General features: G+C 46.6%; 3 protein-coding genes across 3 annotated transcripts in view; 1 reads left to right on the top strand and 2 right to left on the bottom strand.

The window, feature by feature from the left end:
• The first annotated feature begins 17,922 nt into the window (after positions 1–17,922).
• LOC120849286 lies at positions 17,923–31,253 on the top strand. Its single transcript, XM_040221473.2, has 2 exons — positions 17,923–18,987; positions 30,503–31,253. Exons 1-2 carry the CDS (start codon positions 18,038–18,040, stop codon positions 30,969–30,971), a joined length of 1,419 nt encoding a protein of 472 aa, XP_040077407.2. The 5' UTR covers positions 17,923–18,037; the 3' UTR covers positions 30,972–31,253.
• A 6,359-nt stretch (positions 31,254–37,612) lies between these two features.
• On the bottom strand, positions 37,613–39,271 carry LOC121048514. The gene has a single exon (XM_040504954.1). The coding sequence runs from the start codon at positions 39,269–39,271 to the stop codon at positions 37,613–37,615; it is 1,659 nt and encodes a 552-aa protein (XP_040360888.1).
• A 30,142-nt stretch (positions 39,272–69,413) lies between these two features.
• LOC120849284 overlaps positions 69,414–72,089 on the bottom strand; it is a 4,963-nt gene continuing 2,287 nt past the window's right edge. The window contains exon 3 of the mRNA XM_040221470.2: positions 69,414–69,632. Within this exon, the coding sequence (XP_040077404.2) occupies positions 69,414–69,632 (219 nt within the window). The remainder of the gene's footprint in view (positions 69,633–72,089) is intronic.

The following is a 72,089-nucleotide window of genomic DNA, read 5'->3' on the forward strand; positions in this document are numbered from 1 at the left end:
CCTGTGCATCGATCGCCGTACAGAGTCTCCGCTAAGGAAAGGGAGGTGATCCAGCAGCAAGTTCAAGAGATGCTGAATGACGACATAATCCAACCTTCAAGCAGTCCATGGGCCTCTCCAGTTGTGCTGGTTAAGAAGGACGGAACTCTTCGGTTCTGCGTGGACTACCGGCAGCTCAACGCGGTTACGAAGAAAGACGTCTACCCACTCCCCCGCATCGACGACACTCTAGACCGGCTGCGCCACTCTCGATACTTTTCATCGATGGACCTGAAGAGCGGCTTCTGGCAAATCGAGGTCGACGAACGGGACCGAGAGAAGACAGCCTTCGTCACGCCGGATGGGCTGTACGAGTTCAAGGTGATGCCCTTTGGACTATGCACGGCGCCAGCAACTTTCCAGCGTGTCATGGACACCGTACTGGCAGGGCTGAAGTGGCCGAGTTGTCTCGTCTACCTTGACGATGTGGTAGTATTTTCAGCTGACTTCAGCGAGAAACTACTGAAGCGCTACTTCGGACCCTACAAAGTGCTTCGTCGACTCGGGGATCTGAACTACGAGGTGATGGCCGACGAAACACGGACTTCATCACGCCGCCCTCCAAGACCAGAAGTCGTCCACGTCGTGCGCATGAAGCCGTACTACGCTCGATAGGACTGGGGACCTTATATGTTCCAAATGACTCTTTAGTTTACCGTTATTTCTGTTCGCTTTGTCTTCGGTATGTGCTGCATCGGGACGATGCGCTTTTAAAGGGGGGGATAATGCCGCACGCAGACTTGCAGAAGCTTCTCGTTTATTCTTTTTGCGAACATAACTTCTATCGTTTATGCCTGCTTTTGTTGTTCCAGAAAGTGCGTGTTCATTCTCGCCCGAACCGCGCTACGCTCGAACCTTTCCCGCCAAATCTGCAAGCTAGTGACTCACTCTAGATAAGAGGCCGCCCGCGACCTTGTCAAGTTTTTTTTCGCCTCAGCGTTGGACTGTGCTGCTACGCCGACTTCGACGCCCGCGACGCTCTGTTATTATCTTTGTACTCTTTTATTTTTTTGGCACAATTTCGCCACATTAAACGTTTATTTATTCCTGTTTATTTCTTGTTTATTGGTCACCACCCGTGACAATATACCGCCAGTGTTAATCACAGTCATGCCCTAGGCGGCTAGGGTTTCGAAAGCAAAAGCTTGGGCTGAGCTTCAGATACTCTTAGAGTTGGGCTATTAATTATCATATTTATTTGGCATGAGCCGTTAGCCGAATGTTTGGCGATGCTGATTGTCATGAACCCGAGCACTCGACTAGGGGTTGTAAAAGTCGCTTACGTCACGGTGTCACGTGACTCTCGGTGCGAAATCGTGATGTCAGGTTACGTCATGTCAACAAGGTTAATACATCTAATGACTTCCTCAAATTAAATCGAGTTCACGCAGTGAGTCATGTGACGTCACGAGGCCACGTGACATTACTTGACAACATGTATGGACACCATGACGTCACGTGAGAACGTGACACTTGGTTAATCATAGTGCCAATACAAAGGTGCCACGAAAACCCACAATTTATCATACATTGCAATTCTCTATATGAGGATTTTATCAATAGATAGAAATACAGCCGCCATTTTTTTATTCCCTTATGTTCATTTTGTGATACTAACAAAAAAGAAAAAAAAAAGAAATATTACCTTGAACCGTTTTGAACCGGTTACCGTTATATTTTTTTTCGGTTCGGTTCCGGTTCAGTTCCAAGATGGCGGCGAAGATTTCGGTTCGGTTCAGTTCCGGTTCGGCTAAAAATAACGGTTCTGTTCCGGTTTTCGGTTCGGTTCCGGTTCGACACCCTGCTCAAAAGACGTTTTACGTTTTACGGTTGTTTGATGTAAGTAGGCTTGATGTTAACAGTAGATACAAGGGATGTACAGTCAGCTTAACTGTTAACTATAACGTGGGAGCGGTGGCCGAATCTGATATCAGGGCTGTCTAGCGATTAAGTTAATGATGCGGCAGGGAACAAGGCTGCTCTTCTTGGGATTGTCGCCACTGCCCGATACAATTATCGCATGACCTCCTAGTGTCTTTCTTTAACGCCCACGCTTTAAATTTTTACCTTTGTGGTTTTTGCCACTCTGTTTAGTCACACCTACGCATTTATCACGCGGGGCTACCATATCTCGGTGATCTTGCAGTTTCTCTCTGATCAGGGCTACCTTCTTTAAACAACAAAACACAAAAGAGCGACTTTTTGTATTTCCGAGTCACGCATCGGTGATTGTTTCGGAGCTGGGATTGTAACTCCAGAAAATAACAGCGTCATAAGCTGCCAGAGTGAGCCGGTAGATGACACATGCAGTCTCTCCGGCCACCACTCCCGTGTAATATTTAACAGTTGAGTACACTGTACAAGCAATATACCATTTGCAACATCCCCCAAGCGCCCCGGCCCGCGCTAGAGGAATCATGGGAACTGTGTTACTTCAGCTCCTTAGTGATCGGTGATTTCGACCCAATCTATGGTTACAGAACTTCTGAGCGTAATTTGGAGTCAACTTGAAAGACGCTGATATTAAGTTAGAAACGCTCAAAATGCTATAAACAGCTCCGCTGACTCCGAGCTAAACTCTGATTTTGGTTGTTGTGAATTCTCGGCTTTTTAACCAATTCCTGCTAAAACAGCTATCACGAGAAAGATAATATTGAAAAAGATTTCTGCTGCCCAGCCAGGTTGAAAAGTGGATCGCATGCACAGAATCAAAACTGTGACATTGACGAAAAATTTTAAAAGTGATTTGAAAGGTCCTTTGGGGTATATCAGGCGCTTGTTCAGGTTGACTCCCAACTACGCTCAAAACTTTGTAACCGCGGAATCGGTCGAAATTAGCGATCACTAGGGAGCAGAACGAACACCGTTCCCATGATTCCTCGAGTGCGGGCCGGGGCGCTTGGGAATATAGCAAGTGGTCTATTGCGTTACCTTGTAAAGGTAGATTGCAAATTGTGTACACTAGGTTTTGACAGTAGTACGTCTATTTTTAATGAAGTAGGTTCAATTCAGAATGGTGGCATTTTGCAAATCGAAGTTCTTTCCCAAAGTATTTACCCATGGACAACATAAAAAGATTGAGGGGTGCACTGCAACTTTAAAAGTATGTCTATCAAAAACAGGATCGCGTCAAAGGAAGTGGTTTCGATGGTGTGTGCAAACGACCATTTCTCGTTTATTTCTCGTTTAGCTTCACTTGGCAGCAGCGACACTGGAACGAGTCACCGCGCAACCAACTTCTACATTCACTGCAGGCGTACGAAGTGATCGAGACAGCGCTAGGCTGCTTTGCTCAAGAAGCTGTTTCTATAAGAGTCTACCTCGTCACCTTGAAGATTTTTTTAAAGATTTGCGCATCAACGGATTAGAACATCGCCGTACAGACATCACGAATAAGGAACCGCCCTGATGATTGGTCTATCATCGGACGCGTCAGCAGCACATTGGCTACAAAAACAGTCATTCATCGGCGGCCCTTCACATGGTGGAATGAGGCACCACGTAACTGACTTCTGCACTCACTGGAGGTTAGTTAAAGAACCTACGCATTGTTTTTTACTCCTTTCTGCCACTCCTGCTGCTGCCACTTCGTGTATCGCTCTTCGTGTATTCTTTTTTTTGCTCTTTGTATGTTGATTGTGGACATGTCGAAAGAAATGACCAAGTTGATGAACAAGCTAAAATACTAAATGAAAAAGGAGTTGAAAATACTTAGAGAAATGTTGAAAAGGGAGTATAAACACAAGCTTAGCGAAATTCACACCGAGCTAAAGTAAATAAACGATGATATGGTTTTCACCAATGCCGAGTTCGAGTGCATAAAAAAAAAATTTGAATCGGCTAAAAGTGAGAACGCCGCCATCGGGAAGTATAATGTGGATCTGGAAGAGAAATGTGGTGAAATTGCCAGAAAGTTCAACAAAAATTAAATGAGACTGGTGCAGTGCGAACGATATTTGCGCCGTCGTAACATTTAAAACAAGGGTATGCCAAAATCGGAACGGAAAACATCCCTGAACTTGTACTTTGTGGGAGCCGAGAGTGAAGGACGAGGCAGAGGGCACGTGACAGGCGGTCGGCGGAGAAGTCTCGAGCGGGCACGAGACAGTGCGAGCTGAGTGAGGCTGGAGCTAGACAAGGAACGTCGAAGCCAAGCTGCCTGGCGCGGCCCATGCATGGCGAACCCCGGAGCGGTCGACCAGCGAGGTCTCGAGCAAGACCACTGGAAACGGCGAGCCCTGGTCATATGACCTGGGCTACGACGATCCCGGGGTGGTTCCGCAGCGAGACTCGGGCATTGATAGCCCGGGACAACCAGCCTACGCAGCGCTGGCATGGGAAAGGCGATCCGCAGGCCTAGACACGCATTGCAACTGTGAGCTCGGATCGACGGGCGACAACAAGGGTCGGCGTGTCTGAACTTCCGGCTCTCGACAACGGGCAACCGACAGGTACAGTAAACCCATTCGCTGTCTTCTCGTTGCAGTGTGTAACTCCCTGGGTGACGGGCGGAGCGCATACCGGTCTGGCGGCGATGATTAGTAGAGGGGTCTCTGTAGAGAACCTCACAACTTAACCTCGGACCGCTTATCGAAGAGGAGATTGCTATCCCCGATACTGAAGTATGTCACCGGCGCGTACCAACCAAAGATACGACCAAGAGTAATGTGAGAGTTCAGTTTCGACGCCGAGTGAAGCATGACTTAAGTCACGCTTCGCTCGGTCTTTGACAAAGTTTAAAAATTGGTCCTTGACAAAGCTTAAAAAAAAAAAACAAGTAAAAGAATATTCAATGGTGTATTTTTAGGGAATGCGTTAGCATGAACCTTGAAATTTTCCGACACGTCCCCCATTGGAAAATGGCAACGCTGTCCCTTCACTTTTTTCTTTGGGCTTTTTTTTTTTTTTTGCTTCTTCAATTTTTCGCTGCCTCTTTTTGGCCTCGTTAGGGGGTCAGCGTTAGCGTTTCCCAAAGAGGAACGTGTGTGACGTGTTCCAATGGTCATCATAACGAATTCCCTAAGAATCCACCGATGTAATTTTGTAAATTTGGAATTACAAAATTTTGTTATTAAAGGAATTGTAATTCCTGTGATTCTTTTTCTCGTCCTTTTTTTTTCGTGCTTTGAATGTCAGAGTGTGTCGACGCCCTTGGGTACGGTCATCTATATCGCTCGTTAAAGGAACTGCATTAATACCACTCGTGGAAGGAACAGCATCCATATCACTCGTGGAGGGAACCGCATTTACCGTTTTAACTACGCACACACATCGCAACCCACGCACCAGAACTACAGAAACCCAGAGCGAAGAACAACCGGAGACGGCGGTGCGACAACTGAGCAAGCCCGCATTCCGCAACGCCGTGGTAATCCTCCTGGATAACAAAGCCGTAGGCTAAACGAGATGGCGTCATCAGAGAAGGTCCACGCTGGGCACAGATTGAACACGACGATTGTGTCAACGATTGTGTCAACTTGGCTCGAAGCCGAGCGGTGACGCAGCACTCGTTTACAATTTGTGTCCAGCTTCGGTTTTCTCTGATGACGCCATCTCATTCAGCACCATGGCTTTGTAATGTAGAATGTGTTGCGCGGCGCCTCCTCTTCTGGCTCCGCGTCAGCTGTGCGCGTGACTCTGACGAAAATGACATGGGCCGTTTCGACAAAAACCCGTTGCTGACTGTCAGTTTGTCAGCGCCGGAGAGAGACGGAGAGGTTCACGCGTGATGACGTCAGCGCTCCGGACTAATGGGAGCGTCGCACGCGTCAGCCCTTCCTGCAACTTCTCCCTACGTCCCCGGTGCGGTGTTTTTGTCAAAACGAGCGCTGTAATGTTAACGCAGTAAATGGACGACTTGTCAAGGCTTCGTATTTCATGAACAGCCACCCGTTCATTTAAATGAGCACTTGTGCTCAACCTTGAAAACGCCACTCGGTATGACGCTGTCGAGGAAGCGTGAGCGAAATCCATGTAACGAAGGCGGATGGCACCCCTGTCGTTGCGATTTTGTGCGAAACTGATCTTGGAAAGATCCGTTAACTAAATATTTTAGAACGGAGCTCTTACGCCCTCTTTCCCGTGTTTCGCGACGTCGCCGTCGCCGTCGGCGTAAACGCCCGCGTTGCATTATGGGACGTCACAGACTTAACGCAAACTCCATTCCCCGCTAAATTTGGCGAAGCAACTGAATTGGTGTGTAGGTCTGTGATGTCCCATAATGCAAAACTGCTCACTCAGTTTCCCCGCTAAATTTAGCAGTAAAGCTGACGTCACATGACCTCCAGACCATTTCAGTTTCCTTGCTAAAATTTAGCGGGAAACTGAATTGGTTTGAAGGTCATGTGACGTCAATTTTCCCACTCAATGTAGCGGAGAAACTGAATTCGACGTCATTAGGGAGTTTTAGAGCAGCGCACGCTAAAGCTTTGCGTACGCAAAGAATAGCATCGTCACCACTGCGCATGCGCGAAACACTAACCAGGTTTTTCGCTTTGCGCGCGCTATTTTAGCGTACGCTGTTTTTCGGAAATGGCGAGCGTACGCAAGGAGCCTTTGCGCTCCTCCAAGGAGGATTCGACATGAGAAGTCGGCTAAAGCTAAGACGCGTGCAGTCAAAGTATGGCGGCTCCTAGGACCATGGCTGGTGCCGCTTTGGTGGCATCGTGAGCGCGACGTCGGCAGCATCCTCGCGACTGAGATTTTCAATACGGGACGACATTGTACTCGGTTTGGAAGACCCAGGAAGGTGGGCCACGATCACCGGCAACTTGATGCTTGCGACGCGCGAACATCTCGCGGCGAAGCTACGGTGTGCGAAGGTCGGTACACGAGGCCTCTCTTGCCGAGGCGGCGCAAGCGGTCACGACCGGTCGACCGCTCTTGTCGCATTCCCTTGTTTAAACAAATCTAAGATGATACTGGGTACCAAAAAAAAAACGTTTTTTTTTCTGTTTTTTTTTCTTCTCAAGTTTCAGCATTTCGTGTGTCAAATAAAAATTGTGGCTGTATCTTTGTTGGTGTTTGCTAGTGCGAGATGCTTGGGCTATTGCATCGCGGCGGAGAAACGCTAACCTAAAACTCTCTCGCATAGCGTGCGCTAACGCAAGCGCTAAGTTTAGCGCTAGCGTGCGCTAAAATTTTGCACCTTATTCTAAAACTTCCTATTTTCTTCGCTAAATTTTGCGGGAAAATTGAATTGCTGTTGAGGTTCCGTGGCGTCAATGTTCCAGCTATAATCAGTGGGGAAACTGTGGGAATAGGCGAAGGGGAGGAGGATAAGGAGGGGAGGAAGGGGGAGCAGGAGTAGGAGAGGAGAATGAGGAGGGCAAGAGGAGGAGGAGGAGGAGAGGGTCTTCTGTACCCTCTCCTCCTCCTTCTCAACCTCCTCCTCTACCCTACCCTCCCCCTCATCCTTCTTCCTTTCTCCTCCCCTCCTCTTCCATTCCTTGCCCTTATCCTCCTCCCCTCCTCCTTCTCCATACCCTCTCCTTCCTCCTCGTACATACCCTACCGTCAGGGTATATCGCAAAATCAAAATAAATCAAGAGCTGCGCTCTGATTTCGCGTTACAGGAATTTGTAAGCGTTTTTCGATTTGTTCCTTTTTCTTTTACTTGTTTTCTTTTGCTTCTTTCTTTTTTGCTATGGCTGGAACTTTTGTCACCATGACGTTAGAAAGTCTAAACACTGTTTAAGAAGTCAGAGTAATGCACATTCAAGTTTCTAAGACTTAAATGTGCAATCTGCAAGGTCTAAGGGAGATGATCTAATGTTTACTTTTATTCTATTCAGACTTATTTTCATTTGATCATATTAAGTTAAACATGGTATAGAAATTATGATGACGTTTTTGCTCTTCCAGGTTATGGTAAATTCTTCTTAAATCATGGTTACAGTCGTAGTGGCGGTGTGTGATTACTAACTAATGTTTCTGACTTTGAGGTGCTCGGTGAGTATTGTGACGACATACTAAGAAATACTTTCTTTTAAAAGGAACTGTTGTATTTACTGTTGTATCGACCACCCCATGGAAATGTTTCTGTCTCTTAACTACCAGGAAACTCCCTTTTGCTTCGTTAACGAACACAAATACAGGTTATATCTTGGTGGCGATTTTGATATAAACATGTTGAAAAACTCAAGGATCAAAGATGAAATTTTCACTCTATCGACCCCTGGCACACACACGTACACAACCCCAGATTCAAGAAATAAATCCTAGAACTTTCGAAAAGTTTGAGAGGCAACTCAGTGACATCGATTAGAGTCAAGTGTTGAAGGTCCCAGATGTTGATAAGTGTTATAATATGTTGCTAAAGCTATTCAAGGATGCTTACTGGACGTCGTTTCGGTACAAAGAAATATATCCTAGGAAAAAAGTGAAGAAATCTATGGGTGAATGGGCGCCATTTAAAGCTTAATAAAAATAATTTTCTTTACAATCAGTGTATCAAAACACGAGAAGAGACGCTGCGCAATTTTAAAATGTTAATAAATTTCGTCAACGCTCAGTTAAGAGTAGCTACAGATCTGTATTATACCTTTTATTTGACGTGTCTTGTTTCAGATATACTAAAATAGTATGGAAACGATTAAATTCCTTACTGCCCAGCCCATCTCAAAATAGTGATTGCTAGTACAAGCGGTGATGATAAGAATACTTTAGGCATAGAGCTTGTAAGCAAGTTTATTGATAGTTTTGTGAGGGGTGGGACTTGTGCCTACAAGAATAACGCGGAACTTTTTTTTATAATCTTCTGATACAACCGAAATGCTCTCTGTGGTTATGAAAATGCAGAGTAGTCGTAGTCATGACTGCCAGGATCTCTTAATAAGACCAATGAAATTTGTAATTGATATTTTACTGCCTTGCATAACACATTTGTAGAACATAATTTTGTCGTCCGGTGTATTCCCCGAAATAATGCAGCTTTCTAAAGTACCTGTTATATTTAAAGGTGGTGATAGAAACGATAAGAGTAATTCCCGCCCCATTTCTATTCTTCTAGTGTTTTCTAAGCGCATAGAAAATATATTGTATTTTCGACTTCTCACCTTTTTTTGAAAAATATTTTTTGTTGACCGAATTCCAATATTGGCTCTGAAGGCGTGATCTACAGAAAGAGTTTTATTGGTACAGAAGAAGATTGTAGTAAGGAATTTTGAGACTAAGTTCTTAACTTTGGAAATATTTATAGATTCAGCAAAGCATTGGATCGAATAGATATTAAATTTTTTTCCGATAAATTATATTGGTATGGTAATCGAAGTATCGCATTATCACTTATCACATCTTATTCGCAATACAGGTCCCAATATGTCCAAATTGCGACTACATATCCACTGCACAGCGCATATTTTCGGGTGTTCCAAAGGCAAGTATTCTGGGCCCTTTGTTGTTCCTCAGGGGTTAATGATATCTTGAACGTCTAACCTTCGACTATATTTATTATATATGTTGATGACACCAGAATATTTTACTGATACCATGGTGTATGTCCTTGTTATTAAAACTAATTATTTTCTCTACAACTGAAAATTTTGACCGATATTAACTCACCGGTTATTAACACCGCTAAAACAAAGGCAGCTTTATTTCCATGTCCTTGGTCTGGAGTTAGTTTGACTTATATTTTAGTTTCGAGGTCCAGCACAATACAGTGCTCAAAATATTAGGACTCTAGGCGTCATTTTTTCTGAACATTTCTCTTGGAATGTTAACGTAAACCATGTTCTACAGAAACTTTCCAGAGTTTGAATGATGAAGAAGCAGTTATCTACTTCCAGTTCATATAAAATAGTTCGTTTACAATTCACTTTTTTATTCCACCCTTTGCTATTCCCATCTATTATGGTGGATGACTACAGAAAGTAATCTAAACAAGCTGCGGCTGCTACAAAAAATGAAAGCCGTTTACAACTCCCTGTAACGCCGAATCGGAGCGCAGCTCTTGAGGAGGAGGAGGGAAGGGTAAAGACGGGGGGGGGGGGTGTCCTAGAAGGGAAGGGGTCACGTGACCTGGGGGGGGTCACGTGACCTCACGGTCACGCCGACGGCGACGCCGCTCAAGCCGGAAACGGGCGCCTAAGAGCTGCGCTCTAAAACAAGAGCTGCCAGGATAATTGAAAACATTCCTCGGGATCACCATTCTCTTACACTTTTTCTAAAATATAAAATCTCTGATTTATTTGAAGGGAATTCAAATAGATTAATTGCAACTCATGAACGGTTCTGTAAAAGAAAACGTTAAAATTATTATAGATATTTCAAAATTAGAAAGAAACCAATCAGAATATCCATCATGTCATTCGCACCCTTGGCGTATTCCCAGCCCAGAACAAACTTTAGTTTTGAAAGAGTCAGACACAAGCTACGTACCCAGCTACGTACCCGTAAACATTCCTTAGCTTTTATGAATAATGAACTTCAGTGTGTGCGTTTAATCATCCTGTCATGTGCATGTATGTGTGTATATGTATATCTCGATTTTAAACGCAAATTATATGTTTAAAAAAAAAAGTTCTTTGTTCATTTATTTTGTATTGCCTATAGATAGGCGCGTATGTATATTTATTTTATATTTCGTCCGCTCTAGCCATGATGAGGCGGCTTAAGACTCGTAAAACTGGAAACGCGCAGCTTTATTTTTTTTAACGTCCTCGGTACAAATGTAGCAGTTTCCGGCAAAATAACAGCGATTTGATTTTATATTCCAGATCCACTCGAGACAATTGATGCTATAGGAGATTCTGGCGGCGTACGAACAGTGTGCAAACTCTAGCCCACTTCCCTTACACTGCGGTCAACTCGTACATATAATTGAAAATGCGTTCGTTCTGGAGGGCGCTTCCGATTACGATATGTTTAGCTCTCGGGCCTCTGGCTGTAAACTCGCGGAGAAATGGAGAGAGGCGCTCGCATCGCCGAAGTGATCGGACGGGCACCGCATCGGCTCCGGCCTTTTCGGCGAGTTTAACCCAGTCAGCACTTTTGCGATCCTACCCAATTTTGTGTTGTGCTCCGACAACATCTCCGGTATGCCCTGAAAAATTTCGGTGAGCTGCCGGCCGTTTTTTAAACTTTTCTCAGCCTGCTTCCGAATCCAATCGAGGCGGGCCTCGCTAAGCCTACTTGGGCATCGCGCGGATACGCCTCCACCGGCGCGCCCTCCGACCGGCCGCGGGGCCTTCCGGCCCGTCGCTTCCTTCGACATGGCTCCCAAATTCGTTCAAGGTCAAGACGGCTGGCACCATGCTGTCTCCCCGGTGCAAGCCACGCTTGTTTTACGCCCCAGCGACCACCTTAAGCTCACCAAACATGATCCCTGCCAGATCCACACCGCGCTCCGCACCCAGGCCGTCCTTGCTCCCGCCGATGCCAGCGAGTTCATGGTGCGCGTGGACAAATCCAAGAACCTCGCTTTTCTGCTCTGCCTTGACTCCCACGTAACCCAGGCCCTACAGGAAATAACCAGCGTGGATCTCGACGACCGTCGCTGTGGCGTCACCATCTACCCTGCCACTCCGTCCAATACCTGCAAAGGAGTTATTCACAATATTCCCTCTGGGACAAGCCCTGAATATCTCATGCGCCATATGTCGACGCTTCGCCCCGAATTTAAAATTCTCGCCGCACGCATGATGGGCCGGACGACCACGGCTCTCATCACCTTTCACGGCACACACATCCCGCATGAAATCTGCTATGCCGGTGGCATCGTCCGCTGCCGCCCACATCGCCCCAAGGCCTAATATTGCCACCGCTGTCAGCAGATTGGTCATCGGATCGACATCTGCACCTACAATGCCCGCTGTCCGACATGTGGTCAGCTGAAACCTGACGACGACAGCCCCACCTGCTCGGCGGACCCGGTCTGTCTCCGCTGCAGTGGCCCGCATCGTGCCGACGACGCAGCATGTAAAAATAAGCAGGCTGCCGACGCAGCCGTTCGCCATCTGGCTTACAACAAGCGCATCGCTCAGCGCAAGGCCGCCCTCAAAGCTGAAGGCGTAGCAGCGGCAGCGTCCGCTACAGCTCCTCCCAAGGCGCCACCCAGGTCACGCAGCCGCAGTCGCACCTGGTTCACCACCCCTTCTCGCCGCAGCCGCAGTCGCACCCGGTTCACCACCCCTTCTCGCCGCCGCACCAGCTCTTCTCCACGCCGGACCCACACATCCAGTGGGCGCAGTTCTGCTGGTACCCGGGGTCACAACCCTACCGCCCATCAGACCCCTTCTCGCCTACCATCCCACCAGGTGAGCCAGCCACTCCCACACACGCCTGAACACGCACGTAGATCACCTTCACTTACCTTATCGGGACATCCTTTCCAACCAACCTTCAGTCCCGCTTCACACCCCACCCCCACCCCCTCCCTCACCCCTCCCCAGCCCAACTAACACAAGCGTTCCCCACCCTCCTCCTTCTCCAGGCGTCAAACGTAGTCGTCTCTCCGACCAGGAAACCTCCCCATCCCCCGCTCACACCCTTTCGAATGCGGACCATTATGTTGGTCTATCCAATCGCCTCGAAGAATACGCGCAGAAATTTGGTGCCGCCATATTGCACCTCCAGCAGCAAATTACGCATCAGCTCTCCCTCCTTCACGAGCAGCAAGCCATTGTCCAGCAGAAACATAAAAAAACACTGACCTTCTTGCACATTTCTCTGCTGAGCTTGATCGCCGCTTTCAAGAACAGACTGAGCACTTTAAATCCGTCTTAGCGACAATTCTATCGCAAATCCCCTCGACTCAGCCTCTTCCCCCTGAATCCCCCCCTGTATAATCATCAAAGAGTACATACACATTTTTCAGTGGAACTGTCGCGGTTTCAAAAACAAGCGTAATTCCTTCTTCCTGTGGCTCCAATCGCAACCTCAGCTACTGACATCATTCTCCTTCAAGACACAGGACTAAATCCTACTCTCTCTAGCTATGTCACGTTTCAACAAACTTCCTGCCTTGCCACGCTCGTTCGCTCAACCCTCACGGCTACTCACGAACACGATACCGCCAATAGTCTCACTGTATCGATTCCCCTTAAGCGCGGCTCTCTGCACATCAGTAATGTTTACAGTCTCCCCCTAAATACCCTCCCGAAACTTAACGAGCTTTTACATCCCTGCCGGGCTAAACGCCGCTTTCACCATATTCTAGCAGGTGACTTTAATGCCCCACATCCCGCCTGGGGCTAGACTCGTGTAGACAAGAAAGGCCGTAGGGTGCACTGTGCACTACAAGAAGCCGGCTACACACTGCACAACGACATACATGAACATACCCGAATGGGTAACTCTGTAGAGCGCAATATCAACCCAGATCTCACCTTTCCGACACCATCTCTTCATCTACAGTGGGAACATACGCAAGAGTATATGGGCAGTGACCACGCCATCCTCCACCTTACGGTATCTGAAACTCCGAAACGCATCAGATGGAAACCCATCCGCATAATCGATTGGCATAACTATCGGCAGGACCACAGCGACCCCCCTTTCACAGATATACCTACCTGGACACAGCAACTTACACACATGCTTGATCGACGCACCAAGATCCTTGCCACCAATGAAATTAACCCTCCCATTGACACCCACCTCGCGCACAGTTGGGAAGCACGTGCTTCTCTTCTGAAGCGGTGGAAGCGCTGCAAAACGAACCGCAAGCTCCGTGCCCGCATCGATCGCCTAAATGAGCACATCCAGCAATACTTGGATCAGCTCAGCAGCGGACATTGGAATGCCTCTTGCGACGAACTTCAGAACACCGTGAACACTGCCAAGACATGGCGCATTCTGAAAGCCCTCATAAATCCGGACTCTACCAAGACCATGACCGCACACAAGATAAACCGCCTCAACTAACCAGCACACGGATCCGGATACACTTCTGGCTGCCTTAAAGGACCTTTATGTCGCTCCTGCTTGCCAACCACAGTATCCTAACTATGAAGGCTCTCCTCATACTGGGCTCGATGAAGAATTTACCTACGCAGAGCTACGCGCAGCGCTCCGTCAGTGTATAGGCTCCAAAGATACGGGGCCCGACTTGGTCACCACCGCCCTTCTCCGCAATCTTTCAGAGGCTGATCAAGATCATCTCTTGCATTCCATCAACCTTGTGTGGACAGGCAAACTGCCGCTCTGTGATCTGTGGAAAAAGGGCCACATGATCTTCATTCCAAAGCCTGGTAAGCCGGTGGAACTCCTGAGTATTCGGCCCATCACGCTCACCTCCCACGTAGGCAAAGTTATGGAGCGCATGGCCCTCCATTGCCTCCAACAGAATCTTGAAGATACCCAAGCATTTCCTCATTGTATGATTGGCTATCGCTCACATCTTTCCACCCAAGATACACTGCTACGCATCCACGAAGAAATCTTGCAGTCACCTAGCACAGCCCAGCTAAGAGCCATCCTCGCTATAGACCTCACGAAGGCTTTCGACTACGTGGACCATGACGCTATGCTCTCAGAATTCGCCGACACACATTGTGGTTCGCATGTGTATAATTATGTCCGGGACTTTCTTCGATCGCCTACGCTCTCAATTCAAATCGGCGAACACAAGCTCGACGCGGTCCCTCACCCAAAGAGAGGCATCCCTCAGGGAGCGGTCCTGTCTCCAACATTATTCAATCTCGCTATGCGCTGTATCCACCGTACCCTCCAACCCCAACCTGATATTCGGTACTCTCTATACGCTGACGACGTCACTATCTGGATCAATCGAGGCAGTCCTGGTCACATCCAGGATTCTCTTCAGGCCGCCCTCGAAGCTGTTCATCACGCAGCCCGCACTATAGGTCTCGCTTGCTCGGTCGAGAAAACTTCCCTGCTCCTAATCCACTCTCGCCTTTGGCACCCTCCTCAAGTGACCCTCCAGCATGACACCCACATCATTCGCCCACAAAAGTCCCTCAAAGTCTTGGGCCTTCATATACAATCCGATGGGGGAGGCACTACTGCCTTGCAGAACATTTTACGCTAGGCTGCACCTATCCTCAACATGATGCGCCGTGTTGCAACACGCACCAGGGGTCTCAAAGAACAAGACCTCCTTAGACTTAGCGATGCCCTCATAATTTCTCGCATTCAGTATCAAGCTTTCTACGTATCCCTCACACGTACTTCAGAACGTAAGCTCGACGCTCTTATCCATAAGGCGACTAAGATCGCCCTCGGGCTCCCCCTAACCACTAGCACCGCTCGACTGGTTCAACTGGGCGTACTACCTACGGTCTCCGACATTATTGACATTCATCGCATACATCAGCGTCAACGACTCTCGCTAACTCCAACAGGTCGCCTCATCCTGCACGAACTCGGCTATATACCCCTTCCAACCGGACCTCAACCCACTCCCCTAGACAACACGATTCTCCAACATATTACCGTGGCCCCGATTCCCCGCCACATGGACAGGGATCGAAATCCCACTCGCCGTCTTCTCCGTGCGGCATACTACACGAGGAAAATCTCCCGAGATCCCGAATCTCATCACGTATTCACCGATGCAGCCTTAAAAGACACCCTTTTGCTGCATTCGCGTGCATCACTTCACGCGGCACTGCCCACTAGAGAACGCAGCGCTGCGCTTCCACGGTCGAAGCAGAACTTCTCGCCATTGCACTGGCTGCTGCCAACAACTCTTCCCCTGGCCGTACCACCCACATCTACACGGACTCAAAGTCGGCCTGCTCCCACCTCGCTCAGGGCGTCGCATTCCCTTCTGCACTTCCTCTCCTCAACAATGTTAGAGGACCTTTTCACATCCACTGGATACCTGGTCACGCTGGCGTTGCCGGGAATGAACGCGCTCATCAGCTTGCCCGCGAAACGCTCCTCCGGGCCCCTGCTGACGCTTGTGACAAAGCCCCTGTTCCTCCTCCTCCCCTCCCCACCCTAGCCGACCTTCTCGCCTCTCGTTGTACCTTTCCTCCGCCCCACACCCAGCTCACTCGTCGTGAGCAAACACTCATTCGTCAGGCACAAACATACACACTTCACACACCCGCTCGACTCCACCTATTTCGCCGCTCCTTAGGTGACCCTCTCCCTGTTTGTTCCCGCTGTCTCACCCCTTCCGAACAGGACCACTTACTGTGGGACTGCCCCCATAACCCGGCACATCCACACACACCCGGGAGTGGCTGGCTCTTGCGGTCAGCATCGAACAACAACGGGAACTGGCGGCCCACATCAACAGGGCCCTCAGCGGCTGCCTGGACTGAGGCGGCTGAGTCATCCCCACCATCATTTTTTTTAATAAAGTTTCTATCTATCTATCTCTCTATCTATCGCGGAATAATGCCTCACTGAAATAATACACTTTTCTTCTTTCGTTTTCATGCAGTTAATCCTCGTCCAGCCGTCACTACAATCCGATGAAGCCATTCAAGCAGCTCCCAAATCGCACCGTCACGGCGCTCGTTTGTCTATGTGTGTTTGCTATTACCACCGTGGAAAAATAATCACGAACAAAAAAAAGCGTAGGCTCTGTGTGATTGTTTTATTCCGCGACTACGGTGTCGGCACGCTACGCCGCCGACATTGTAGTCACCGAGGAGGGACCCCATACCGCAGCGCCCGCCGCGGCGGCGCGGAACTAACTACTCCTGGTTCGAGGCTAGCTCCGAGCACGATCTGGTCGCTCGCTCCCCGCGGGAAGAGCGGCCAGAGTCATCACCTAAATGTATTTCTTCCACCGTGGTCTGGACCTAAGATGAAACGTAGTACTCTTGCTGGGCAACCGACCTTTTCTGTTCGGCCACGCACAGTGAACGAATGACTCACACGTCTCATGTGTGCATTGTGGTTGCGCCTTTTTCTTCTTTTTTTTTTTTTTGAGTGACTGCACCTGAAAGGAAACGTGCTTAATGAGAGAGGTCAACCAACCACGGGCGTTTTCATTTTTATTCCTCCTTCAATGTATTGGAGCGCGCCCGCCGGACCGACGGAAGCGAAAACGTATATTGGAATGTATTTAGTGGCACTCGGGTAGTTTCTTCGTTATCCGTATTAAAAATCGTCCTGCGCACGAATATTTTACTTTTGCGCGTCGGTACATGTTTGTATTTTATCCGAGCCTGCCGCGAACGTATCGACAGTCTAGCTTCGAGAAAGAATTCGGTCAAATATGGAGAATACGTCATGGTTTTACGATTTAGTGCGCGTTCCTGCGCTTGTGTTGTTTTCTGCTTTTAACGGCGCTTTATTTGACGATGCAACGACGTCCAAGGGAAAATTATTTGTCATTTAAATTATAAAACAATTTTTCTACTATAACTATACTGCTTGTATTACCAGTTTATTTCCACAACCACCTCGAAACAACCTCAAATTCTTGTGTGAAAAGACCCAAGTGACGCACTATCCAAAGACGATTGATAATGCGTGCGCAAAAACACCAATAAAGGCGCACCTGTTGTACTTTATTCACCGCTAAGTGGACAGGGCAGTGGAAACCTCGTGCTCGTTGAACAAGTCAACCTTCGTTACTGCCCCGCGTGATCAAAAGTTCTGCACCTATACACACGCGCGCAGATAGGTTGGATAAAGAAAGGTGGCGATTGATTGTTATGGTGACTAGGTAGCTTCTACTGCCGTGTCAGCTTAGTGGTTAGCTAATCAAAGATGCGTTATAGGGTTTAACTGAATATACGCCATCGCTATAATTTATAAAAATTAAACATCGATAGATAGAACGAAAAAATGCGAGGGTTGTGCCTCACTTTGTGAACACACAGTGTCGAGGCACATTTATTTCGTGGTGAAAACACCACCCCACTACAAATCAAAGTTCATGACTAAGTATATTTTTATCACGCTTCGACTTCTCTACAGTTTGCGTAGTGACCGCTGCCAGCGCTAGTTGCACTTCACGCGGTGGCGCGGCAAGACAAGGTCACGCGATTCTTTCGCAGTCCTTCAGTCAAGAACGTCGCGGAGTCGGGAGGCTTCAACAACGGGCCGCGTCCTACGGCATACCAGCACCATGCCCGCTCACAAGTCCGTGACTACCCTGCAAACGATGTGCATTGGTTACGTGGCCAACCACATCGACAGTCTATGCGTTGACCATGGCAAGCTGAAGAAGCTGGACCAACGGCTGTTTGACTCCATTCCGACCGTACTGCCTGGCAACGTTGCTTGCCTCAACCATCTGCTGAACCACAACCACCATCTGTTCGTCGTTCGGATACCTTTCTGGCCCACCATCGAACTCGACATGTCAAACCTCCTCAACAAGATCGCTGAGCAGAGCGAAGGGCTGGTGGAACTGCGCATCCATGCCTTCATCGCCGACGCCTTTGTCTCGGACGTTGTCGCGACCCTCTCAAGACTGCCGCGACTCCAGCGACTCACGCTCAAGCTGGTAGTGGTCTCCGGGGACCTCATTACCGCACTCACGCAACACTGCACTGAGTTGACCGAGGTAACACTGAGTGGCAGCTGCCTCACGGAGGACTGTCTCGACCTGTTCTCCACGTGTATTAACATCGAGGTCCTCATAATCAACTGCGTCATCGCGGACCCTGATGCCACGGCAGCACGTTCCCTCCAAGTACTGGCCTTACCTCGTCTGCGCATCTTCAGGTGCGACATCCTCACGCAGGCTCTCAGGTTGCTCGACCTCTCCATCAGGCTCTCTCTCACCGAGTACGTGGAAATGAATCAGATGAACCTCCAACCCATCAACGCCCTCTCACACGTGCTTCACGTCTGCCCGATGCTAACGACCCTGTACCTGCACCTGTTCGGCAACGAGGACGTGGAAGGCATCGAGCTTCTAATTCATCTCCGGGAGTTGTCGCTGTACCTCTGGCCCCGCGGTTCGGGCATCGCCTTCATGATAGAGTTCCAGCTAGTACTGAGAGCGATCGGAGGCAACCTGAAGGTCTTGCGGCTCTGGTTTGCAAACCTGGATTTCACCAACATCACCACGTAAGTTAGCAATTCTTTCATTTTGCTCTCACCACCGTGTGGGCTGATAAACATTGCGCGACGGTTACACGACGTGACGCGTTTAGAGAGCGAGGGCTGTGCTGATTATTCGACAATATGACGATAACGCACGATTAATATTTCGCCGATCGTGCGTCATACGGTGATCTCACATTTACATGACAGTGCGTTGATTTAGGGTCAATATGTTGATAAATTATTTTAATGTCGTCCCGTGCTTTCCCGCCAAATTTAGCGAGGAAACTGAATTGGTGCATAGGACAGGTTACGTAACTTTTTCCGCTAAATTTAGCGGGGAACCTGAATTCGTCTGTACGTCACGTGACATCAATTTTCCCGCCAAATTAATCAAGGAAATTGAATTGGTGAATGACTCACGTAACATCAGTTTTTTCGCGAAATTTAGAGGGAAGTTGAATTGGTGTATAGGTCACATGACGTAAGTTTTTCCGATACATTTAGTGGGGAACCTGAATTTGTCTGTAGGTCACGTGACATTGATTTTCACGCCAGATTTAGCGAGGAAACTGAATTAGTGCATAGGTCACGTGACGTAATTAAATTACTCTTGTGATTACTGCCTAAAACAGTAAACGAATGAATAAGAAAATTACTCCAAAAAGTAATTGACTGCGAGTAATTGGATTATCTGTAATGAGTACAATACAATTATGCTCGCGAGCCACGGGTGGCCGACTGCTGTTTTACATATGTTAAGTAATGATGACCAAATACCTACCTCGTTAACAGTGGTGTCCTGAAGACCAGCGAACTGAGAGGTCGTCGTAGTTAGACATATTACTGTTATCACTTGTAAACACGAAGTAGAATTTGTCACATAAAATAGTCGTGTTTTTTAATTCATTATCAAGTATACGACCCTCGACAACGAAAAATAAACAGTCTTCTTTTTATCTTTTTTTTTTAATTCATAGGCCGGCAAAATTTTTAGGTGCTCTTTATGAACGACTGCAAAGGCTGAGGCGCGCGAGCGAGTTGACACGCGGTTCAAATGCCGCTCAGTTGGTGCGCTGTCTTGGACAGTACTTTTTCTCGTGCCTTTATGAAAACGCGGCTTCTAGCAAGCCAGCCCTGATCATAAGTAAATAGTGGTATAAATTGCCGCACAAGATTTCCCTGTGGCGAAAGAACCGAAGAGTAGAGCCCTGTCGATATCAAAGTCATGGAGAAACGGCGCCCCAGGGATACTTGGGAGAAACGCGAAAAATTAAAGAAGAAAAGCGATTGGCAAAATTAAACAAACAAGAATATCACGAAAAAAATCACTTATTTTCTAGCGAATGACTAAACTAAAGAACCAACCCGAACCCTTCTTTCCTTTTATTCAGTAAACCGATCTGCGAGGAAGTACTGAGCAGGGCGTTTCGTCTGCTCAACCTCACAAAGAAAATTGTATTTTTGGCTTTTTTTTTAACAAAGTAGTTTCAAATGTTTGTTGTTGTTTAGCACGTAATGCCCACACTAAAATTGTTACACGCGCAGTTCGTCTAGAAATAAATAAGCCACACTCGGATTTCAACTAGAAGCGTTCGATTTTTGGTTCCAATCGAAAGGCGCTGCGTCACCCCTCGTATAGAACTGTTAAGACAACCGGTTTTCGTAACTTTTCCTTCCACTGCAAAGGTTATTAGTAGAGGCCGGATTTTTAGGTACTAAAAAAGCACGTTTTAGGCGCCGAAAATACGCGGCAAAAACAACGTTTTAGGCACTAAAAAGAATAAAATAGGCGCAATAAAGTTTTAGATGAATGCTAATAATTTCAAGTGAAGACGTGAGCGAACTGTAAACACGAGAGGAAATCCAAAAATGTCATTGCTATGAGGCCACAATGGCAGTAACAGTTCAATTCAATTCACTCCAATTCTTTATTTTTCTCTCATAACAAGTTCTATACATTGACATTAGACGTGGAATTGCCCCGTAATACCTCTGGGCTAATGGCGATCAATTGGCTTAATTTCAGAAACGCATTGCTTACATACACGTTCAGGTGCGAAAGCCACTTAACCGTCGCATATAGTGAAACAGGCAAGAGAAACAATACTTGAAATATGGTAATACTGATTTATAAAAGCCCAAAGTTATGCTTGCCTGACGCAATTAAATTACAATAAAGCAAGAAAATAATAAATGCAAGATAGACAAGGTATGTTAAGAAATTAACACGTTGTTACGTGAGAACTTACGTACAAACTTTAGCAATTTTCTACAGTTACCTTAATTATACAGGCAAGACCTCTCACCACTGCCAAATACACATACGCTCATTCGAAACAGAAATATTAAGAATTGTGTTTGGACAGAACGCGGGACCTAGTTTAAGAATCACTATGGAAATTATAGAAACAATAGGTAACTACCAGCATCTCCAGATTTCCGGGTTCAAAGTTGTGCCTATTGTCGCTGAGAATGAGTTTGTACACGGAGAGCGAACGCTCGACGTCGACAGATGTGATTGGTGCGTACTTATACTTGGGAAAATTCGATGGGTTAATTGACACTGGGATCCTACAGTGCTCACCAGCAAGGACTTCTGAAGCTTCGTTAAAGACAGAAAACCCCTTGTTTTTGGCCAAGACCGGTTGCAGCATCGCACGTGCCTTTTCGGCGACGGGTCCTTCGGGAACGGTTGGCAGAACACGGTCTCTCCGTCTATTCTGTAACATGGTGAGTTAAGTGTCCACTGTCAGATCAACGCACTTCTGGCCGTCTTCCGCTTCGAAATGGCTGAAAAGGTCACCAAAGAAAGCCATACTGTGCACGTTGAAAGACCAGACTAGAAGGGAAGGGTGCCTCCTATTGGTTGGGTCCAATCGCCTAGAGTCAATTTCTCCTCTGGTCTTCCCCATCACTTTCTTTTTCTTTTTCTTCCCCATCACTTGCTTTGCCCCTGACGGTATCATAGTTCCCCTAGGAAGTAGAGTTGTGCGTCCACCGCCAAGTCCTGCGGGAAAGCCACCCATAAAGCACGCAGGAGCAGCCGCTCCGGTTGCACCGGCGCAAAGGGAGGGGGGGGGGGGGGGGGGGGGAGTGTTAAAAGGAGGACCAGGTTCAAACCCATAGAATTCAAAACAGTAAATATTTCCAGGTAGAATTAATAAAGGTAAAAAATTGCACTCGAATGCGAAACTTGACGCTACATAGTGCTTACTTAGGCGCCAATTTGACAAAAAAAGGCATTAATAGGCATTTATCAGAGTTTAGGCACCAACACCCAAAATAGGCATTTATAGGCACTCTAAAACCACCATAAAAGCCATCCTTGACCTCCAATTCGTGCTCATATATCGAAATGGGGCAATAGGAATGCAAGGAAAAAAATAGGCATTTGCCTAAAATCCGGTCTCTAGTTATTAGTGACACAGTGCTATTCTATTCGAATCGGTATTCGTGCGCCCCCCAATTTCAGCCTACAGCTTCTTCGAAAAGGTAGCATTTGTTGCGTTGAGAAACAACTAGTATAATTCAGGCAAATGATCGAGCGCCTCTTTATTCGGGTCAGCTAGTTAAAGGGATTGTCCGATCAATTTTTGTCTTCAAGAAAACAATTAAATCTTGTTTTAACTGTGTTTAGGAACACCCTCCACGCAATATCCGAATTTTTCATCCTCCTCCACGCCAGAACTAGAAATTTAAACTCGTCCCAGAACGCGTCCCCAAAACAGGGCATTTTTGTTGGCAACATTGGCAACCGCCGAAGCTCCCACGTAACATCAGGTAAAGAGCCGCGTTGGGGTGCCTTCCCACTGCTGTACTGTAACTTTTTGTTCTTTATTCGTTTCACTTTGTTGCTCTGTCAGACTAGATCTTCGTGGATTTAAGGGGACTTTTCTTGTGCGGTTGGTTCAAACAACGCTCGGACTGCAGACAAACGATGTCCTGTCCGCGTGGGAATGTGGCCGCTGCCTGTCAGGTTCCAGATTGGTTTCGTTTTTGTCGCATAAATATTTTTTGAAACTACAACTGTTCCTTTAGCATCCATTTTTCATGATCTTGCGAGACATTTAAATAACCTAATGTCTAAATTCGCGATAGAGCTCACCTTTAATGATATTCGTAGGCAAGATTTTTTGGGTTTCAATTGGGGGGGGGGGGGGGAGCCGCATATACTTTTTGTGTGTGTGTAATTGCTATATTATAATGCAATTAAATGCAAAGGTGCAAGTTCTACGCTCAATTCTTCGTGAGCTCGCAAAACATTGCCTTCAAATGTCTACGCTGACGGTGGGCAGTGGCGTAGGCAGAGGGGGGTTTGGGGGGTCGAACCTTCCCCCCCCCCCCCCGAAATGCCAAAGCCCCCCCCCCCCCCCCCCCCCCCTTTCGCCGGGGCCCGCTCGCTCCCCTGCTCGCGCAGTTGGTTTCGCACGAGGCACGGATCAACGGGGAAGCGCGGACTATCTCCAACTTATATGCTTTTGGGAAAAATGTTGGCAGAATGGAAAATGCTCGAATCAATAAAATACGTAATATTGCTTCTTTCATGTTTATTCGATGGGATGCGGAACTTGATCTCAGATATATAGAGAACGGATATTTCGAAACATTTGTGGAATGGAGGATGGCGATTTCAAGGCAAAGTATAACAAACTATCCTCACTGAAATACACAGTTCAATCAAACCAAAGTGAACATAGTAAATCGAACACATGTCGATAATATAAAACAATGTCAGTGATGGAAGGAATATTAAATGAATTGTAAAAACAATTGCAATATAAGCAACGGGTGCTGATCAGAATTATGTGCTTTCGACTATAAATTACCACGAATAAAAAGATAACTGTCACTAGTTATTTCAGAAAGCAATGTACAGCCTCTCTTTATCTTCTCATTTATGCTAAGCGCCTGCACATTAAGATGCAGCCGCCTGCGTTTACGGCAAAAAATATCCAGGACGTTCTCCCCTTGAACTTCAATGTCGCGGTGAACATTCGAAAGCGCAAGACCGAGCAGTTGCTCATTCGAATTGGACGCTCTCAGGCATACTTTCAACCGTCGTAGTGGAGAGAACGAGCGCTCAGCTTCCGCCGTTGTTACGGGCAGAATCGATGGGATCTCGAGGAGACGATGGACGTTCTGAAATAGGGCCTCCGGAGAAAGAGGGCGGCCGCCTGTAGCGCAGACCTGATGGGCATTGGACGCCTAAAATTTCCCTATTTTTGGCGAAGTCTCCCTCACTCTGTGAAAGTTTCCTCCATCGAGTCGCTCACGGATGCGATGACGGCCGTCTTGCTTTCTGCTTTGCATGTCCAGGTGGCATCCGATGCAATTCGTTATTAGATCAACCTTTTTGTTGCACAGAACATCAGAAACTTCGAAGAGCCTTCATATTCTTTGTGTTTGTGTGTGGTGTGTCATGTCATTTGTCCGAATGACGGAAGGATGAGTTCGGACTGATGACTTCTCATGACCCCGATAAAAGCTGCTGCAGTCTTTGGACCACGCTGCAAGACAAAGCGGCCTAACAAAGATACGACTTTCTTTCCTTCGGCGTCTGGTTCTGTAGCACCAATTTGTTAAACATTTAATAAATAATAGATTTTGATTTTTCCTCTAATTTTACAGCGTCAAGATTTTTTTTTGCTGTTTTATTTTTTTGTGACAGTATAGCTATTTTTGTGTTTTGTTTGGCTTTCACGCGGCCGTAATGCAGTAGTATCTCTAAAAGCGGGGGGAGTTGTGTGCTGTGAGGAAGCTTTTAAAGTTGGTGGGCCGCAACTATGACGACAGCAGAACGGTGAGCCACCACGCGCAAGTTCCTGTAAATAAAGCCTGCTCAGTTTTGAAAAATGGCAATGCAGGTTCACCCGATTGATCATAAGGGGCCTCTAAAAATAAAAATAAAAGGTTTTTTTTTTTTTTTTTTTTTTTTTTTGGAACAGTTTGGTTGGGACACGCGTGTCAAAAAAAATAATTTTATTTTTTAAATTTTGTTGAGAGCAATATTGTCGGCGCGAGACGCGATTTAGTCGGTAGTCACCTCCTTTCCACTTTTTTCTCTCTCGGCATTTCGGGAGCGTGGAGGGGAGGTAAATCGGCTTCACCTTCACCATAAGGTGGAAAAATCTGAAGACCATCTCGTTAAGGTCGAAAGAGGGAATGACACTTTTTTTTTCTTTTCAGGGGCCCTTTAACAGCGCCTCCCTAATCGTACGTACCGCCGAGCTCACCCTGCGCCATTAAAGGGGGGGGGGGGGGGGGGGGGAGAATGCCGTTGAACCCCTCCCGAAAAAAATCCTGGCTACGCCAGTGCACTGGAGCATCCTTTTTAATCCTCTGTCTCCCACAGGAATGACTCGAATCGATGTGATTGATCTCGAGGACACCGGCTTTGTCCTCGCCACTAATTTATATGGTGTGCAAGTAGGCCTACTAGTAAGCAAGCGGCGAAGGAAATATTTTTTGCGCATCGCGTGTGTTTATTTACCCGCCAATGCGCTCGAAGGATCATTGCCACTGCCTGGCTGACATGGTTTTCTGCAATTTATATTGTCCATTGATTGGTGTGCCTGTTGATTTTTTAAATATTTTTTGCTTTTTTAAACGTGATGATGTTCCTATAACAACCGGGTGTTTATAGTTTTCCCATATCTTAGATGTCTTGGAAACCATCCAGCAGGGAGCCCCATATTTTTCAAGTTTCAACAATTCTGTTTTTGATACAGCTCATCAGGGCCGGAACATTGCACATTTGAGCTAAAACATTTTATCATCACCGTCCTTAACTTTATAACTAAAAATTGAAGTCCTCTAACTAAATAAATATGTACAGACAAAGTTTAATTCAGGAATGGCTTGTGGAACACTTAAGGAACACACAAGTTACAAAGGAAACTATTTCTCATGTTCCAAAGGACAGTAAAGGAAGCGCTTTGCGGAGACCTGGAGAGCGCTTCCCATTCAAACGTTTTGAAGGTTTTAGTTCCTAAGAAAAGTAGAAGTGTTAATTTATAAACATTCCCCCACCCTCCTCAATCCAGAGTCGATCAGCCACATCACCGTGTAAACGGTGCAGTGGGTTGGTGTGACGATGGACATCACACAAATGCCTCGTGAATAACGTGTACTTTGCGAAAATGAGGTTCCCCTGGAGGTTACCGGTTCCCAAATTTTCTTTCAGAAAAGAATAATAAAAGGTGGGTGCGCGCACGCGTCCGGAGACCGCATGTCCCACGGCATAGTCACAGAATTTCTCCTGAACAGTTGCCGCACTGTTGAGAATGCCGGACATATAATGGCATGGAATTACGGATTATCTTTACTTTTCATGGCAATGCACGGTTAAAGTTACCGTCAGAAACATAGGCAGCCTCGTAAATCCTTTTCGTAAAGGTGTGGTAACTCTTTGCAAAGAATGATGTCATTCTGAGGAACGCACGGATAGCTGCTCCAAACTCACGACCATCTTTAAATGTTATCTCAAAAAAATATATTTTTTTTTGCTATCACAAGAAACGCAATTAAACTGAGATTAATCTAAAATTGAGTATAAGAAGAAACAAAATACAAAACATTCATCGAAGAACATATTCCAACCCCCGGTTACATGAAGTGCCTGCATACCGACGATCCCATGCCTGATGTTACGTCACGCGAAACGGCAGGATGTCAGCCATTGACACTGGCGAAATTCGGGGTGCTGTTTCGTACAAACGCTCATGACTAGGTTAATCAATATCCGGACTTTAGTATCAAAATAAAAATGATGTTTGTGTATATGAATGCTCCCTAGACCGAGACTTGTACCCGCTACTGAAAAAAGTAACCGATTACAATTACAATTACAGCCTCAAAAAGTAATCGAAAAATTACTCTAAAGTAATCGATTACTTCCCACGTTACTATTCATTCAACTTTTTTTTGTCACGTAGCATAATCCTTGGGGTCTCGCGCTCAGTTGTTTCGACAAAAAAGAAGAAAGAAAGCCTTGATTACTTTTGCTTAGAGCTATGTTACAGTGAACTAGAATGAAGGGGCAGTGGAAAAAGCGTCGGGGGCGCCCCATCGGCCGTGTGGAGCCAGAAGTGTAGACTGCCGCGAGTGGCGCTGTTGTCGAAATCCGAAGGACATGGCTACTGTAACATGGTGTATGGAGTCGCGTACGTTCTCAGATGGTTTCTGCGCTGTCTATGGTCATTTTCACAATTTGTTTTCATGAATGTAAAGTGCTTGGCCTTGTGATTACATAGGATCGAGTCTTGTCGCTAAGCAATGAAAACAAAGAGAAAGGAGACGGATGGGCACCGTTACGCGCTAGCATGCAAGACTGGTTACCCCTTGTTTTACTACATTGCCCAAGTAAGCTTCAAACAGCAATGCATAGGCGTCGAAAATCCCATAAAGCATACATAGCCCACGCTAATGAACCGCTAAGATAAAAAAACAGCTACTTTTGGCGCGAACTTGCTGGAAGGAGTGTCCCGGAATCGAGCACCAGCGCTACTTGGTAGGTTCTACACGAAGCACCTCACCTGGAGGCCGGCTATTTTTCCACTGCTCCGATTCTAGTTCACTGTAGCTGAGTGAGTGACGCCAACACACCCAATTCCCCTCGTGAAAAAAAAATGAAATAAAATAAAAGGATTGCTATGTAAATACATTACTCACAAGAGGCTGGATAAGGTCATTTTTTTATACCAACGTAGTCTCCGGTGTGCCCCAAAATATTTAACCCAGGAAACGAAGCAAAGAGATGTGGCCTACTAACCCTGAAGGTCCCGTGCTTAGTCGCTTTGAGAAAGAAAAACAAATTGTCCGTTGCCCAGAGCTGAGTGACTTCAGCAGATCTAACCCCCCTCCCCCACCAAAAAAAAATAGGAAATAGAAAAATTGTAATGGGTAATTTTGTAATCAATTACAGCAAAAACGTAATACAAGTACAAGAATCGTTACTCCTTAAAGGAAGTAATTGAAGCGTTACAAAAGTACACGAAAATGTAATCGATTACAAGTAATCCATTACTTGTAACGTGTTACGTACAAGTCTGCTTAGACCTAACGAGCGAAAAAACACAAGTACTTCCGGTTTAGACCGGACAATCCCTTTAAACAAGTCTGATGATGATGATTTCCTGCCCTGTTCCTCGCGCCACCGCGCGGCGGAAAGAACCTCGAGCCATTTTTAACACCAAATGTGTTTTATGCAGCTATATGGATGGCACGTAGCCGTATCCGTTTAGGCGCCATGCAACGGAAGTCGGCAGGCCGACTGCCAGCCGAACGCTGACACAGCGGTCAACTCATCACTATTGGAAACCGGTGCCAGCCGACCCTCTTCTAAGCGCCTTTGTGTTACCTCCGGCCGGGGTAAAGCATCACGTGATCAGACATATACAGCGGCGCTCTACACCGTAAAAAAGAACTGCACCGCATTTCCTCTTCCGCTAAGCCCTCCGCAACGGAGACGCCGCTACTGCCCCTGCGCGCCGATGGCCTTGACTTGTAGAGTTCAGGGTACCGTAGCGGGTTGCGGAGACCGCTGCGGGGCGGCGAACACGATCTACGAAAACTCCCTAATAACGCAAAAGTGACGTGCGTTACTTTTTATCGGTAACGGTACCGGTAACGCTTTTTTTTTTTTAAGTATTGCAAAACCCTTAATATTATCAGCCCCTAAATTTTGCGAATTGAAAAATTTGCGAGATTTAAGGGCACGCGAAAATTGTGTCAATGCAGGCATCTGGAATTCGTGAAATTTATTGCCCGTGATTATGTCCTCTGTGACAGTTTCGCAAACAATAGGGGCAGCGAAAATGAAGTATTCTACAGTTACGTAAGTCGGTAATGCGTCCCTTTACCTTGCAAGTAACCAGTAACGTTTTTCGTTACTTTCTTTTTCGGTAACGCCTACAACACTGGCACCCAGTAGTTGGGCTAGCGATTTGAAGCATTTGGACCGCGTTGAGTCTGCGGACCTCCCCGGACCAGAGAAAAACGACACAGAACGAGTTTACAATATCAATGTACTGGGCCATGCAGGTCCGCGAACCTATTTTATGTTTGCTCACGTCATACACAACATTCCTCAGGCCCGCGGACGTTTTCTGCGGACACGTTCGTTTTGTCCGCGGACACGTCTCTTTTGTCCCCGGACACGTTGTTGCGTTTTGCCTGTCATTTTTGCCTGAAAAATGGCGCATTTAAATCCCCAGGAAAGGTGACGACACGGATTTCGTAGGAACTTGTCCGCAAATGCGTTCGCCGTGCGAATACAAATTTAATCTCCACCCAGAGCAATGGCTAACCATTCAGACCCGATGCCAATTCTTCAGAGCTTTCTAATATCTGATTCAAAAGTTGTTTGTAATTATTTGAAAGTTTCAATGCGAGAAAGGAGGCCGGTTTTCGGCAGCAGACGCCATTCATTTCAAGAGTTACAAGATTATTATGATTAATCATATCCTATTGAAAGCCTTGTTTAACAATATTATTTGTACCCCTGTCAAATTTGCGTGGATTTGGCTTGGCGTTTTGCGAAAATTATTAAACACTCGTAGGCATAGTTTTTCTAACTACCACGTCACATATATACGTGCTGTATTTTAATTGACTTAGCTCGCGGTGTATACATTCTGGTGTGCAGGCGTCAATAGTAAAGCAAGACGGAACTAAGCATTTATTTGACCCGTGGATTTCATGTGTTTCGGGCCGAGCCTTCAACCGAATAAGCCAAATGCATGTGTTAAGCGCGTGCTTAAGAAAAAAAAAAAAGACTGAAACCAGTTTTTTATAAATTTTTTTTTATTTATTTTATATAGTTAAAAAGTTCCCGTTTCTTCAGAATAATACTACATGTCAACATCCCTATTGCGTATTAGGTGAAAGTTGAACATATCGGACAAGAAAAAAGATGTCTGGCAATAAATTACGAGCATGATATAACTAATAGTCACTCAATAACCATTAAAACAACGTGTATGATTAAGAATAATTTACACAATAAAAAAAGTCTGCGAAATTTGAAACGAAGATAAATTATAACAACATTGATGACTGAAAGGTACTAAATCATTTCGACTTTTTTTTTATCAACAATGAACGTTTTTTTTTTTTTTTTTTTAATTGTGTTTGTGACGCACTTAGTATCGGGAGCTCCAGAGTACATGCTGTACGATTGTTCATTTTCTGCGTTCGGCGGCACTGAAGTTGCAAGATAGCTCCATCGCGATGCGAGAAGATGGTACCGAATTAGTACAGCGTGTACAGTGTTCACCAAAATTTTACGGAGCCCGTGAACTGTGTGTTTCCTCGAGGCCGCGCTATTTTAGTGGAAGCGGAGCAATGGCTTCTGAGAGTAGCAGTTTGGGATGCGTTGTTGAGTGACGAGTTACAAAGCCGTTGCTCGGCTGCCACCAGAATATCGCACACCTTGCTGTTACGTATGAACCCCTTGCATGTTCCGTATAAGTTTGCTGAGCCTTGTACGCATAAGGGCGTTGGTGAAATACCTCACGGTGTGTCTCCTACCCAACAGACACTGCACCGCACTGGAGGAACTGGAGGTTTGCCACATCAACTGGATCCGAAACTTCGACGGCCGGCAGCTTGCACCTCTGACGCGTTTGCAGACCTTCAAGCTGTCCCTGACGTTGTATCCCTTCATCAAATCGCCCGTTCCTGGCTTAATCCTTACCGCGTTCCGCACAAAATTGAAACGCATCGAGCTGGAAAAGTGTCACCTCAGCGACTACCAGTTTGACCTGCTTCTCAACACCGGGAGACTGGATGACCTCGTGGTGATGCGCTTGTCCAGCGTGTGCTGCTTGTCTATTCACAGTCTCAGGAGGCTAATGGCGAGACGTGGTGGTGCTTTCAAACTTCTGCACGTGTTCTTGTGCGGACGCATTAGTGAGGAAGACATCGACGGCCTTCGTGGCATGATCCGAGATCTCAACTTGGACGTCACTGTTCTCACCGACTATCTTGAGTTTAGTTTTTTCTGATGTATCATGACGCTTGTAGACTTAACGATGTCAAGGTAATTGATGTCGTCGTATGCGGAAAAAAGTGTGCTGTTTAAATGTCCTTTAATCGCGTAATATTTTAGTCAACGACAACCGGTACATTTTTATGAAATGAGCCGCGCAGAAAAATAATGCTAAAAAAGTTTTAAAAGTACCTTGAAACAATAGCGATTAGTGTAAACCTAGAGTGAAAAAACTATTCGCCAACGGGGGAAGTACAATGTCTATTGGACCGTAATAAATATGTGCCAACCAATGGTAGTCATTTGTGGACCTCAAATAACGTATAGATATGTTACACTGTGAATTCATTTTTGTTAACGAAGGTGTCTAAAAGTGCTTATCTGTTTCTCTGTTTGTATTTCTATCGATCTCGGTGTATCTTAGAACTCCGTTTTCTTCACAAATCGATCATTCAGATATAGGAACAAAGATGGCTAATGAAATTGCATTAAATACATGTCTTTTCTTCGGTAATGAAGATATGTAATCCCGAGTAAGACACTTGAGCAGTGACCGTACAATCGCAAAGCAATTCTAAAAAAAAACAAAATTGTAATCGTATGTTTCCTATTAAATGAACTCCGCGCGGTAGTTCCATAACTTACATTTTTTGGTTATCTTCAATACGTACCCTTCGCAAGCACGAGACGTTTACAAAATATAAAGGCACCGAAAGCACCAGGGACAACGAGAACCAAGACGTAGTGAGAACACAAGAAGTATTCACAACTGTATATTTGTCAAGAAGAGGTATAATACTCTAGTTACACTGCTACCTTTATCCGTGTCACTAACGTTCCACAAACTGCAACTATTTGGAGCTAGACGGCAGACCAAACTACACTTAGCCCGCTCACCATAATTTGCGTAAATTGAGCGTGGCAACCTATATTTTGGCTCGCGAACTGACAAGATGGCGGCGCTCGAGTGATCAGCGTTCAGCGCGGGGCCACCCAAGGCGACTTCCTAAAGGCATGTCAAGGGACCTGTTGAATGCACACAGGGTCTGACGCGTATTGTGAGAAATCATACATCCGCTCTGCCGCAAGGATGCCGTGCTCCTCCCCCCCTTATGTCGAAGGAGAATATGCTCGCCAAAACAATTCCTGCAGAAGCTGGGAAATCTTTGCAAGTATATCCGTAAGCATAAAATGGCTGACTAAAGTATGCCACACTATTCTTGAGATGCGATAACTTGTATCGAGGGACAGCTTTGTGCTACATTCCGCGTGAGCGTCAATGACGCAGCTTCGAGGCTGCGGTTATCGAAGCGATGAAATTTCAAAAGTATGTTGGAACTGTAGCCTACAGTTCCAACATACTTTGAAAGAAGAGGGGGTATGTTGGAACTGTAGCTGCAGTATCCAGCGCGTCATCGCCCCTCTTCCGACAGCCTGCAGCAGTAGTGATTTTTTTAAAGCGCTTGTTTAGAAATATTTGCATAGAGCACCTGCCTCATGGTGTCGGTAGGATGTAGAAAATTATCTAGCGGCGCGTGACCTCTGCTGCCTATAATGATGCATGTCAGGCAACTACCGAAGAGCAGTTTGTAAATTTATTGAGCTGTGATAAAATGGTGTTCTAACATTATTTTTGACGACCGTGCCTATAATTTTAAAACAAAACTTCACTAAGGTGATAACCAGTTAATTTCCTTCGATGCATTAACTGAGGACAGCCAGTTAGTTTACAACAGCGGCAAACTTCGGCTCGTTATGACGGCAGTTAAAGGGGCCCTGCAATGACTTTTTTACTGCTTTTTACTTTGCACGGAACCTGAGCAGACTGAACGTAGTAACTTAATAGGAAGTTTTAGAATAACGTACGCAATTTTAGCGTAGGCTAGCGCTAAATTTATTGCTTGCATTACCGCACGCGACACGAGAGAGTTTTAGAATAGCGTTTCTCCGTCACGGAGAAACGCTATTGTACGAAAAGCTAGCCCAAGCATCTCGCGCTTGCAACGCCACCAAGATACAGTCACAATTTTTATTTCACACACGAAATTGAACGAAATGCTGTAAATTTATAAAAAAACAAGTTTTTTTGTCCAGGGTGCGATTTTAGATTTGTTTAAACATGATAATGATACGCGAGCGCCGAGCGGTTGACCGGTCGTGTCCGCTTGAGTCGCCTCGGCAAGAGAGGTCTCGTGTACTGGCCTTCGCACATCGTACACTCGCCGAGAAATGTTCGCGCGTCACAAGCATCAAGTTGCCCGTGACCGTTGCCAAACAAAGTACAATGTCGTCCCGTATTGAAAATACAAGTTGCGAGGGTGCCGCCGACGTCGCACTCACGACGCCGCCAAAGCAGCCGCCGACATAATCCTGGGAGCCGCCATTTTTTTTAACTCCGTTCGTCTTGGCTTTAGCCAACTCATCACGAATCCTCCTTGGAGAAGCGCAAAGACTCCTTGCGTACGCACGCTATTCCCGAGAAATAGCGCAAGCTAAAATTGCGCACGCAAAGCGCAAAACCTGGTTAGCGTTCGGAGCATGCGCAGTGCGACGACGCTATTCTTTGCGTACGCAAATCTTTAACGTGCGCTAAACCTCCCTAATGGAACCTTTCGTTTTTCGAATTTCGCTTTATATTAAAAGTTATAGCAAATTAAAATTACAAAAACAAGCAAAATATAACCTCCTTCCTGACGTCCTTGGTTGCTCGAGTGGCCGTGAACTAGAGGAGGGGTAGTGAGGCATGCGAGCGCTCACGGCTGCCGCACTCCGTGTCTACGGCGCGAGAGGGCGCCACTAAAGCACGCTCTGGATAGGCTGCATGCAGCGGGCAGTCAGGGCAGCTCACATTGCATTTGCTGCGTGATTAAACACTAATTCGGCATGAGACTTCATTGGCCACAAACTGCAGCAAACGCGGGGTAAAGGTCAGTTCAGAATGGGAGGCACTTCGCGCTGCCATACCGCGAAACGGACAAACTGCCAGACATTTGGTTGGTAAAAACTTTACTGAGTGCCTGCAGAGCTTTCGCTGACCGGGCCTAAGTCACCCGCTTGGGGGCGTTGCCGCTGGTCCTCTTCGCCCGTTTAGGGGCGTCGAAGTCCTGCCGCTTCGCCGCCTCACAGGCCTGCTGGACGGCCCAGAATTGATCGTCGAGGCTGGGGCTGTACAGGGCAGCGGACAGCCGCGGCGGGAGGGTTCCGGAGTTAGCACCATGCGGGTCTTTGGTACAGTCCCAGAGCATGTGGGTTAAAGTTGCTACATCTTTGCGACAGACCTTACACGTGTTCGTCGTGTATATTTCGGGAAACATTCTGTGATACTGTGCTGGGTTAGGGTACGTGCGCGTCTGCAGTTGTCTGAGTGCGACCGCCTGTGCCCCGTCCAGCTTGTCACTGGAAGGAGGGAGTGTCCGTCGGGCCAGGCGGAAGGCCTTGGTGATTTCGTTGTAGCTCGTCATGCGGTCCTTGCTGCTGTACCACGGACGACCGTCCCCGACGCGGTTTGTTAGCTCGCGCGCCTTGGCGTGTGCCGTCTCGTTGCCGTTACGATGCTCCTCGGAGACTTCCCCCATGTGTGCGGGGAACCAAAGGAGTCGGGTTGGGGGTTCTGGTTCTCGGTGGACTTGACGTTGGCTTATGATTCGGGCTGCTCGTAGCGATATCCGTCCTTTGGCGAAGTTCCTGATCACTTGTCTCGAGTCACAGAGGACTGTTTTGGACGCCGGGTCCGTAAGGGCGAGGGCGGCTGCTATTTCCTCCGCTTCTTCGGCGCGTTCGCATGCCACGCTTGCTGATATCTTTGTATCCCCGTTTGAATCGACGACCGTCACGGCAAATCGGGAGCCTCTCTTGTACTCGGCGGCGTCCACGAATCGCGTATCCACATTGTTGCTGTGGGCATTGAGGAGAGCCTTGGCTCGGGCCTCTCTTCTGCCTCGGTTGTACTCCGGGTGAACGTTTCTGGGGATTCATTCGACTCTTATTGTCTGCCGGATCGCGTTTGGGATAGTGACTTTGTGGCCCTGCTGTGTGTGGTATCCGATGCCGAGGTTCTCGAGGATGCGGCGGCCGGCGTTCGTGCCGGACAACCTTTCCAGTTGCGAGGTGCGCTGTGCCTCTGCGATTTTGCTCAGCGTGTTGTGGATGCCCACCTGGAACAGGCGGTCCGTGCCTGTGGATTCCGGCTGGCCAAAGGCGATCTTGTAAACCCTGCGTATGAGGACGTTGATCTTGTCTTCTTCTTTTCTGTACCAGTTGTGAAAGGCCGCAACGTAAGCGATATGGCAGACGACGAACGAGTGGATGAGTCGCGTGAGGTTCTCCTCCCGCATTCCGCTCCTTCTGTTGGTGATTCTCTTGAGGAGTCTCGTGGCGTTGGACGTCTTGTGTACCAGTCTGGTGATGGTTCCGCCGTTGTGGCCCGTGGCTTCGATTATCATGCCGAGGACTCTGATTTTCGGGACTGTCGAGATGTTCGTGCCATCGCTCGTGCGTAGACTGATTTCCTCACAGTTTCTTCGGGCTGTAGGTTTACCCCGTTGTGCGGGGCGGTAGAGCAGGAGTTCTGACTTATTGGGCGAGCACCGCAGGCCCGTGCCTTGAAGATGGGCCTTTATCGCGTCAATTGCTGACTGCAGCGTGGACTCGATGTGACCGTCGCTGCCTCTGTGCACCCAGATTGTGATGTCATCAGCGTATATGGTGTGCCGGACGTCTTCGATGTCTTGCAGCTTCTCTGCCCCCCCGATCATGACCAGGTTGAAGAGTGTGGGTGAGATGACCGAGCCCTGCGGGTGCCGGTGCTGCCCAGCGTTTGCTCTTCCAGCTGGAGATCTCCCGCCACTAGCACGGCGCTCCTGTCCGTCAGGAAGTCCTTCACGTAGTTGTAAGTGCGCAGGCCGAGGTTTCGTTGTGAAATTTGTTGCAGGATCGCCGAGTGAGCGACCTTGTCGAAAGCGCTTTCTAGGTCGAGTCCGAGAATCGCCCTGGTTCCCCTGGTCCTGTTATCCAGCACTTGGCGTTTTAATTGCAACATGACGTCTTGCGTGCCAAGGTGTTGGCGGAAGCCTATGAGGGACGGTGGGTAGATCCCTTTCTGTTCCAGGTACACTTGCCAACGGTTGAGCAGTGCGTGCTCCATGACTTTACCGACGCACGATGTCAGCGATATGGGGCGGAGGTTGTCGAGGCTCGGTGGTTTGCCGGGTTTTGGTATTAAGATCATCTTCGCGGACTTCCACTGGCGCGGGAGGCTGCCTCGCCGCCAGCAGGCGTTGATGTAGTCTGTCAGCTGTTCCACCGAGCGGTCATCGAGATTTTTCAGGGCGCGGTTCGACACCCCGTCGGGGCCCTGTGCCGACCTGCTGTTGAGTTCGTGCAGTGCTGTTCTGATCTCTTCCACGCTGAAGTCTCCGTCTAATTCTTCATTGGGCTCGCCTTTGTATGGGCCGTGCTGCGCGGTCGGGGTCTCCGGCAGGTATTTCGCTCGCAGGCGGGCAGCCACCGCATCTTTCCCGCGTTCCCCGATCTCCTTGTGTATCAGGCGTGCGAGACGGTCCCTCTGGTGAGACTTGGTGTTTGTTGCGTCCAGCAGATGCTTTAGTAGGCTCCACGCTTTGCCATTGTGTAGTTGGCCGTCCACCGCGTTGCACATCTCATCCCACTGCTGGCGGTTGAGCGTGCGGCAGTGCTCCTCGATGCTGCGGTTGAGCTCCGCAACCTTTTTCCTGAGTCTCCGGTTGAGTCTCTGTTTCGTCCATCTGGCCAGGATCGAATTCTTCGCCTCTATGAGGTGCCCCAGGCGGCTGTCCATCTTGTCGGTGTCGACGTCGGTCTCGATCGTCTTGGTCGACGCTTTGGCGTCCTCGACTAACTCTCGGGACCACGCTTCGATGTCCGTGATCTCTTCTGCTTCGTTTAGTTGTTGTCGGTCGCGTTCCTTTCTAAAGTCCTCCCAATCCGTCCACGTAAAGGTGCGCTTGCTGCCTTGCATTTTGTCCGGTGTTGGGACGTGTATCTCGATGATCGCGTCGTCGCTGCCCAGGTCGACCGTCGTATTGTTCCACGTGACGTTCGCCGTCCCCGCGTTTCTGACGAACGTCAGATCCGGGGTCGTGTCCCTGGTGGCCGAGTTGCCCAGTCTCGTCGGGTGCGCCGGGTCTGTGATGAGCGCGAAGTCTAGCTCCTGCGTGTCTTGTGCGAGGTTTCTCCCCTTGACCGTGCTGTAACCGTAACCCCACGCTGCCTCTGCCGCGTTAAAGTCGCCCCCCACGATCAGCGTCTGGGACCCGGCGGTCTTGAGTGCCTTCTGGAGCAGCGCCCGGAACCTCTGGCGGCAATTGGACGGTTTGCTGTACACATTTAGAACGAATATGCTCTGCTTCCTGTGTTTGGTCGGTATGAGTTCCACGAGCGAGTGTTCTACTTGAACGCCGCCGAGTTCGTGGTCAACGAACGTAAGACCCTTCCTGACGAGCGTGCATAGTCCACTTTCCTCTATCGTGCAGACGTGTTCCCTATAGCCCATTAGGATAGGAGCGTCCGTGAGCGTTTCTTGGAGTAAAATCACGTCTGGTTTGCGTGCTGCGTGCCTGATGTGTTGTTGCAGGACTGCCTTCTTGCTGGCGAAGCCGCGGCAGTTCCACTGCCATATAATTATCCCTGAATTACCGCTGGCCATGTTGATTCGGGTGAGAAGTTGTCCGGCTGCCCTTGGTGGCGGCTCGGTCCCTGGCTGTTGTTCAGAGGTGCTTGTCTGTTTTGCGCGAAAACAGGGCGGCTCATGGTCATCTGCACGTTTCTCTCCAGGTAGGTTGTCCTGCTTGCTAGTTCGGCAACCGTTGCGCGTAGGGCTTCGATGGAGCTCTGCATGCTGCAGAGCATGCTCTTGATGTCCCTAAACTCCGCCTGTACCTGGCCCTCTGGGCCTCCCTCCTGTTGTGGCTCTATGGCCCGTTTCTTCGGGGCCGGTGCGTCCGCGATTGGTGCGTTGGCAGGTGCCGGGGGCTGTTCGTTCTGTTTCGGTTGGTCCGCCGCGGCGCGTTCGCGTCGGAGCTCGCGCATTTCCTGCATTAACTTTTGTACCAGTTCGGGCATAACCGCGTTCTCTTTCCTCAGCGCTTCTACGACGCCGTGATCAATAGCCTGAGTTTGCTCTGGGGCTTTAGGTGCCCTACCGGTCCCCCGTGCGGCGCCCCAGACGGTGTTCGCCCAGCGCACCTTGTCTTCGGGAGGCGATGTCTTGGAGCCCGACCGCGAGGCAGCGCTGCTGTGCTTCCTACTCCCGCTGTGGGAAAGGGACCGGTCACGTGAGGGCGACCGGGATTTGGCCGAACCCTGGCGGAGGGGCGGGAAGTCTTGCTGCGACAGCTGGCCGTTGGCTTTGTGGCGTTCCCATTGTCTCTTGCGCACCACGTACGGGGTCTTGTATCTCGCTCGGCAAACCTTGTCGGCGGTCAGGTGAGCTCCGCCGCACAGGCTGCACTTGGGGGTACACTGGTGGTCCGGTTCCGGGATAGAGAGGCCACAGCCCAGGCAGATGCGGTTGGTGGGGTTTGGACAGACGTCCTTTCGGTGGCCGAGGCGACCGCACTGGTAGCAGACGTCAATTTGCTTACGGTACAGTGAGCAGGGTGCAAGCGTTGCGCCGTACCTAACGTAGTTGGGCACCTTGAGTCCGTCGAACGCGACGATCACCGTGGTCGTGTTGCCGATGCACTTGGCCGCCAGGGCTAGTGGATTTCTCGGATTGACAATCTTCTCGTCCAACTCTCGGGGTCCCTCCTCGACGGGGATACTGCGGATCACTCCCTTGTTAGTGTTATGAGGTGCCGTCTCATTAGCGTTGACTTCGTGCTGCTTGCCTTGGATGTATATCTGCCTTATCTTGGTGTAGCGGTCCGCATTCGCTCGCTTCGATGTACTGATGACAACGATGTTCTGCTCGGGGTTCGGGCATACCGTGTCTTCCATGCTGTCCTCACCCGTTATTCCGGCGGCAGCGAAGATGGCGGCTGTGACCGTCGGGGCGCCGACTCTGGCGATGTCGAGGCCGCCCTGCGGCCGCACCACAATCTTGGTTTCTTCCTTCGGTAGCAGGGGCATGCGGCCTGCCTTGATGATTTGTCCCTTGACGTTCTTGAGTTTCGTAGCTTTCCGGTCGGTGCCGGGCCTGTTCGGTCTTGCGTCGACTACGGGTGCCGAGTCCGTCGCGCGGTGGCGGGGTCTCGACTGGCGCTCTCCTGCGATCTTCCATCCGGATTCCGCGGTGATTTCTTCGGGGGAAATATCTTCCCACATCACTTGCACGTTCATTCTTGGGTCGAAATTGTCGTCGCGTGCCGCGTCGTTGGAGAGAGTCCGCATGCGTAGCGCCCGCCCGTCGGCGGAGCGCAGCGGCTGTGTCGAGTAGGACTAGCGATCGGCGAACAACCCTAGGCTCAGCTCGGCGGCGGCGTGGTCGGAGCACGAAAGTTCAATAAAATCGTGAAGAAAGGTGGTTCACCTCGAAATCGGGTATCCGTCCATTCCTCTCGACTTCACGAATCCGTTGGTGATAAAGTTTCGGTGGCACAAGGTAGAAATCGCTGCGAAATTATTCGATGAAGACGGAGCCGGAGTAAACGCGTCCGCTCACCGCGGCGACCGCAGCGCCAAGCTGCTCGCCGAAGGCCTTCGGAACGCTCGGAGCCGGTCGGATCCTCCAGTCCCTACAACCGCAGCGCCGCCGCGTACATCCGGTACCTTTCCGTGTCGGCGCCTGATCCCACTACTCCTTTCTAGTATGCGCCGCCTTTTCCACCACTTGGTAGCGGGTATGTCGACGGGTCATTTCTTGTTTCCGTACTTTATTCGCGTCTCCAGCTCGACGCTCGCGCTCCCGCGGCGGAAACTGGAAGCGCTCTAGTGAGGGTCCCCCGATTCTCCTGCTCAGCGGGCATGGCGGAACTGCTCGCGATCATGGCTCGCTAAATGTCATTTCCGAACGCAAACTACACTCTTCACTGTCCCAACGTGGTGCCGCAGCCGGTATGGGATTGTACCTTATTAGAGAGTTTTAATATTGCTTATAGACTCAAGCGCTGTGCCTTTGTATTAAGGTGGCGTGCTCCACGTTGCGCGCCCGCATCGTTGCCATGCTCGGATCCAATACCCCGATTTTGGGCTCCGCGCACGCGCAGCGTGGAGCACGCAAAGCTAACGCAAACACGCAGCGCTTTCTTTTATATGCAACATTAAAACTCACTACTGTTTCACCGGCTTCCAACGCCAGCGAAACGTGCTGCAGTGAGCATACGTGCAAGCAGGTAGGCGTTCCTTCGAACTGGAAAGGCTGAGATTGGCAAAACGACGGCGCGTAAAATTGGAAGTAACTAAATGCTATGAAAGATTAATAATTGAAATAAAAACACTTTTTTTTTTTTTTGGGGGGGGGGGGGGCGTAAAAGAGGGGGGGGGGGGTTTGGTCTGGAAACATATTAGTAGCGACTTCGGAAGTTTGGCCGATTATCAAAAGTCGCTACTTTGATTGTACCCTCAATCAATCTAATTTTACATGAATCTCTCACATTAGCTAGAATGTTTCCATGGATTTTAGACTATATTTATTTTATAACTTGGTACTTGAAAATTCTGCAATCGACACCTGCGATGATAATTAGCACCCGTTAGATTGTCATACTTGTTCGGCGTTTAAAATAAGATCATAAGCAACAAATTATTTTAGAGCTTGAAAAGTTTGGTATTGACATACCTTAATTTTGATATTTATATTATTATTATTACAAATCGCGGCAAAGTATGCCCCCAACGGACGTCACGATAACAAAAACACGCCATTTAACCATAACAGTCTTTCCAGAGAGGTATCATTATGTTTTTTTTTTTTTTTTTTAGCACGTGAAAACCTCTGACATCGTTATCAAGATAGACAAACAGTCAAAGACTGGATGCAATACAAACTCCTATACGCCCCGCGTTGCTTTAAACAACACGCGCACTTCAGCTGCCTTACTCGGATTCCGTCTTTGGATTTTTCTAGTGAGAACATCGTTTCTTAATTCATACATTCTGTGAACATTTTGTATAAATTGGATTTATTCTGTTATTCTTGTGCTGGGAATAATGTTAAAGCAATTAATAATCTAAGTACCCAAAAACCCATTAAAAGGCTTGCGATTCATTATTTCACATGATTATTATCTGAGCGAGAAAAGGCAACGAGAACCCATGCAAATATCAGCACTGATTTTTTCAATAAATAATAGTATCCTGTGCTACCTCTAAGGTGTATAAAAGACCCTGTCCTTAAAGGGACGAAAGTTTCCGCGAACAACTTCTTTAAATAAATAATCATGGTGTGAGACACATCTTGAGTTATGAACGGGTCTGAAATCAAGACCTGTACAGAGAAATTAAATCCAAAATAGAGGTTAGTTTCGGTTTCGCTCCAGGATTAAAACGCACCTTCTGGCGTAAATGCTAAGCTAAATACCGTTCTTCTTTTCAGAATAAAGAGGTGACCTGCGCTCATAACACCTTATCTTCCTCGTATCACCAGAAATAATTTGTGCCGCTCAGTGAAGACAGCACACTAGACGGGCTCAGCAGCGGCACGCATCTCCGACCCTCACTAAACCTCACTAAACGAGTGGCGCCACCTATAGTGAATTGGAGTCGCAAATTAACTGCGTTTCTTTCTTTTCTGATTTAAAATACTGAACAAAAACTACATTTAGACATAATTGAAACGGTTCGCGCCACTTATATTTTGTATTTTGACTAAAAAGAAGCTTTTAGCGGCTCTGACCAGTAGTAAGCCCAGGACCAAAGACGTCACATATCGCGCGCTTTCGGCACCGTGGGTCGCCCCCGTCGGTGGAAAGGGTTTCCGCGTCGTTCGGTTAAAATATGACGCACTGATATTTAGTTACTCTCTCCGTGCCCGCTGGCTTGCCCGAATTCCAAGAGACGTGGAAACCGCAAAAAAGGTAGACGCTTAAATATGATTGCAGGTCCCCTTTAAGGGTGGCCGTGTGGGTATTGCATAAGCCCCATCGGCCTGTCTCGACATCAGCATGCGGCTGCAAAACTTGCTTGATTTAATTGAGCTTTTTTTTCTCTTGTGTACAGCTTGTGGAAGCAGTGCCTATGGGCAGTTCCATGTCTGAGTTGACTCGATCTCACCGTGATGGCGTTGAAAGACTACACCCTAAAAAAACTCCGTTCTTTAAAGGTTCTTCGACATACCAAGAACCCTTCAAACTCGTGAAAGCGGTTCCGCCTCAAGCACTATCACCCCCTGGCGCACTACAGAGGCAACTAGGCAATGAAAGAACTTTTTCACAATAAGAATGGAGCTTAAAAGAGCCCCTTGAAGAGCCTCTAAGGGTTCTTTTATAACCAGATTTTTTTACAGTGCTGTGCGCGGACATTGATTATTCTAGATAGCGTTGCCCAGCCGCAAAAAGCGCCTTCTTGATGCCTTCACATCGCCTGCAGCAAGATGGCATTTGGGAGCACTGGACTGGAGGCAAAGAAATGGGCCGAACCGCATCTCAGGTGGTACGAATGTCCCATAAACGACCACCAAATATCCACGGAATGTGAGGACGTTCAGATGCGTCCCATAATTTTTGTGCACAATTCGCCCAATAAATATATCAAAACTTGCAGAAGTTATGCAGGATGTTTGTTTGTTTTTATTTTGAGCAAATTAATTAGGCAAAAACCGTGAAAAGTAGGTTAATGCGGTCTGAGCAGGTGAGTTGTACGGCCAGGAAGACATAATAAAAAGGATTATTGATCATAAAAAGTCAGATTATTAACCATAATTTTAATAACGTTTAATTGGTAAGAATGAACATATATTTTCAATTATTGAAACATTTTAAGCACGCAGGACGCCGGGAGTGCGCTAACGAAAGTTATACTCGCTGGTGGTGCGAAAATACGGACGAAACGATTATAAGTAATGGAAAGAAAATAAAACAAAGGGATGGACCATTTGTATTTTTCTTGCCAGCACGCTGTTCATTCCAAGTAAACAATAATCATCCGCGTTTTTCTGACCGCTAGCCGTGCGGCTGCTGCGCGAGTGGTAAATTTGGCGCACTCCCGCAGTAATCATGTGCTTCCTATCTTTTCGATGGTTTTAGATGACGTTCAGCGGGTTTCTAAACAGCACACACGCCAAATCAGAAAACGCTCATGGTACAGTGCAGAGTAAAACATAATCAAAGAAGAGGAAGTTTCACTCGTCTACGACAAGCTGGAAATCAACGATTCACTTTACGTCTGGAATGAACTAAAAAAATGAACGAATCAAATATTGTCAAGCTCGTAACTCTGTGAGGGATCGGGAAGGTAGGAGTACCACTGAGTTACAACTAGACAAAATTATTACCAGAGAAATCAGGCTCCTTAATCTGAACGTTCGAAATATTTAGCGCAAAACCTGAGAACTTGAACATCTGCTGTATCCCTATAACCCGCATGTACTTGTAATTACCGAAACTTGGCTTCATTTTCGAACTAAAAATTCCGAGGTTGTACCGCCCATATATTCGATAATACAGAAAAACCGAGAATCCGGGCGGTTGTGTGCTAGGTGGTTCATAATGACACTAGTGCAAACAACGCTCAAAAGTCAGGGACAGAGAAAAAGAAGAGCATACAGTACAAGCGCTTGTCCTGTGTGCATTTTTTTTTCTTTGTCTGTTTTTTTTTTTCCTCCCTGTTTGACCTTGTGTCACAAAAAACCAAGAGGAGGGGGGCATTGTGATGCCGATAAAGAAAAAGTTCGAGTTCTTGGCACACGGAATTAAATACAGTCAGTGTGGTGTAATCTGACATTTGGTGCGAATACGTTTCCAATAGACGCAATTAACCGGAAACCTTATGCTTTTGTGGCGGTCTCCGCTACATACCCGGAAGAGGGCGACTAGTTGCCCGCTGGCTCCGAGCAGCGAGCAACAGGCACGCGTGCGAGCCGAGAGCTGCACTCTTGGAAGGTCGGCGGGAAAGAAAACGTTGCGGGGGGAGACGGTGGGGAGGAAACAACAAAGATCTGTTTTAGGAGCAAGCTTCCCCCCGGGGAATGCTCCCCACAAAGGTCGGCCGTCGCTTCGAAAGAAAATAAACAGAACCGTTTGCTCCAATTTGCCATACCGATGACGTCCTCCAATCTTCCTAAAAGGCCAAAGGCGTGGAGGAACGAACACTGCCGAGAGGCTAAAAAGAAAAAGAAAACGAAGCGTGGGGCATTTTAGGCGATATTCTACATCAAGCAACTATATTAATTTTGAAAATAATGAGGACACGGACGAGGTGTATCCGAATGCACGCTAAGCGGCAAAGATTTAGAGGTTATGATTCCTCTAATAACAGCAGTGCATCTCTGAAGTCTGGGACCGAGTGCATAAAATCGATGGTTCTTAACGCGTATTTTTTGTCCCAATCTTAAGTCGAAATAGAATATGCCCTGCGAGTCCGGAAGAACAGGCAGACATACTCGGTGAGCACTTCAAATTTGTATGGAGATCCGAAAATTATGTTAAATCTTTCCAGCAATACTAGCTGCAGAGAGAAAAGCCTGTGACGACATCTGGCGCTGTGCGAGAACCCTATATCATGGTCCATTCACGCTACATGAACTTCAAATAGCACTTTTTTCATCCAAGCAGTCTGCACCTGGACCAGATGGAATTTATCATAAAAGGCTTGAGCATCTTCATCCGTCCACCCTGCAACTTATCTTTACAATTTTAATAAAGTTTGGCTCGAATGTCACTTCCCATTTTCCTAGAAGGTTGCTTTCATCGTACCAGTGCTGAAGCCAGGCAAGGATTGATCTTGTTCATCTAGCTTCAGACTCATAACTTTAACTCGCTGTATTTCAAAAACTTTGGAGCGGATAATTACTAAGAGACTTGCGGTTTATTTGGAAAGAAACAACCTACACTCTTAAAAAAAAAGAGTCGCTATGGCTCTCTTTGGGGGGTATTGGCACGCCGCAGATTTGACTCCTCCACGACTGCAGTTTGTAGAGTCACTTGACTCTTATTTAAAAAAGAGTCCTGCGACTCTCATCACACTGGAGTCATGGTAGCGTATGGGCGACTCCAGGTGACGTAGTCAACTGCGACTCTTTAACGACTCTTATCCAACGGAGAAAAAGAGTCACGCGACTCCTTCCTGCTAATCCTCGTGACTCTGTAACAACAGTTGTGAGGACCCTCCTTTTATGAAGAGTCCCCCGACTTCTATCGCAAAAGAGTCATGGGAGTGTATGGGCGACTCTCCCAAAGATAGTCAGCGCTGACTCTCACTTTGTCTGGAGTATCGCAGCCCTAGTAAAGTATCAGTTTGTTGAACAAAGGGAGGCATTGTGATCGTTAAGAGACTTCTTGCCGCCTGCGAGGTTCAACTTGAATTTCCCTAAAAAAATGTAGTAACATCAACTGTGTGAAAGTGTAAAAGTTAAAATGGAAACTTAGATTCCACCTAAAAGAAGCGGTAACATCAATTGTCTGCAAATGCAAACGTCGAAATGCAGAACTGATATCTTACAATTTCCTGTAATGAAACATGGAAAAATGAACGATGATGGTCTTAACGATGCTGAACTGAATGCTGCTCTAAAATTTATCATGAAACACAACAGAAGCTTTCAGGACAGCATTGTTTTGTTACATTGGAATTTGCACACAACTAAAAAAAGTAAGTTTTTTTTAGTCGGCCTAACTTTCTATTAGTTTGATTATACTTATTATTTACAATAGGTTGTATATCTTTTTTATCACATGTCTGGACTATTGTTAAGAGCTGGTGTGAACGAGCATGTTCTGTTCCTTCATGCCTGCTTTGAGTGGACAAGTAGGTGACAATAAATTGCAGGAATCTTCAAATTTAACAATAAAGAGAGCTGTCTTGTCTCAGCTTATATCACTGCCATCTGTGCAAATGCAACTTCATGAGTCCTACCACGCAGGTACTGCAGAACAAACCACAAGTATTTAAAACAATTACTTTATTAGAAACTAATGCGATACATATTGGCTCAAAAGCCTGCTTCGGCCTATCACAGGTGTTTTATCACAATAACTAAACAAATAACATCATAAGAAATAATACTAATACACAAAACTGGTATAACTATTAGACAAGAACGAAAATAAATTACAATGACAAGTTTTGTCAAGGCTTGCTTTGCCTGCTTGGTGTTGAGGATTAAATTAGAATAAAAAATGATAACAAGTTTCCTAAAAGCTTTGTTTGCCTACTTGCTGTTTTTTCAAAGCTTTGTTTTTCTTTTTGCATTTTTTTCTTTTATGGTTTGGATCCTCAAAACAACAGATGCACAAAAAAAAGAAAGAAATCTAACAGAAGTTTGGATACACAATGGAACACACAAACCCTTGTATTATAGCTGGAATATTCACCAAATACATATGGAAAACATTAAAACAGTAACCGTTATTGGTAATTCTTTTTCCCTGTTTTAGGAATGTGGTCCGAGTGCTGTCACAACTTTTCCAACTCTTACCGAAATCTTTGTATTTTTTTTACCCATGAGGGTGCTCAAGCACAAAAATTGTGTTTCGTCAATTCCCCCCCCATACTGACCTTTCTACGCTCAGTACATGCCTAATACCCGAGAGATTCCTGCTGAAAAGTCCAGGACGTCGATTGATAGGTCCTCGCAGACAAGGCACATGCTGCCAGATGTCCATGGGTGCTTTCCAGTGAAAAGTAACGTCGGGTTCCCGAACGTCTTTACTGGGTCCTGGGGAAAAAAAAGCCAACGATAAGAAATGAGTTCTGGAAGTCAGACGAAGTTGTAGGTGAGCAGAGTAAAATTGTCGAGGACATGTTAAGTTCCCACAGTGTCATAGATGGAAAGTCCATGCATGCAGCAGATTGAAGGCAAGTGAGGCAGACGCGCGTTGCTGCCTTCCTATATTTCGTTTCCCCAATTCTCACTTGATTGTGAAGTGTCTCGTACGGTGGAACCAGCGCATCAGGGTGTCTACCAAATTACTGATTTCAAATTTCTTGACTTTTCTAAATTTCCTTGACCATTTTGATAAAAAAATTCCTGACCACTTCTGGGTCGAAGGATCATAATTCGGAAACGTTATTCAGTTTAGTCGTGCCCAGGCGCAACCGTCAAGCTTTGTTCCGTATCGCCGTTCCACTTTCAGTGGTTATTTATTTATTTATTTATTTATTTATTGTACATACCCTCAAGCGCCGAAGCATTGTAGAGGGGAGGGGCAAAGCAAAATAAAACAAACTGACAAAACAATAAAAAACAAACAACAAGAAATTGAAATATCAAAAACACACAGCCATTGGCAAAAGCGGCAAGCAATATATTTTACGGAAAAAAATAAACAAAATAAAATGACTCATGTTGGCTCACCAAACAGAAATGTAGACAAAGATTGGCGAAAAAGAGAATAATCAGGTATAGTTGCGATATCTGCTGGAAGGTGGTTCCAGTCGTTTGATGTATGCGGGATAAATGAATAAAAAAAAGTGCTTGTTTGGCAACGTGTTAATCCAACTTTATTCTGATGGTCCAGACGGGAAGAGTAATAGCTAGGCAATGTAAAGAAATGGTCTCGCAGCGACTGATGATGATACACTTTATGAAACAGGCAAAGTCGAAAAAACTTTCTGCACAATGACAAAGAGGGTAACAATAAACTGGATTTTATTGATGATATGCTAGCTGTTCGATTATAATTAGACAGAATGAAACGAACGGCGTTATTTTGAACTAGTTCGAGAGCTTTATGCAGAAACGTGTGGTTAGGATCCCAAATAGAGGCTGCGTATTCCAATTTTGACCGTACAAGAGTGTTATAAAGAAGAAGTTTTAAGTTAACTGGGGTCGTTCTGAAGTTTCGTCGTAAGTATCCTAACATGCGGTTAGCGTTGGCGATTATTATATCAATATGAGGCTTCCAGGTTAATGTCGACGATATAGTAACACCCAGATAACGGTATGAGTTTACAGATTCAAGTTGAATGTCGGTTAGTGTATATTTTGAAGGGCGTGCGCCTTGCCGGGAAACGCGCATTAGTTTGCATTTGTTAGGGTTTAATTCCATACGCCATTTTTTGCACCAAAGAGTAATATTATTTAAATCAGATTGCAAAATGCGTACGTCATCATCATCATGAACTTCCCGATAAATTACACAGTCATCTGCATATAAATGCATGGAGGAAGAAACACATCTTGGTAAATCATTAATGAATATTAGAAAAAGAAGCGGGCCTAAAACTGAACGTTGGGGTACGCCCGATACAACATCAGTCAGGGATGAATTAACGCCATTTAGAGTTACATATTGTGAGCGGTTGGTTAGAAAGCATTCCAGCCAGGTTAACAAGTTAGGATCTAGGCTTAATGAAGAAAGTTTAAGCATTAGTAACTTATGATTAACCTTGTCGAATGCTTTAGAAAAATCGAGAAAAATACAGTCAGCCTGATGGTTTTTGTCCAGTATAGCATGCAAACAATGGGTGAAATGAAGCAGCTGCGTTTCACAAGAAAATGAGCGACGGAAACCATGTTGAGCAGGAGCGAAAAATGAATTGGATTCTAAGTAATTGAAAATATGAGAGTACAAAATGTGCTCCATTATTTTACAAGGAATACTTGTTAGTGAAATGGGTCGATAATTTAATGGAGAATGCTTGTTACCGGACTTATGCAGTGGATTATTTTCCCTGATGAAGCCAACTTTTTGACGATTATCCTGAGAATATCAGGTTGGTAGACACCCTGATGATGTATCAGGTTAAAAGATGAACACCACAAAAATGCAGACCATTGCATTCAAATTTATTTTAGTCATCAGGAGGAACCTAAAATATTCCCATGGAAATAGATAGAGAGTGGAGGGGCGGGGGAGGCTTCTGCTGCTATTGTCTACTTTTTCTTTTAAAATAATATCAATTTAAGGCTCAAAGGGAACGTAAGTAATAAATCATTAAATCCACTGAGAGCACTTGAAGCACAAGGGGCACGAGCCCTACTGAGGAAAGAGGGGAGGGTACCAAGTCTAGCTGAACCTGTTCTGCAGCACCCTCCATAAGCTAGGTGCTAGGCAAGACTGGGGCTTATCTACTGAGAGTGTCTAGTACAGTCAAAGAAAGCATTATAAAATTCTTTGCTGGGCAAGCTGCTTCGTCGCTGCAATGAAAAAAGAGTACATTAAGACAGGGACAAGGAAGGAAGGGAAGACGTTTTTTCTGAATAAACTAGTTGTTAGTGAGCACTTGTTTCTTCCTTTTTCGTCTCCGTCTTATTGTGCTCTCTCTTTAGTTGTAACGAAAGCAAGCCACGATGGAATTTAAAGAGGGCTAAAAGCTTGTTTTAACATCTGTGTGCATGAGGGAACGCTTCAGGTACAAGGCCTACTACAAGGTAGTAATCATCACAATTTTCTATCTGAGTAACAAAATAATGCATCTCTGCATTACAAAGTATCCCATAACTTTTCGTATGCTGTACCGATATAGGCATCTTTTGCATGCAGAAATGGCGGGACCCTAAAAATAATAGTAATTTGTTTATCATCTTTGCTCAGATAAATGTTTCTGAAGTTTGGTAGGAAAGAACCGCCTTCGAATATGAGCCCGCACCTGGTATTTGGTTTGTTTAAAGTCACGGCCAAGTACTCCTAATAAAATATTGAAATAACCAGTCGAGAAGGCACCGGATGATACTTATCTAACTTCGTCTCCAGCTTTAAAAAAAAATATGCTTACAGATTGGCATAGCGAAGACACCCTTTCAAAACAACCATAGTTACATGTGATTAAACAACCATAATTACATGTGATTAAACAACCATAGTTACATGTGATTAAACAACCATAGTTACATGTGATTTATCTTTAGCATGAGTAGTTACATCGACCACGCAAACGGCACGGCTTTCCTCCGCTCTTGTCCCTTCCCCTATATTGTTTTCTTTTGCGAAGACTGGCATTGACAAGATCAGCTGACGACAGCAAACAGAGCTTGTTAGTGGTTGTCCGCACCAATTTAATCATAACAGTCTAACCCTCTTTTTTTAAGAATGCAAACAAAAAGATGCTCTCCCCTGAAAAAAAGGAGTAAAGTGGATTAGACTATGACCATAGCACCTCTATACCGACAAAGCCTGCCAGTTCGACAACGAAGTCATAGAGTGCCTGGTCACAGATTTTGAATGTGAGGATTTGGTAGCACAGGGCATTAAAGAGCCATTCCTCGGGGAATCTGGACGTCAGCACACAGCTTTTGCAGTGGCGAGGACCCGAAACATACTTCTTTAGTGTTTCGCGTCCGCTGCGGCGAGACTCTTCTCCGTTGTATGTCACTCCACCTTTTCCATTTCGGCGACCGCTTCTCAGGGCAATCTACCAGCTCTTGTCAGTATAAAGGAGGCTATGGTACGGCACATGCTGGTGCTCTGTAGCGGGGCGCCATCCTGCTGTGTAATCTTTGGGCAGCCCCCTAGTCCACAGTACTCTGAGAATGCAGAGGTTATCTATCCTACCTGTGACATTATCTGCAACTCGCTAATTTCAGTGCTGCAATGGATTGTTTACAGCAAGCCATGCAAATGAGTCATGTTTTTTTTTATCCGCAAAACTTTCGATTGGCCTAATTGTTTACCTCGGAAAAAACTGCACGGTTTGGGGCACAGCCACGCAGGCGGCAAGGCGTTGACACCAAGAGGTCCCGTTCCCTTTCCCTCGCTGGCTCTTGCGGCACCCTTGTCTGCGTCGACTGAAAGGAGAATCCCTTCAGTGTCGTGCATTCTTGAGCCTCCACTGAAGCAAAAATGATTCCATATGAACCTACTTGCCATTAAACACCAAAGTTCACTTCGCTCTTATTTTCTACCCACCTAATACAGTGGTTTGTTAGCAGGAACACCACCGTTAACTAGAAAACTCATACGTAATGCAAGTCCTCCGTAGTAATGAATCATGTTCAAGGTCTGATTAAACAACAAGCATGGGCACTAAAGACACCCTCTTACACGGGTGAGTATTAGTGGACCGGATTCGGCTAACATTTGCAAGGCCTAGCTTGACAACATAATAAATGACATTGTTTCTGGTCACATTACTTTTTTTAGATGCCTTGGCATTTGTTCTGACCTTGGACTGGTTTTGAGCGCACTAATATAATGTTTGCAACTTTGCCATGGGAACCACGATGTTCTTTCGAAACTAAATTGCAAGCTTTAAAATAAAATAACAAAAAAGTTGTACTGATGCACGAATATAATTACCATTGTCTATGCCCGTACCTGCTGGCACCTGTTTCCAGAAAAACCAACAAATACCAAAGTAATGCACGAATTATACATCGTGAAGAGGCCTGCCGACAACCTGATGAACATTGTATTGAGTGCCAAGAACGCATCGCTAAATGTAAGTGACAATTTTAGAAATAAAATATAAAAATTATGTAGCGTTAGTTGTGTGTGTTCGTGTTGATGGCTACTTTGTGAAACGATCTGTTCACAAAATTTATTAGCAGTTGAATACCTAGAAAATAAATTAGAAAACGAATACTATGCGCCATGGCGCATAGTATTCGACTTCTGATTTATTCAACATATTGCATCCAATATATCCATTCAACATATTGTTATAAAAGTGATGTCTTGGGGTTTGTAGCTTCCAGTTGAACACTCCCACTGCATTTTTAGATGAAACACAGATTTCGGATCAGTATCCCTTTAAGCACACTACATAATGTGCTCTTTAATTATAGGGCACACAGTGCTACCTTCTTTCCCCGAATCCCTCTGTTGGCAGCTCCAAGAAAGTAAACATGTCAGCCAATAGACAGAGCCGAGATAGTTCAAAATCAGCTGTGGTCACTAGAATTTAAAAGAGTGATTTTTTTCGGCAGTGACTGCTGCCAAGACAGAGGTATACACTCAAAGATGATGTCTGAAAATAATGTTTAAATATTCTAATAGCATGTTTATCACTAAAACAAAACTTCCTATTTAAAAGAAATAATGACTGGCAAGTGTTTTTTTTTTTTTCTTCACCGAATTAAAAAAGGAGATAGCTGCTTGAATGCCAACTGAATTCATTGTATATTCGTGAGGCTCAACAAGCATTAGATGGGTGAACAACCATTGTTAGCCGTGCCTGCTAAAAGTGCGAGCTCAATGCTTTAAATCAAGCGTCAGCAGCTGCTCCAGTTAAGGCTACCCGCTTGCGCTTGCGCAGCTTTCGCAGTTAATTCATGCTCAGGCGAGACGAGGTATAGTGGCATTTGCACATTCAAGATAGCAAAACCCACCACATGTCGGCTCCGACCGGCATAATGATGATACCCAAGAGCTATTTCGCGTATGGTCTACAAAGCCTATATAATGCACGATGCTGAACCTGCCAATTGCTGCATAGTTTAGAGCCGGGAAGGTGGACATGCAGCAAAGCACGCACCTGCAATTGCATCCACTTTGGCAGGTGTAATGGGCTTCCTTCCCACGGCGCCATACTTTGTCACGCCTGGAAGGTTCGCCTGTCACACTTCTATTAACCAGGTCCTCGCCCTTGTAGAGGCACCGGGCCAACAGGATCAGCAGCGCGAGTCGAACTTCGCCTTACCTATGGCCCAGTCAAATTTTTCTTCTGGTGAGAAACCCCGCCTCCGAGATAATGCTGTAAGTGTAAACATAATCTTAAATAAACAGGTGCTCAAGCAAGTTTTAGTACAGGCATAGTGCCTGGACGTATTCACCACTGGTGCAATCGCCATCCTGTTCCTCCCATGTATTAAGAGCTTTCCCAAGGAAGCTACAATGATGTTACGAAACCAAAAGTGTCATGCTGTCGAAAGTCTGCAGTTGGTCTTCAAACCTCTGGTGAATAAGACAAGCAGGCACAAGTGCCGCCGTCGTCATGCTGTCCCAACTTGTGGCTGTGAAGTGACTGTGGACTGTCGAGGAACCGGAAAGAATGGTGCGGCAAACACACCGGATGGCTAACCCCGCCTAACCCCCTTCATGAATTCGTGCTAGTTTCGTAAGTGGCATCAAAGCGCCTGAGCAGGAGGCCCGTGCAGCACTTAAAAGCAAATGGCAGTGTAGTCCTGAAATGAGAGGCACTTAAATGTGAGTGGCAGCACAGCACTCAATCGTGGCACGTGTCTCTTGCTTTCAGACAATTAAGGCTGGACCGCATGTAAGCGATTTAGCGAGCAAAGAGACGAGCATCGGCGACAGCGATGCTCGTCTCGTTACTGTCGCTTGTAACGCTGCTCGGTTCTTGAATTACTAGAAAACGTCGCTCATCGCATTGATCGCTTGCTCTTGTCGCTTTCATGCAGTGTGCCTCGTCGTGCGGCTGAGCGATAGCAAAAAGGGTCGCAATCGCTTGTCTCTTCGCTCCCTTCATGGTTGTCGGCGCTTGCAAAAGTGTGAAGTGTGAATTTTATATAGGGCTTTGTCCATGCCGGCTCTCAGACTGCTGGCAGAACTTTCAGTGAAATACGACCACATTATTTCTCACTTTGCTTATGCACTTAAGAGGAAAGCTGAGGAGGAAGTAGTTGAAAAATCAGTTCATGATCTCTTCAAGAAAGTTGTTCGAAACACCTCGTTTCTGTTGTTTTTGGGCTGTCTACAGTGCCGTCCGATGTCACTCCACCCGCGCCTACAAGTGCCGTCCGAAAGAAAGTGGAACAACACGTGTATCCCTGGGGAGCTCGTTAACCAACCCCCCACCTGCATTTATGCCGCCTCGCGGCGACAGTATGTGGCTGCTAATTACAAGACTATTAACCTACTTGGCCCCGTTGCACATGCCGCTTCGCAGCGCACAGCCCCTCTGTCCCATACCAAGCCCCGCTGTCCCCCATGTACCTCCGGAACGAGATGCCCATACCATTTTGTTACGCAAAGTTTCGTCGACAACATCCGTTTTTTTTTTTTGTTTCAGTGTTAGTGGTAAAAACGAAATGTCGTAAATATCGCCAAATGCCTCGACAAAGCAAAATGTTTGAGAAAAGGTTAAAAAAGTAAGCCCACTCTGTGGATCGAACCCGGGTCCGCTGCCTATTAGGTGAGCTACGCTACAATTTCCACTAAGCTACGCAACAACTTCGAAAAACTCGTTTTGACAATTCGTTTTGCAGAAGATATTCGGACGGCACTTGAAGGAGTGAGTGGAGTACCATTGCACGGTACGTGAACGCTCTGCAAAGTGCCGTTGGACGGTACTCCGACACTACATTCTATATATATATATTTACAGGGTGTTTTTTAAGCATAACAATTTTTTTTTTAAAAGACCATAAAAGCTAGAAAAATGCGGTCTCCGCAGGTGAATTACACGGCCAGGGGGAAATGAAATAGGAGGCTAATCGTAACGATCAGTCGGATAATTAGTTAAAAATCGTTAATAAACTCTTTTAATAATAAAAATAGACATATAGTTTCAATTAGAAACTTGCTGGGCATCATCGAAAACCCTTAAATCAGTCATTTTCAGAAAGACTTTGAGCGCGTGAGAAGCGTAGTAGTGCACTAAAGTTAGCACTCGTGGAGCACGTACAAAGCTAGCGGTTGCGATAAGGCGCCCGCGCAATTTTTCCTTCTCTTATCTAGCCCCAACCTGTACCTGCTCCACGAGCGGTAACTTTAGTGCACAACTACGCTTCTCACGCGTTCAAAGTCTTTCTGAAAATTACTGATTTAGTGGTTTTCCATGACGCTGAGCAAGTTCATAAGATGAACTATATCTCTATTTTCATTAATTAAAAAGTTAATTAACGAATTTTAACTAATTAGCCGACTGATCGTTACGATTAGCCCCCTATACTATGTCCCTCTGGCTGTATAACTCACCTGCGCAGACCGCATTAACCTAGATTTCATGGTTTCTTTTTAAAAATTCTGTTAAAGGGCCCATGAAACAATTTTATAGTTAAAGGAATCCGGAGCTTGTCAATTTGATTTAGTTTACCTTGGCCAAAGTAACCGAGAACACGCCACGATCGATTGAAATGTCGTGAGTGCGCTGCGTAATCGCAATAAAAAGAACGGACTATTCGCCGATGGCAGCGCTCTGGGGCGGCCGGGGGGACGGTGGGAACTAAATGTGACGTCAGTTTGGATCTGTGTATTTAGTTCGCAAGTTGAGCAAGTATATGCTCAATTTGAGGCTAATTTTTAGAAATGTTGTCATTCGAACGTGAATAAATGCTTCAAAAGCCTCATATTATTATCTTTTATAACACAAAGTTTTAGTGGCGCCATCTATGCGAGGTGCTGCACACCTGCCTTTGCACCCGCTACCGACTGGCGATCCCGAGCGTGACGAACAGGTGCGAGCATCGAGCACGTTTCTTGCGGTTTTGCCTTCGCTTGTTTTTTTCTCGCTCGCCTGCTTGCCTGGCCACTGGCCACCGCGAACATCAGCGATGCCGGGTGGCTGCGGTGTTCCTCTGTGTCCCAACCGGAACTTCAAAAGTGCTATGGTTCGACGTAAGAACCTCCAGTCTCACTGCCTACCACGCGAGGAACCCCTCCGAAGTGCGTGGTGCCGGAGCATCGGAAAGGAGAACTGTGAAATGGCAGACCTGCGCTTTCGCTCGGAGCATTTCGACGGCAATCAGGACTACCTTCGGATATCGAGTGTCCTGCGCGATGCTGGACAAACGATGAGGCACGTTCGCCTGAAGCCCGGTGCGGTGCCTTCGCTCCGACTGCCCCCCTTCGCGATGACCACCCCAGCGAAGGAGCCTGCGTCCAAACGCCCAAGAATCCTGGTAAGTGGCGCTCTTGTTTCAGTGAGAGATCGACTTTCAAGAACTTTTTTGAGTCGACGTTTGACGAAAATATTCCGTTTTCCAGGACGACGAGCCGACTGAGGACGTCGGCTGCTCCGAGGGCAATGCGCCCCGTGAGCACTGCTGCTCTTGCGGTCCCCGACCGGCCTCTCGTGACGCAGCTGTTCAGGCCGACCTGGATCAAGTTCAAGTGGCCCCCATGCTCCCTGCCAGGGAGGACAAGGCTGTGGGAACGGATCCTCGGCTGGGAAAGAAGTCTGTCGGTAAGCATAGGAATAGGGCTGCTTTCAAAATATTCCCGTCCTAAATTCTGTACAATTTGTGTTGGCCTCGATCGCCATGAAGATTGGAGCCATACTGAGCCTCTTTTATGATTTATCATTGGTACGACAAACACGCTAGATATCTAAAGCAGTTACTTATAATTTACATTCTAGAACAAAGACAAGTTGTGTATGCAAAGCCTTGCATACTCTATTCAACGAAAAGTCCTGCTGATAAATGTAGTTTCTGCAGAGCCCAGTTTTCTTGAAGCTTGTCCTAACTCCTGAGTCAGTCTCGGTGCAAATAAAAAATTGTTATTACTTTTATTACTATTATTACAATGAGGAATCTGATATCTAAGTGTTTTTCCCTTTTAGGCACTCAAGGAGATTCTTATGCACGAGGGATCACGAGTCATGGGGTGCAGACTGAAGAGCTACTTGGCAGTAGTAGCAACGCTGACAGCACCACAAGTGCCACCAGCAGCACCAGTGCCACCAGTGCTGCAAGCACCAGCAGCGCTGCCAGCACCGCCAGCACTGCCAGCAGCGCCAGCACCTCTTCAGTGGCACCAGAGGAACCTGTCCTGGCACCTGCCACTCCTATATTTTTGGAGGCGGCCGACAGCGCAGTATCAACTGATCTCGAGGACAGCAGCAATCCTCTCTACGTGCCATCCAACGAGTGGAGCTTTGTCGAGTGAGAATGCTTTCCTACCTGGGTAGAACAGGCTAGATCAGGGGTGGCCAGGCCAACCCGGCCTAAGAGCCGCAAGCAAAACCACGGAAGTTCCAAGAGCCGCATCGAAGAGGTTTGGCAGAAAAGGGGGGGGGGGGGACTTTTGTCCAGAGCGATAGACGAAATTCAAACTACTTTCAATGTATCCGAGTCAAAAGCAGTCCAACTGTATGTAAGGTAGCAGTAGCACAAGACTACCAAACCGCAACGTCTCTTTCGATTTAAACACATGTTTCATTTCTCTTTTTAGGGAAGTGCTTGTGTGACTGGGAGGGAGACGGGGGGATTGGAGGGGAGGGGAGGGGATTGGAAGGGAGGGGAGGGGAGGGAGGTGGAGGGACACGCGAAGAGTTGCATGCGGCTCGGGAGCCACAGTTGGGCCACCCCTGGGCTAGATAGTGACTAAGAAAATAGGATGTGTGATGCACAACTTGAATCAGTATCAGGAAAGCCCTACAGTTCAACCCACCTGCATAGACCTACTTCATCAATTCACAAGTGTAAACACAAAAATTAATTAAATTGTATGCAGGGCTTGTCCCAGTAAATTTTCCTGCCACAGGTGACCCTAAAGGTAATTTAGGGGAAGAAAAGCTATTGAGAAACTGAAAAGCCTTAGAGGAAAATCAGCTCAGGCCAATTCAAACTTTTATTTTTTTACAGTTCAAATAGACATAGTTGGCATGTTTAGACCAAACACATTTTGATGCGTAGCTTGCTGCAATAGATGACACCGTCAGTCGTTCGTGCTTGCCAATGGCATCTGTTTAAACAGATTTCTCTGCCTCGCGTTCTTCACACAGCAGCTGTTTGGGTGGTTGTCGCTAGTCTCAGACCCATTTCTGTCGACATTGGATTTTGTGTAAGCTGTCTGTGCCATTCCTTGAACAGCTAGAATAGTTGCAATGCCTTTTTAAACACACGGCAGACACCTTGCCCGATCCTAATTGTTCCCTCGTAGTGTGGGCAGTGTTGTTGCAGAGAAGCAATTGCATGTTAGCTAGGTCACTGGTAAAGTTTGAATACTACTTATTAATACATTTTCCAGGGATCACACCGTTACCAGCGACGTGCCTCTACACGAGGAGCGAAAGTTCCTCGTGTTCGAAAGCTCCTTGAGGGAGCTGTTCACAACGTGCAAGACCTGCTATGCCCCCTGCAAGGTTTCTACAGTGGTGAATGCCACACGCCCCACGGTGCGCACCGATTGCCCTGATGAGCGTGTCCATGTGTGGGACAGCATGCCGTGCATCAACGGCAGAGCTGCTGGCGCCCAGCTCCTGTCAGCAGCCATCCTGTTCACGGGGGCATCACCAGCCAAGACACTGCGGGTGCTTGACCTGATGAACGTGGAGGTCTTCTCCGAGAAGACTTTCTACAATTATCAGCGAACGATCTTGCTCCAAGCAGTTGCACACGTGATAATCACGTTACTGTTAGTTTTTTCCTGGCATTTTTTTTTTGTGCAGCGTTCCTCTGCATTGTTTATGGCAGCGTCAAGCATTTCAATATTTCTTGCCACAGGTGTGGGCAGATGAGCAGGGGCAGCTAATGGACAAGCTCCGTGACCAGCCCCTGGACCTCGCTGGTGATGGGAGATGTGACTCCCCTGGCTTCAGCGCGAAGTACTTGACGTACTCCCTGTACGCGGCCCACGCAAACAAGATTCTGCACTTCGAGCAGGTACAGGTTGGAGAGGTGAGAAAGCGACAAAACCACCTCATCGTAGAAGCCCATTTTAAACTGGTTATATTGTAAAACAATACTAGTGCACTGTCATGTACACTCTAGTTTTGACACCTATGACATATGACCAGGAAAGTTTGATCCGTGCTCCTCTGACACTTTGCAGGGTGTCACATTTTTCGACTAACCAGAAAAAAAAAAAGAAAAAAAAAGCAGATTTGCAGTTATGTTTCTAATTTGGATTTATCTGGGAAAATCTAAATTTTATGTTTAGCATTAGGGTTATTGCAGATTTGGCAGCACAGATTTCGTGTCCTTTTCATTAGTGTTAGACTGTTTTCCTAGAATGTATCACTAGGGAATGTCAAAGGACTACTGTCATGTAGATCATAACACCGTGGTTGAAGAAAAATATTGTTGCCAAAGCAATGATCCTAAATAAATGCCAAGCCGTGAAACAATTTTTTTTCTTTAATGTGGAGAAACTGATAAGCTGCACAATACTAGGTGTAACTAACTGTGATAATCATTGCAGACACTGATACAGGAAATAACTTGTTCTGTTTTACGCTGAATACGCAGTGCAAGGCGCTCCGCAACAGTGGGCAGATGGAGAAGGAGGGCCTGATTAGGTCCCTGGATTTCGTCAAGGGGAAGGACCTCACGGTGCGGTCCCTGACGACAGACCGGCACCGTTCCATCGCCAAGCACATGCGAGAGCAGGAAGCAGCCATTCTGCACTACTTCGATATCTGGCATGTCTCGAAAAGTAAGTATCATATTGAAGGACTCAATGCCACTGTGTGCAAACGAACAAACAAACGAAACATACTGTTTGCCAACACACGAAAGGGAAGTATTGCTGACCGAGGCAATCTTTGGTTGTAACAGGTACGTAAAGGAGAGCAGGTGCACATTATTACAAATTTAGCACAAACACGACATCAGCACTTTTTTCATTTTGCTCTTACCTTGCCTTGACGTGCTTCAAATTTCATTGTTTATGTTAGGGTCCCGACACAGTTAAAAATCCCCATTAAGTTTCAATAAGAATTTCGCCATTGGTACCAGTTGGGTTTTGGGAAAACCAATTGCTCACTATCAATGGGAACCAACAAGAACCATTTGGAACCCATTCAGGTTCCAACTGGTAAAATAATTCCAATTGTTGAGACCCGTTGGCCAGTGTGCTTCAAATTGGAACCCACCAAAACCAATTGGTTCCAATTAAAACAATTTGGACTTCTAATTGGATCTAATGGGAATTCTGGGTGAGCACTAGCTGGCTGCACCAGAAGGTTTGATGACACTGTGCATTATAAGAGAACATCTTGAAAAAGTGGCTTTTGCTTGTTCATGCTAACCATGTTGCAGTGTGTATTTTTGTTGCCAGTAGCTAATGTTCTGTCACAAGAGCAGCTGCTAACAATATATATCTGGCACGTCTATGAGCAGGGTTAGTTAAACGTTTGTTAGTGGCACAACTTCCTTATGTAAGCTTGCATAGTAGGCATAAACTTCGGTTGAAAGCACTTTTTTTTTTGTCACATATGTGATCTTGTTTATAGTTTATTTTTACCTTCGCAAATTGTGAACTAAAATGTCTCCAAAATAAAGTTGAAACTCTGCCTTTTTCAGACTAATGATCACTGTGGTGCATTTTGCACTAACATTGCTTGTTTCCTGTGCAAAAAACATTCTGCAACATGAGAAGTATGAGTGACATTGTGCATTATTGTTTTTTGAGGGTCAGGTGCTTTGTAGGATGTTTTCGTGCAGACCAGGAGCTAGTAAACGGTTAATGAAGGGTGCAATTTTGCTTGCTTGTCAAATCGCAGGTGTCAAGAAGAGCTTGACTGCTGCGAGCAAAGGGAAGGACTGCGGTGTGCTCGCTCTGTGGTCGCAGCCAGCTGTGAACCACATGTATTGGGTTCACAGCTGGCAGCTAGCCAGGGCAACGGCGACCTTCTCGTGGACGCATGGACAAGCATCACAAGGCATGTGACCAACATCCTGAAGGCCACCCAGGATTGTATACAAGGTGCTTCCATGATCCCCCTGAAGAACGCGAAAGGCTGGAGCCAGGTGAGGAGGCATTTCACATATTTTTAAAGGTCTTGTAAATTATTAGTAGGATTTCGTGTTTCCAGGCTTATTTTTTTATTTTCTGCGGTGGTGTTTTGGAGTTGGTGTTTTCTGGTGCACTTCCTGTGTCGGAAACAACAACATACTTGATAAGCATCATATATATCTTATCGCAATAAAGCGTTATACAATACTCCTTGGCGCTTTAAGAACCGCAGTAAAAAAAGTCTGGCTCCTTGCAGAGGGTTACTAACTTCCCCCTTTATATGATAGATTAAGATACTTGTACCTAGATTTCAGATCAGTTGTTATTTCTTCAAATTGTGCGTGTCTCAAATGTGAAACGCATCGTGGTCTGCTGCTACAACCTATTCTTGTCCAAACTACTTCGGGCAGTGCAAAAGTTATGTGCAAAACAATCTTTTACCTTGACCTAACAACGAATATAAGTATATCTCAAGACCTAAAAGAGGTCATTCCAACATGGGTAAGAGAAGGAAACGGGACAAGGGGATATCGTTCCCGAAGAAAGAAGCGGCCTTATGGAGACAGTTCATTGCAGACTGTATTCCATGCAAGGATAAGATTAGGGTTAGGGGTCTTTCTGTTTTACCAAATTTCAAGAACACCGCCTCAGAGGTTACTTTTGGAGGTTTATCGGTAGATATCAGGGGTGGCCAGGCTGGCCCGGCCTAAGAGCTGCAAACAAAACTACGAACTTCAGGGAGCCGCGGATGGGGGAGGGCCGGTCAAAAACAGTCCAACTGTACGTAAGGTACCAGTAGCACAAAACTACCAAACCGCAACCTGTCTTTCAATTTAAAACGCATTTCAATTCTCTTTTTGGGGAAGTGCTCGTCTGACCTGGAGGGAGGCGGGGTAGGAGAGAGGGATGGGGGGGGAGGAGAAGGAAGGAAGGAAGGAAGGGAGGGATCTGCGAGCCGCACTTCAACACGCAAATAGTCGCATGCGGCTTGCGAGCCGCAGCTTGGCCACCTCTGGTACCCAAACCCGGTTATATCGAATCTGGTTATTTCAACCCTAACCCGATTATATCGAACCTGGTTAGTTCAAACTATACTTTGTATCAAAATATTTCTGCACAGACTAGTAGCTGCAATGAAAATGCACAACGAAAAATGCGGTTACATTGAATGAAAATTGCAGCGTCTTCCGATAGATTGACCTGCTGAGAGCGTTGTTTTGCTTTGCAAGCTGGCTTTCACTCACCGCAGGTGGGCGCTTTGGGGGAAAGCCAGCTTGCAGAGCAAGCTGGCTTTTTTTCTTTTGAGCGGCTGCATCAACTGCCCGAAAACAAAAAGAAAAAATTCGCTTCTGTGGAGGGCGGGGGTGAACCAGTAAAGCCTTGAAAAACATAGAAGCAGCCACTGAATAGCCGCTTGGCGCATCCCTCATGACGTACAGACGTGCCTTTGAGAGTACACAACTTTTCTAAATGTGGCGTTCCTGTTTGTTGTCAAATTCATTAGAACCTTTATATAAAAATACCCGGTATATCAAACTGGTAGATGGTGTTTTGTTAACTCAAATTAAATGGGTTTGACTGTAGTGCACACACAAACAACCCCATTTGAAATTGCAAAAGAAAATTAGTTTCAATAAATAACATACAGTTTACCAACCTTTGAATGTTAACTTACCAAATCTTAGTCTTTACTGTTTTCTGATGCGAATTCTGATCCTGTTTTTCGTTGTTTTAGGCACACCTGCTCATGCAAGGTTCCAGGATGTTACGACGAGGAAGCAGCTGCTGAACGACCTGCGGCAGCTCTCCCCAGACACGCAGACATATGCGCCGGAGTCATTTCATAGCGTGTTGAACGGCTTTGCAGCCAAGGCGTTCGCCTTCAGTACAGGAGGCATGCTTGCCAGGTATGTAGCTATTGAAAAGATCAAGAAAGAAACCTTCAGTTGCCTGCCATTTGAGGATAAAATATTAGCCTCCCTCTAGTATTTTTTGTATGTTTTCTGATTTGTGTGTTTTATGACAGTGTCATTATGATGCTGTGTTCTGGTGACTTCATCTTTTCATTTTGACATCCTAATTAGTGACAACTGCAGCAGCGACTGTATTGCAGCAGGAGGGTAGGTTTGCCATATACGCGACTCCACATACAGTTACCAATACATAGATTCACATTATGAAGCTGGTGAACCTTGAGGCCAGGGAACATTTGAGAATGTAATCATAGTAGACTTGCTTCGGCAGCTAGAAGCACAAAATACACATTGCTTTGCCACATTCCCTTTTTGTGCAGGACACGTCTGGCAGCCCTGCACTTTAACACTCTAAAAAAAAAGGGTATCACCTTACACCCTTTTGTCCCATGTAATACACCCCAAAACTTCATTTCGACGTACAGCGCCCTAAAGTCGAACAGACGGCACCACATTTTACCTGGGGCTTGATAACGGTGCGATATAACTTATTAAATTGTTAAAGTACGTATCAAAAACCAAAGAAATAAAACACGGAGCTTTTGCAGTACGGCGAAGAAAACTCAGAGAATCTTTTTTGTAGTCAATAATACGTACATCAGCTATCTTAATAAGTTGTACCACACGGCTATGAAGCTCCTCGTAAACTTTGGGGCCGCCTGTTCGATTATGGGGCGCTGTACGTCGAATTGAAGTTTTGGGGTGTACTATATGGGACAAGGGGTGTAATATTACACCTTTTTTTCTGAGAGTGAACGAGAACAGTGACAGGGACCAGGCAACAACCCAAGCAAGGGACTTGCAGTGGAAATTCAGGTCTTCCAAGGCCAGGAAAGGGCACCATGACGTCAATCCCAGGCTGACACCAACCACATATGGTAATCTAAGAATTGTACCCCATGGTGCTCCTTAATGTATTCCAGTGTTGTTATTAGTGAGGGGTAGAAGCTAGAACCACTAAATGAGCTACGCTTAGATTAGCGGTACTCCGTTCCGCGATCTGCTAGTGGGTGTCGCCATCTTGCCGCTTATTGCAGAGCAGACGCAGCTATTGATCATCACAATTCACAAATGCAACTTCCTTCACTTTAGATACAGTATTAGGAAGCTCATGTGATATTGTTTTGCTCTATCATGGACTGTTGTAACATTTCTGAAAGATAAGAAAACGTTTCCTTCAATTACAGCTACATCTTTAGATACCATATTTACTCGCATAATGAACACACTCGAATAATGGTACCCCACAACGGGTAGCAATATTTGGATTTTTTTTTTTTTGCGTAATGAATACACCTCCAATTTGCGGCTCCACGAGTCTCGAATTGCGTCCAACTTGGCTAGCCACCAAGCCAATTTTCTTTTGCCGCCAAGCGGCCAGGCTAAGTCAAGCAAAGCCGCTCTCATAATTGCTGCAAGTGCGTAGTTGCGGAAGTGATCGGTCATCAAACCGAGCGGCATGCACACTTGACGAAGCTTGGAACATTCTTCGCCTGTCAGATGCATTGATGTCAACAATCACGCCATCGTCTGCGGTCCGCTTTCGAACAGTGAAATTGTGAAGGTGGTTAGGCCTAAGAACGGTCGCTTTGCTGTCCGTGCTGAGCAAGCTTTGTAGGGTGATTTTCATTTCGCAAAAGGCATGCTGAATACGCCTTGAAAAAGTTAGCAATTTATAAAGCATAATTACTGTGGCGCGCCTCCAACCAGTCATAGGTGCGCCTCACATCACTGGAGACGTGCCACAGTACCTTGTCGTGTCATATTGGCACCTAATACGACATTTACATGATGTGTGTAAATGTAAAAATTTTACCGCGCGTAATGAATGTTGCACCTCCCAGATATGTGTCAACTTTTGGGGGCAAAAAAGGGTGTTCATCGTGGGAGTAAATATGGAAACTGGCAACCGTGACTTTAAGCACCAAGATGGTTGAAGTGTCATTACTCTGAGGCGCAGCTTATTTAGTGGCTCTAGTCGAAGCACTCAAGGTTTTCTACTTTTTTAAAAATTTCCTAACATTTCACTGTAAAATGTTGGTTGTTTCGGCATCTCGGCAGGTTTCATCATAACGGAACTACTACCTATCTGCACCTTGCTTCAGCTGCTATGAAGTCTAAGAGTGGGGTGGAAACATTACATTTACTGGCAGTTCGAAGTCATTCATATCAATTGTTGCACTTGCAAAGAAACATGCATGGTATTTCAAGGCAGCCAGTTGCGAACAATGTTCAGATTTGTCGTACAGGCAAGGGTGAAACTTTCTACTAGATATGAGAGTTTGCCACCAACACAATAAATCGAGACAGCTTTCAAGGTGAAGCATGTGGCGTTTTGAAAGTGAGATCTACGTCCACTTGCTGCTTCTTTTCTTACAGGCTGTGACGTAGGGAAATCAAACAAGGCTAATGCTCGAGACCACTGTCGAAGCATTAGCCCGAGACGATTTGGAGACTAGAAAAGAAGAGTTATTCACCTACAGTGTAATGCTTCAAAATATTTCCTATTACTAAAGGTTGAAGTGCCCATATACATGGTCTGGCAACGCTCCAACACTATCTGAAACCATCAGGTTCGGCCACACAGTCTAAATTTTCTGAAGCAAGCTTTTCGGCCCCAAAACTTGTTTCAGAAAAAGTTCCACCTACCACTGGTTGTTACAGCTACGTATGAAGAACTGGACCGCATTAGTGGTGTCAAGATTCTGTTTCTACCTCTAAAGCACAAGAAACGAAGGTCCAAACCCTGAGTGGTCTCCTTGGGGCATTGTTTGCAGTCTTAGTTGCTACTCAAAGTAAATCCCCAATCTTTGCTTTTTGTGGAGAACAGCACAGTCCTCTCCTTCAGATCTTTATCTCATTCAGATGTAATCACATATTTACTGCGATGTGAACGTTTCTCTCCTGTTGGCAGAATGCTTAAATGTTAAAATTACTTTTGCAGAGTATGTCACAAAACTTCTGGTCAAGTCTGTGACACTCTGCGAGACGGCGCCGCCCCTTAGAGAAGCTTTCCAGCTTGATGCGGCCACTCCACGACCACCCTGCGTGAGCCATGGCTTCGTCAGGCCAGCAAAGGAAGACCTGGTTGCAGCCAGGGTTAGCTGTTTCGGAAAACGAGCACCAACCATTGCTCAGTAACAGTGGCGAGGTTGATGAGCTGGCTCTATGATGTGGCCATGAGATGCTGCTCCCGCCAGGAACAGCAGCCAGAATTCTGACCGCCGTGCCTGGCGGAAGTGTGTTGAGATTGCGCATACTGTGGTGCTTGTCATAGTGCTGATGCTGGTTATCCTTGTAGGAGGTATTGCTAGCACAGAGGTTAGTGGTGTCCCACTGAGGTTGCCATTCAGCGTGGTTGCTGGCCGAGCTCGTAAGGCGTCTTGAATTGCCTTATCAATCCCTGGCCACCAGAGTATTGACCGAGCTAATGTCTTCGTTCGGTGATATCCTTGTGCATGTCATGAAGTTCTTGGAGGAAGGCGTCTCGTGCTTTCTCGGGAATTATCACTCTCCGCCCCCCCCCCCCCCCCCCCTAACGAATGAGAAAGCCATCCAAGGTGAAGACGTACCTCTGTTGTCAGAAGGGTTGCAGGACTGGGTCCTTTCGTTTCCGAGGCCACCCCTTCCTAATAGTATCTTGAAATAACACCAAGACTGGATCCTTTGTGGTTAGATCTTCGAGCTGCTTCTGGGAAACTGTACCAGCGTCCATTATGTCCAGTGCCTGTACTCCATGCGATCTATTGTTTTCTTATGTAGTCTTGAGCTGGTCGTGGGGTAGTGGTAGGCGCCTTAGTGCATCTGTATTCTAGTTTGCTTGCCCAGGCTTGTACTGACTGTTGTATCTGTATGCTCCAACCGGGAGGGCCCAGCGCTGTGTTCTGGCCGCTGCAGTGGCAGGGGTTGCTCAGCTTTTTCTTAAAAGTCTCACCAAGGGCTCATGGTCAGTTTTGACCGTGAAAGTTCTACTTAGCAGGTAGTCGGACAACTTGGTGACCCCGAAAATCAGTGCCAGGGCTTCTTTCTCAAGTTGAGAATAGTTTTTCTCTGCATTGGTGAGTGTTCTTGACCTGAATCCTATTGGCTTGTTGACTGCGTTGATATTGTTGGACAAAACTGCTCCAACAACCTCTAGGGAATGCGTCACAATCTAGGATCAGTTCCTCTGTGGGGTCATAGTGCACCAGGAGACTTGACCGCAGCAGAGTTTGCTTTGAATTGCTGAAGGCTTCCCTCTTCATTTCAGATTTTGCCGGAGCAGGTTGCAGAGTGGAGCCAGTAGCTGATACATCTGAAGCAAGAACTTCGTGAATCCCAGGAATGAGCGAAGCTCGTGTAAATTCCGTGGTGCTGGGGCTGTCATGATGGCTTCCAGTTTTATTCAGATGGGTGAAGTCCATCTCTGTCTTTATAGTCCACACATGCGAGTACACAACTTGCATGCTCACGTCCAAACGCACAATTGTCTGTCCTTAGGCGGATGCCATTTTCTCTGAATGTTATGAGCATCTTCCGGAGGGTCTTGCCAAACTTCTGGGGTCCCTCTGCCACAAGGATGTCGCCCAAAAAGACGAGTTCCTGGAACGTCGCGCAGGATACTTTCCATGTTTTGCTAGAACAGAGCAGGTGCAGAGGCATTGCCGTACGGGAGGCAATAGTAGCAGTAGAGCCCCTTATGCATGTTGATCACGCACACCTTCCTGGATTCTTCGTCCAGTGCAATGTGGCAGGACCCATCTTGTAGTTCGAGTTTTGAAAACCAGTATCTTCCCTTCAATGATTCAAACATGTCCTCCATCCAAGGAAGTGGGTACTGTTCCAGATCAAACGCAGTGTTGACCGTCGCCTTAAAGTCGCCACAGATGCAGATTCCTCCGTCTTTTTCGGTAATGAGCACTACTGGGGTGGCCCATTCGGCATGAGGTACCAGTGACAGGTTTCCGTTGACCCACAATCTGTCCAGTTCTGCAGCCACCTTGTCCTTCAGTGGGTACGGCAGTGGACGTGCTTTCATGAACTACGGGTCAACATCCTTCTACAAGTTGAGGTGTGCTGGGGAACCCGTCATCAACCCTGTTCCCTCTTCGAACAGATCTTTGAATTCTTCCTTCAATTCATTGACTGTTGCTTCGACACTTGTGTCCGGGGTCTGGAGACTGCAAACGTGCTCTCATGAAAGAAGCTGGAACTTCTGGATTATGTCGCGACCACACAGGAGTGGGCCAAGATAGTCCACTACTTACAGGATCCCGTTTGTCTGTCTGTCACCATACTTCACTGGTAAAAACAAAGCTCCTGCGACATGTAGTTTCCCCAAGTAGCAGAACAAACGTATGTCAATTGGACTGAGTGGAGGCCATGATGCCGCATTCTTGCTGTAGGTCTCCTTCAAGATGACGCACATAGGCGAGCCAGTGTCCAAGAGCATGTCTAGTGTCACCTGGGGAGACTTGTTGATTGGCAGCACAGATGACTGTGCTATGTTCACCGGGTACATATGCTGTGATGGATCGCTTGGCCCTTCAAGGTTGTCACCAGTTGACAATCTGTTTGTGTGAGACAGTTTGGGCCGTAATGTTTTCCGTTGGTGAGCCAGGCAGGCACTTGTCAGGTGTCCCTGTTTCTTGCACTTGAAACATGTTGTCGACTTGTGAGGGCAATTGCGTAGTGTGTCTAGCTGTGCTGTCCCCACAATGTATGCAAGGTCATGCGGAGCTCTTCTGGGGTTTTTGCTCGGGTCCCTTCTGAAAGTGCCCTTTCCTACCCGTGGCTTGCACTAAGCTGACTTCATTCGCCAGCTGCGGAGGTTGGCTGTGACCGTGTTCGGCAGTTGAGTGCCATTCTTTGTAGCCACTTCGGCAGCGCTTGGCATCCCCAATATCTCGCTGAGATCCAAGAACAGCTACTAACATGCCGTTGCTGTGTTCGACAAATCTGTTGCTTGCGGCACGGGTAGGGCCTTCAAACTGCGGAACTCTTGCGACTCAAACTAATTGCCGTGATTTGTTGGGAAATGGTCGGGTGTTCCATATTGATAGAAGCCTTTGTACAAGCGCATGACCACTTCTTATGTCGACATTGACGATACCGCTTGCGGGGTGATGAATGGCAAAATTGATGATAATCAAGATGTACCGAGCAATAATGCTGAACGGTGTATTCGTTGTTGATATCAGGCCCATTCCCCCAACTGATTTTTATGTGACCCTACTGTTTTTTTGGCCTACTGAACATGCTTTGATGTATCTAGATACTGCAGCACTCATTCCAGGCCACCATAGCAATCTTGTACTTTTCTGAGCGTTTGTGTGAAGTCCATGTGACCATTACTATTTCGAGTCAGTTCAAGCACTCCTTGACTCGAACGCCGGAACAACTATGGCATGGCAGGTAGGCGAAACTCGCTTGTCGAGGACATTTTCGACTATCAGAAAGTCTTTACGAAGGGCGGCTTCAAACTGTAAGTGCAAGACCAGGAGAAAGCAAGCAAGAAGGCAAGCGAAGTATAAAGGATGCGAAATCGCTGCTTGGTTTATTGTGTTACAATGACCACAGAAAGTCCCCAAAGGCCAGAAGGAGGGACGGTTACCTTTTTCTTTAGTACTTCTGCTGTCTAGTTCGAGAAATCGGCGGTTTTCGGTACTGTAGTGAAATGGCTGCCAGCCATAAGGCTGAGCATCTGGAATGAAGCCAGTGTTGTATTCCCCACCAATATAAAGTCCGATATCATGTTCACTTGTGGTAAAAAGCTGGCAATGTTTGTAAAACGGTTCTCAATGGGGGAGTGTTTGGGTGGAGACAACTGTAAGACAATGTCTGGATGGCAAAATAAGTAGGTAGGTATGTTCGGCATCGGCCAGAGAGATGACGTTGACAAGGTCTGTGATGTTAGTCAGTAGATTTATCAGCTAAAGGCTGGCTCTCGAGGCACTCGAGGGCAGTCCAGGCAGGCTGGTACTCATCGGGCAGGGCTATTGTCTGAAGATTGTGACTGTTCTCTGGGGCATGCGCATTCTTCTCTTTTTCGTCGGGAGGCTCGCAGTACATTACCTTTCCCGGTATGTGTCCCGTGGTGTTGTCGTACTGGAGCAGTTGCATTTGGAATTGCTGTGGTCGTAGGCTGAGCTCATCAAGTCACTTTGTTCTCATGAAAGGTACCAGTGATTTGTGGTCCATCTCGATCTGAAACTGCAGTCCTAGAATGTATATGCGGAAATAATCACATTCCCGTGTGATCATGAGTGCTTCTTTCTCGATTTGCACATAGCGTTACTCTGCTTCATCCAAAGAGCGCGATGCGTAGGCAATGGGAAGCCCCTTGTAGTAAGACTGCACCGAGTCTGTACGAAAATGCATTCGCTGAAACTGTGAGAGGCTTCTGTGAATTGTAGTGCATTAGAACTGGAACTTTGGCTAGAGCTTCTTTGAGTGTTTCAGAGTTTTCCTACTGGTCGGGTCGGGACGCAGAGAAGGTCCTGCATTAGCTTCGTTGTGTGTGCCAGATCGGTTAAAACTTGGCAAGGTGGGTTGCCATCCCTAGGAAGGATCTCACTTCTCTCACGTCTGATGGTAAGGTAATCTGTGTGGTCTCATCCACCTTTTTGGATCAGGCTTCACACCTTTGCCAAAAACGATGTGTCCTAAGAACTTGACAGTTTCTTGCCGGAACGCGCACTTGTCAATGTTGAGTGTTGTGCCGGCTTTTCTGAGTCTCTGAAAGGCTTTGGCCAGATTCATTCGTAAGCAGTTGGCATCAGTACCCATTCTCTAACGAGATGCTTGCTGAGCTTGCTGTGGTCCATGCAAATGGAAGCGCAGGAGCGCCGGGCAGAGTTTCCATTGTTAGGGTTGCCTAACGGCGGTGGTGATGATTATGATAGTCTCGACAGGTCACCAGTGGTGTAACCAGGTGTGCCTGAGAGAAATGCGACGACCCGCAGATTTCTCTCAGGCACTGCGCCTTGGGTGCAATGTGATCTCTGCCAACTCAATATTTTGTGCAAGAAGGAGGAGGAGGGAGGGAGGGAGCGGCGCTGATGTAAGCTGAGGCCTCCCCCCCCCCCCCCCCCGGCTATGCCCCTGTACATGGCAACACATGTGGTTAAGCAGATGAGCTTCTTGAGAGCTTGTAGCAACTGCTCTTATGGGCCCCAAGTCAATACGGAACTCTTGTAGTGCAGTTTGTGCAGGGGCGTTGTAGCTGCAAGTTTGGGCGGAAAGCAAGCGAGGTGGTGGTTGGCCATACTAAGGGTGCAACGCACACCTGATACATTCTTCAGGGCTTCAAGATACTGGATCACTTGCAGCTTCTTTGAGTCAGGTTTGACCCCGTGCTTGTCAATGGCATGTTTGTGGAATGCAAAGCTTTTTGACACCAAACACATTTTTTTATGACTGAGCGTTGCGCCGGCTGCCTTCAAACACTCCAGCGTATTTTGCAAATCCTGACTGCTTCTTCAGTGTACTTTCGAAAAAATGCACATAGTCCATCACGTTGACAATGTCGGAAGTTCTGCTTGTATTTGCTTCTGAAAGTGTTTGGGAGATGATGTGATGCCAAAAGGTCAGCGCTATCAAACATGCAGCCCGTGGGAATGCGCGTCGCACCAGCATCCCAGAAATGCAGGCATTCACTCTCCGTCTTGAGCGCCACACTGCAATGGTTTCAAGTCATCTGTTCTTCATTCCTCAGGCATATTCAGCATCATGGTGGTTGCCCATAAATACTTCAGTATTGTTTCAAAACAAAACTTTAGTTGATTGATCACCTAATTTTGCAAATTATGCCTTATTCCTTCTACACTGCATATTTGTAGTCTTGATCTTGGTTTCCAGCTGTTTCTCATGTTTAGCACTCACTGGACAATCTCATTTGCCTTCTGAACAGCCAGTGAATATTTGATACAATTCCTATCCTAGGGTGCTGTTATCAAAATTCCCTGGGAAGCAAGCGAAAAGTGTTCTGTCCAGTTTTTCTAAAGAATTGTTGAACTGGACTCTTTCACGAGCTAATTGATTAACAAGGCCACCAACTGTGAGCTTCTACTATATTGAAAAAAGCAAACATGTTCACAGGGTAGCATCGTGCTGGATTTTCTTATCAAATATAGGATCACAGTGCTCGTGTGAAACATTCAAAGTTAAAGATATCCCCGTAAAACAATCGAGTTTGCAAGAGACTTGGAGCACAACATCCCTTCTCCACAGTATCGCAGGTCTGTCGTTGATCTACTCGGCTGCTTGCAAGAAGCCCCACCGTTGGCCTTTTTTTTTTTTACCCTGTACATTTTTTTTCCCGCCGCCTTGGCCTGTGACCCTTATGTCGAAGAGCAAAATTGTTTGTTGGCACGTAGCCACCGATTATTTTGGTATTTTGTCAAGCACAAAGTGCACACAGACAAAGACCATTATTTCAGTTGCAAAATAAAAGCACACTTCCATTGGTTGTGCTGCTTCAATAAACAAATATTGCTGCTGTCAGAATGCTTCGAGCTGGAGTAGGCATGCAAGATAGTGTACAGAACAAGAGCATTCAGCCCAGGTTGAGTTAACATTTTATTCGGG

This window comes from Ixodes scapularis, unplaced genomic scaffold, assembly GCF_016920785.2.
Source record: "Ixodes scapularis isolate PalLabHiFi unplaced genomic scaffold, ASM1692078v2 PGA_scaffold1__304_contigs__length_218370807, whole genome shotgun sequence".
Classification (NCBI taxonomy): Eukaryota; Metazoa; Arthropoda; class Arachnida; order Ixodida; family Ixodidae; genus Ixodes; species Ixodes scapularis.

Excerpts from the sequence above, each read along its gene's own strand:
- LOC121048514 (XM_040504954.1), bottom strand. The coding sequence starts at position 39,271 with ATGAACGTGCAAGTGATGTGGGAAGATATTTCCCCCGAAGAAATCACC.
- LOC120849286 (XM_040221473.2), top strand. The coding sequence starts at position 18,038 with ATGCCCGCTCACAAGTCCGTGACTACCCTGCAAACGATGTGCATTGGT. Across the intron at positions 18,988-30,502 it reads GATTTCACCAACATCACCAC|ACACTGCACCGCACTGGAGG; the intron begins GTAAGTTAGCAA and ends CCTACCCAACAG.